The sequence below is a fragment of the Vigna umbellata genome, chromosome 11 (genome assembly GCF_029865625.1).
Source record: "Vigna umbellata cultivar VRB3 chromosome 11, Vumbellata_1.0, whole genome shotgun sequence".
Taxonomy (NCBI): Eukaryota; Viridiplantae; Streptophyta; class Magnoliopsida; order Fabales; family Fabaceae; genus Vigna; species Vigna umbellata.
This window is the reverse complement of record NC_142175.1, coordinates 2897669-2969757: the sequence shown is the minus strand read 5'-3', so window position 1 is coordinate 2969757 and position 72089 is coordinate 2897669. Positions and strand designations below refer to the sequence as shown.

The window sequence follows — 72089 nt, the reverse complement described above, 5'->3', positions numbered from 1 at the left end:
CTGACGAATAAGCTCCAGCGATTAACCAAGTGATTGAATTATGTACCTCATTCATTCACTCCTAACCTCAACAACTACTGCTAACTACTAAATGTTTCCAATGATGGAAATGAAATAGTTGACTATCTTCCCAGAATCCAGAGTATCTCAGAGAACCGAGGGTAAGTAAATTTGTTCTTGAGAGTGAACAAATAACTGATCATCTAAAGCAAAATCACCATAGTTGCAAAATATAACAAAAAGATGCTTCAAGCGATTGCAAGTTCCTGAATTCCCTCATTAAAAACACTGAGCCATCAACTCTGGCACTTTATTATCTCTGACAAAATAAGCTTCAGTGATTAAACCAAGCGACATTATTATATACCTCATTCATTCTTAACAGAAACAAATAAAATATATATATATATATATATATATATATATATAAACGCAATTATACCACTAATCATGCCGACGGACAACATGAACAACTGAACTCCATGTAGCATGAAAGAGTTCAAATCAAACAAACGTAAAACACTTACAAATATTATTTTAATATCCTCGTCAAAGGAAAAGAAAAGGAACCTTCTACACAAAAGGGGAACCACAAAATGAGCAACTATACTCAATTCCTGCTTAAGGTTGATCAAAATAGAAAAAAAAAAAAAACCTGAAAAACAAGACCAGCGAGAAGGTACTTCCAATTCTCAGCGAGGAGGTTGATCTCCGTAGTTGTCTCCGCACAAATTCTCTTCCATAGCTACACAAACGCACACCAAATACCTATTAAACATTAACACAAGAACACAAATAAGGAAAAAATAATACCAACATGGGGAAGAAATAAGCAACCTTAGAAGCCTCGCGACCAATGTAAAACGACATGTTATTGTCTTTGATGTTGTCGTTGATGGGTTATCCGCGCAAAGAGCACTTCCATATTACTTCATAACCACACTGATGATACAGTCAACATTGATTGGCCAATATGAAGGAAACCCACATAGAATTAATCCCCTTTAAAACTTTCTCACCATGTAAAACCGAAACATTGGCCAAAAGAGAAGACACCCAGAAAAAGAAGCGCAACTGGGTATCCGAATCCAAATCGCGAAGGGAAAAAAGATCGGGTTTGATCACAAACAGAACCGTAACCCCAGAGAGGAGGAATGATCACAAGACGAAGACAAAAACCCAAAAAAGGCTTTGTCGGTAGAATCAATAGGGAAAATAGAAACGGAAGCGCAATGGTCAAAAGGGGTTTTTCCTTTCCTCTGTGATTCTTCTTTTCTTTCTCGCAGTGTTTTTCTGACTGCTATGCACGCGAGATGAACACGGCGAGACAGTTGAGAAGAGAGTAGAAAATAATAAGAATAACAATAAATACCAAATCGGTCATGTGCTAACTGATAGTACCCATTAAAATTTTCGTAAAAACAATTTCAGTATTAAGTTTAAAGATAAAACTTTTATTTATGTATGAAATGTTATTAAAAGATTTATACCTAAACAGATGATTTTTTTCTAAAATATATGAAAATCTTAATTAGCGACTACCAATCAGAATTTCATCTTTCAAATATCAAATTAATTATCAAGTGACCTTATTTTTTATATTTCCAAAAATATTCCTAAAACATATAACTATTTTAAAAACTTTTAAAAATATAAATTCTAAGTATTTGTTACATTATCGTATAATCACAAAATATATAAGCCTATTGGTGTTTTTCTAATAATAGTAATAATAATAACAATGATAATTTAAAAATTGTATAAAATAATTTGTAATCAATTAATAATACAAAATTATTTACATCTAACTATTTTAATTATCATATTATTAATGTAAATTTAAATTAATAATACAATAGTTATTTACATTATATTGTTTTATTTGGCATTTAAGTAAATATCATATTTTAAGAAAATAATTAATTATACCAAAATTTATGATAAAATATCTTTATTAATTCTTTATTGTTACATGTATAGCTTATTAGTGCATTATTTGAGAATATTATTGAAAAGTAATACTTTTTGTAATTTAAATTGATATAAATAATTTATTTAAATTATTTTAAAATGGAAAAATAGAATGTGTGAAACAAACATAAGATCATTCTTTTAGGTACGTCAGGGTAGATATTTCTCTATTACTAATAGTAATAATAACAATAATTTCATATTTTAATCTTCTCTCTAGTAATTTTTATTTGAAAATAATTTAGAATGAGTGACACCATTATGATTTATATGATTAGAAGATGATAAATTGGATTCTTTTGTTATGTATGGTTGTTTCTATTCAGATTTTTTTTTCTTGTGAAATCACAAAAACAACGTTCGAAAGGGGATGAATAATGTTTTTAAAACTTTTTACAAATTATATGTTTAAAAAGATTAACAAAAAGTTGGCTCTCAAAAGACTAACAAACAAGTATATGTTTAAACCACGATGTTTCACAAAGATTTATAAAAGTTTTTGAAAAAAGAAAGTAATTTAATACAAATTTTATATTGATTCATTCAACCTGAGCTAGTTCTCCTTTAAGAACTCTTAAAGAGGTTTTACTAATCTTTTATCAAGATTACACGAGTATAACCTTTATAATTTTACACAAATATTCACATATAGTCAACACGACTAATCCAGGTATTATAAATTACTCTTGGTTCCCTACTCAATTCTGACTAGTCCAAGTATTATAAATCACTCTTGGTTCTCTAATCAATCTTGACTAGTCCATGTTTTACCACTCCTGGTTGTTGAATATTATGATCACTCTAGATATCCAAGTATTGTCAATTACTCTTGGTTCCCTAGTCAATTCTAACTGGTACAAATTTTTAATATGAGTGTTTCTCGATGTCTCTTTGTTTAGAGCTTTTGGATAAAGGTTGGTGCTGTAATTTCCTGCATAAATAAAGAGAACAAAGTATGTAAGCACAAAAACACTTTTTTGTATATCTAGTATTAAATTTTTTATTCGTTGATGATTGTTAGGTACATTATGTGTTCAAAGCATTCTTGTATATGTCAATGTCTTTTAATTAATGTATCGTTTGATGGTAAAACATACAACATGTAGTATCATTAGATAAAACATTAGTTGCTTCTTTTAAAGGTTATAGCGTTTAGTTGTCATTAAGATACTCTCTTAGGAGTTTTCTTATCATTTAGCGCTACTCTAAGTAACATTTCTCTTGATAAGATATCTATCTTTTATCCTTCCTTTCTTCTTAGACATTCCATTGATTGGACAATTATATATGTTTTTCGATATCGTTTATCGGCTCTCATTAGATGATACGTTTTTATATGATGTCTACTTGATACAACGTTGCATGAGTAAAACATAACTTTAAATTTAGAGAAACGCTTCACTTTGTAGACGTTTTTTGTAACGTGTTGACCTGAGGCCTTCAGACGTTTTTTGTAAAATATTGTTTGTTACACATATCATCTATTACATGATTTATTTGGAAAACATTTTCTTTTTTTAAACACTTTTCTTTATAAGCAATATTTTTTGAGTGTTGTTTGATATGCTTGAAAACTTGGTTTGCTAGACATCGTGATTTTGTCTCAACATTTTCCACTTTTAAAAAAACAAGTAATTTTTAAATTGTTCCTAAATAAAATTAAATTAAAAAAGTAAAAGTAACCCCTGCATTTTATTTATTTTTAATATTTTTTATTAAAAGTTTTAAAAGATATATTTTTAAATTCATTTTTTTAAAATACTTAATTCAAAATATATTTCTTTATATGTTTTAGATTAGATATTATGAAAGATAGTTTTAGAATTAAAAATACATTTCTTAATACCCAATTCAAAATATACAAATATTTTTTAAATTAAATATTTTAAAAATGTTTTCTCAAAACATCCAATCTAAAATATAAATATACATCATCCATCGTAAGGTTCTAAATCTAGAAATAGTTAACACTTAATCCATAATGAAGAAAAGTAATATATTCCAAATTGAATGTTTCCAAAACTATTTTCACGTCTAAAAATATTTTTTCAAATACACAATTTGGAAAGTTACATGTTTGTGTCAAGATGTTATAAAATAAATCTTTATTAACATATTAATTGCTTCAAATAAAAAATATTTTAACACATATTTTTTATAATTTGACACAGTTTTTTTTATTAGATTTAGAATACATGGATATAATAATAAATAAATAAAAAAATATGTGTGAAAATATATTTTTTGGGCGAGAAATGTCTTATTCCCCTTGTGCCTTTTGCTGGTTTTGCAATGGGCAGAGGATAATAGTGATTCTGCGAGGTCTTCATGTTCTTCATCCACAATGGTGTTGGCTAGAACCCACTCCAGGAAGCATTTTCTAACGCACCTCTTATCTCAGCCACGTCCTTCTTTGACTTCACCAACGCACCCCATGAGCCAAGTGATGGCGATGCCTGTCGCAACTACCATAGGGGTGGTTTTGCTATTTCGACAATTACAGCGGTCAAGAAACAAACAATTGGGAGCCGGAAGCAATTGTCCTAAATTGTTAGTTTATGTGCATAATAATGTCTTGAGTGTTTCTCCTGCATTTCTTCACTTTTCTTCTTCCACTTTCACATTTCAAAAATATCATTTTTAATAGAAAAGAAAAACCCTTCCACAGATTTGAAATTTTTTAAAGATTTTCTCGAAAACTTTAATAAATTTCAAAATTTGTTAAAAATTTAGAAAATTTTTCAACAGATCTCGAAATTTATTAAAGGATTTTTCTTCATCCAATTTTTAGATACTCACATGCAAGCTGTTGTTATAGGTAAATTTCCCTAAAAAAACTCAATTACCAGAAAGTCCAACATAGATTCTGAGCAGATATTCTAGAAACTAGATAGATTCTCAAAAATTTGAACCCATGCTTCTGAAATTACTGTACTTATCTACCATAAACTTTTGTTTATCTTCTACAATTTTCTTATTTATCATATTTTTTACCCATAAATATTATTACTAATAATAATTTTAAGAGAAAATTACTACTGTGCATATTTTCACGGGTTTTACATAAAATATATACCTTTTGAAAGTGAATCAATCAACATAAAGATAATTAATATATATATATATATATATATATATATGATTAAAAGAATTACCTAGAAAAATGAGAAACTAATAAAGTAAATGCATGTTTAATAATTGAATTAATAACAACTATCATAGAAAATGCATATAATATATAAGTATTCATTCTAAAATAGTAATAAATTTAGTGAATATTAATAAACCACTTAATATTGTAAATAATTTGTTGTTAATTTTGATAAAAAAATTATTAAAAATAAGAAATATTATATATATATATATATATATATATGAAAAATATACATACAGTTTTTAATTACAAAACTAAACACCTATCTTATATAACTTAAAAATATATTTAGTCAAGAAAAATTAAATATGTTTACTTTGTCAAGGATTTCTACGTCTTAAGTTGTTGTCTAATTTTTCTATATAAACATCAATAAAGTTTAATTAAATCTCTTACAAAGTCCATATAGTCTGATTAAAATATTTGTATATAGTTATTTGACAAATTAAAAGCACTTAGATTTTTAACAAATTAAGAGTTAATTATATTTTTTTTGTATTCAAAATGAACATTTTTCCTTGAAAAAAGTCCATGGGTTGGCCTTGACCCATAAGACTTTTGTAGATATTTTTGCCCTATAAACTTTTTCTATGAACTTTTAGGTTTTGTAGGTTGTTCTGATCATGTGAGTCAAGACCAAAGAGGGACCGAATTGACAAATCTAACTATTTTCATAATTTTTTTTATAAGTAATTAATTAAAAAATAAAATAATATAATTATATATATATATATATATAGGGGTTTGCTAACGCGCGTACGCCTGTTTTTCAGTTGGTACATTTTAGCAATGTGTACCGGATTTTAGTAGACAAAAATATCCTTATATATCATGGATTCTAAGTTTTAAGGTTAAGGGTATTTTAATAATTTTCATTCTCAAAACTTAAAAAAAAAAAAAAAGAAACCCCCAAACCCTTACTCAGCTCTCTCATTCCTCTCAATCCTTTCTCTTTCCTCTTTCTCACTCCAATCTTTTCTCTGTTATCCCTACCGTAGCTTCAATTGAAAAAATCAGAAACACTTGATGTTAAACAATCTTACAAAAAAATGATTTTATAATGAGTTTTCATCTTATAATTTTTGTCTTATCTAATTTTATCCAATTTTCACAAGCATAAAGGAATTGGTAATTGACCTGGAAAAAATTCAGAAATACTCGTTGTTTAACAATTTCTTACAAAAATGATTTTATAATGAGTTTTTATTTTATAATTTTTGTCTTATCTAATTTTATCTAATTTTCACAAGCATATCAAAGGAATTGGTAATTGGCCTGGAAAAAAATCAAAAACACTCAGTTGTTAAACAATTTCTTACAAAAAAATGACTTTATAATGAGTTTTCATTTTATAATTTTTGTCGTATATAATTTTATCTAATTTTCACAGACATAATGACATCAGAAAGAATTGGTAATTGGCCTCGAGGATCTTTTTAGAGATGATGAACCTTTGCCTTGAAGGTGAATATGTCAATGACTCAACTCTTTACAAAGGAAATTTTTTTAAAGAGGTTAGTGAAAATGGTGAAATTGAAGAGATCTTGAATGAACCTTTGCCTTGAAGGTGAATATGTCAATGACTCAACTCTTTACAAAGGAAAATTTTTTAAAGGCATGTGTTTCTGATTTTTTTCAATTGGGGTTACAGTAGGGATGACAGAGAAAAGGTTGGAGTGAGAGAGATGAAAGAGAAAGGATTGAGAGGAATGAGAGAGGTGAGTAAGGGTTTGGGGGGTTTCTTTTTTTTTTTTTTAAGTTTTGAAAATGAAAATTATTAAAATACCCTTAACCTTAAAACTTAGAATCCATGATATATAAGGATATTTTTGTCTACTAAAATCCGGTACACATTGCTAAAATGTACCAACTGAAAAACAGGCGTACGCGCGTTAGCAAACCCCATATATATATATATATATATATATATATATATATGAAAAGTATTTAGTTATTTTAGAGAAAAGAAAATTGCATTGATGTTCACTTTAATTTATAAGGATTATTTTTTTTCCTGAACATGTTTTTTCCTTTTTATAAATTTAGTTTTTTTAAGATGTTTTTTTTATAACATTGCGAAAACTTGTGATAATAATGAATAACAATAAGTTGAACTTAGTATGCCACCTTTATAAAATCACAATTGAAAGATCACTTTTGCAGACATTAGACGTCGAACATAGTAGGGGCCGACGTCTAATATACATTAGACGTCGGATCCCCTTCCCCATACGTCAATAAGATGCAAAAATATCTCAAAAGTAGCATCAAAATGGATTTTTTTTTTTACCAATTAGACGTCGGATCTAAAGGGGGGTTGATGTCAAATGCCCTTTACTTTGTTCGCGTTCACCAGTTACACGTTTTCTCTCTCGCTGCGTACATCTTCTTCCATCTCTGCTTTCTCGTTCGCCATTAACATTTAGGTAAGTTTTCTTCCACTTTGCACCATTTAAAATAATTTTGCACTGATTATATTACATTTGAAACTATTATCTTTCATTTGCATCGATTAAAATTCATTTTCATTGGCTTTTGGTGCAGTTCTTGGGTGCATTCTTGGACAACTGCGGCAACGATTTTCGAACCGTTATTGTGCGCATTTTTCTCCTCATGCTCATAGCGGCACTTGTCTACTTCCAAACCTTCACAGTGGCGATTTTTTTTAAAAAGCCCATAAATTAACGTATGTTATTCTTACAATAGACGTCAATTAACGTCTTTTATAAATGCAATAGACGTGAATTGACGTCTGCTCAAAGACAACATGCGTCAATTTACGCTTGCCGCTATGATGTCGGACATTTAACAGACGTCAAAAGTCTAAAATAACATACGTTAAAAGCTATTTTTGTGTTAATGTGTTCGGGCCTTTCATGGCAAATTCTATTTGGCTGTTTGGAAATCATAATTGGTTAAAAATTTGCCAACCTAGTTCTACAACCCCAATACCATCAAACACTATCTAAAATACAACAATAGTGACAAACTCATACTTCACATATCCAAAAATTTGAATACTGAAGCAAAAATCTTCAAGGGCAGAATATGCACTCAATTTTGGTCAAAAAGCCAATAATCATATCAAAATATACGTGAAGATTGCATTAACATTGTATAGTGAGAGATAAGAACATAAAGTGGGGAGCATCGAGTTTAATTTTTATAGGGTAGACGTCGTTTCCACCGGCTTCAGCTTTAGGTATTGCCTCTTACATAAGCAAATAATCATAAAACCTGAGAACACTGTGGTAGATACGTTATAGACAACAACAAATCAAAACAACAAATTAGATGCTTAAAGGAAAAAGAAGATCATTTATCCAAAATAATAAAAAGGAGCAATAGAAATAATTAAGACCTTAATGTGAAGAATGCGATCAAATTGAAAACATGTCATTTCAATATCCACCCTAATTTTCAAGGGTTGGGGGTAATTCGTCATCTAATATTCTTCATAAGAGAATCCTTCACTTCTTCATAAACAGTTGGCACTACCTTAGTCACCTATGGTCGACAACAAAAAATACATTTATCCAACAACAAGACATAAGGAAATGTAGTAAGTTTTACTTGGATAAAAATGTTTACCTCCTTGGAGATTACAGGCTGATTTCCAATGGTCCAAAAATGAGATTGAGTTTCAGAGAGAAAGGTCAATCACGCAGAAGGCAAAGATTGTAGTGAACATGACGACTTTTTGTATCGTCTACTTGATGAGGAAAGGGCCAAAAAATATAACAACTTAGCAAGAAGTAATAACGCAGTGAAAATTCAATCTCCCTTCTTGCGAGAATCTGTGAGGAACACCAAACAAATAGAACAAAAATAGAATCCAAAAGCATAAAGAGACTCCAACAAATTTTAACGTGGAAAACCCCTCAATGCAAGGGTAAAAACCACGACTCGTCCAGACCAAAGAATAAATCCATTATGATCAATAATAGGGTACAAAAAAGTCTCCAATAATAACACCAAATGGTTTGTTCAATAAGCCAATTTAAATAAGCACAAATGCTTACAAACGAGAACAAAGAAGATGAAAATTCTCCAAAATAGGGCTGCTGGTGTGGGATCGATTTCTCCCAATCTAGACCTCCGATTGAAGATCCGAACGGTCAGAATGAAGAACCATATGTCTAAAACCTACTATCCAAACATTAGCTTGATCCAACGGTGAACGACTTCACAGAGACGAAAACACCAATGCAGGTTTAGGGTTATGCGGGAATAACTTTCTCTCTTCCTTTTTCTCTCACTTGGCTTTTGCCTCTCTTCAAATAACTCTAATGTGTCCTACTAATCTGACCCATCTCTATTTAACCCAGTAAGGCATAAATGTCCACATTATTTGGGCCTATTCTCCACATAGGAAGGGAGCCCAATAACCCAACAAATCTCTCCCTCACGTCTATGTGGAGATATCCGCCAAACCGGCGACGTCACAACAAACTTCAAACTTTCCTCTTAGCAATGCCTTGGTCATCATATCAGCACCATTATCATGTGTATGAACCTTCGCTAATTCCAACAAATTAGCATCCAAAACATCACATATCCAATGATACCTCACATCAATATGTTTGGGTTTAGAATGAAAAGTTGGATTCTTACCATGATGAATAACACTTTGACTGTCACAATACAACAAGTACTTCCCTTGTACAAAATCAAGCTCCTTGATGAGTGCATATTTATGCTCACATTTATGCTTTCAAATTCAAACTTTTGATGAGATAATTGTGCTTAAATGGTTGATTTTAAGTGGATTTGTGATGATTGGAATTGTTGGGTTTGAGAATTAAAGAGATGTAAAAAGTGAGTTTTAGCGCATAAATTATTCTTGGATGTTCTAATGTTTATTTGTGCAGCTGAAATTAAAGTTTAATATGTCCAAATTGCAAATTAAGGCCCAAAACCAGGTTTTATTTGAAAAATAATGTACAGATGGGCCAACAAGCAGACCTTACCCTTGCACCTCCTAAATTTTCCTACATACACTTCTATTTCTGAAACAGGCCAAACAATCAAGCCCAAACACTAAGCATTTTCTCCTACAACCCCTAAAATTTCCTATGCCTACCCCTCCTAAATCAGACTCCACTAGATCATGTCACATGTCCAAATCCTCCCCACACAAATTTAGACAACCACATGCTGCCACATCACCCTCTCTACCACATCATCATCTTCCACGCATGAAACCCTAATTCCAATTCCAGCAGAACCCTAGCCGCCACCACCTTGCCACCGCGCCACTACAAGCTACCACAGAGTCTCGCCGATAGTCGCCGCGGATACCAGTCAGGCCGCCACCGTGAAGCCACCACCATCCTCCTCGCATAGTCGTCTTCTCCATTCGTGACCTGCAAGGAAAGATCATCAAACCAAAATCACAACTACAAACAGATCCACCTCTTCGGCTCGCACAGCAATCGCAATCACGATTCCGCCATCAACGAGCATCATCGCCGCAAGACCTTCATCTCGGATTTTCACTCGCAATCGGACCACACAGCAAAACCCAATTTCTCTCCACCGTCAAACCCCACCATCGCGAGACCTAGCTGCTGCTATCTCCTCGCGGGACACCTTGTCGCCTCCACGCCACTCGCGCCTTGCCACTACAGCACTGTCGCTGCCATGACCGCAACCACGAACTCGCACTTGTAGCAACCCAAATCCCAAAATCGCGAAGACCTTCATCGCGAGATCCACCATCGCCGGAGCACTGTACGCTTCCTCCTCCGAAATCATCACCATCACGCCAATGCAGAATGCATCCTTGTCGTCATCTCCAACCCCAAACCTGCAAACAGAAAACCAATCAAGAACTAGAAACGCAAAAACGCGAGCAGCGGCGTAGAGGAGCAAAAGCGGTGCAGGAATTTCCCTTCCCCAATGTTCTGAAACCCTAATTGGGAGGGGAGAGTTTTGACACGTGGCATCACCTCATTGGCGCGTCCTCCTCTGGTCAAAGCTGGTCAACTAAGGGGCTTTCTTGTAATTTCAAAAATTCAGAAGGGGCTAAAGTGCAGATAGAGACAATTTTAGGGTATTTGTGCAATTTTGGAAAGTGAGAAAAGCTAAAAGATACAATTCAGTTGTTAAATTAATGTAATTTGGGAATATCAACAGAAAATATCTTCCAAATAATGTTATAACTATATAAATCTTTTAGTTATTTGGAAGATATAAGAAAAAAGATTTTATCAACTGAATAATCAGAGTCCAAGCCCAATCAAACCCTATATAAAGAGACCCAGGGGGAACTTCAATTCATTCATTCATTCTCTCATACTCCTCTCACTTTTCTTTCATCTTGTATTCAACTCCATTCATTGAGAGCTAAGCATCTAGGGCTATTCTACTGTAATTCCATTATGGATTCTGAGGTTAGATTGAGTTAATGCAATTGTTTATTTTGATTATTGATTTAAGTTGTTCTCTCTCTATGTCTTTCATCTCTTTATCAAATTAAAAGCAAAGATTTTTGCATCATAATGTGTTTGAATCTACATGCATATTGATTATATGAGTTCTAGGGTTTCTAGGTTTTATTGAGAATCTACTTTGATTTAATTTAGGAACTTTCATATGATTAAATGGTTTTTACTATCAATTGAGAATGTACTTTGATTGATTAGTAATAATTTCAACTATAATCAATTGAGAATTTACTTTGATTGATTAGCTTTTAATTTGGTTAGCAGATTTAAGAATAAACATGATTAAACACAATAGAATTTGATTGAGAATGTACTTTGGTTGAATTTATGGTGAATAATCTAGAAAGGTTTTGTATTTGATTGAGAATTTACTTTGGTTAAATGCATGATCGTCGTCAAATTAATTAAGAATGTACTTTAATTAATTTGAAACTTAAGCAATAATTAATTGAACAATTATTCGTGAATAACCGATGATGAATCTATCTTGAAAAAGCAATGGAATTAGCCTATTTAATCATAATTGTTTTTAAGTTTCTTATTTATTCTTTAAACATTCTTCAACCATTACTTTTATTCATAAGCATTGCATAACATTCATAAGAGTCAGATATTCAAAAGCAATTCCGTGTTTGTAGGGAGACAACTCAGGGTTACTTTAGCCCTATCTACTTTCTTGGATACTACTTGGCAATACTGAAGTTGCCTTGAAAAGTAGTATTAATTTGATAGCTTCAACGACAGCGTATCACTCCTACAAGAATTTCTTCACCCATAACAACTCCTTACATGCTTCAGTAAGTGCAATGAATTCTGCGTCAGTAGTAGACAACGCTACACACTTTTGCAACTTTGATTGTAGACTGAAGTAGACTTTATGGAATCAATGTCTCCAGCCATATATGAATTTGAGTAACCCACCAAAGTAGGCTTATCACCTCCAAAACAAATCCTCAAACCTTTAGTACCACGAAGATACCTCAAAATCCATTTCACAGCATTCCAATGCTCTCTACCTGGATTTGACAGAAATCTACTGATTGTACCAATATGTGCAATATCAGGCCTTGTACATAGCATTGCATACATCAAACTACCCATCGCAAAAGCATAAGGAACTTTGCTCATATCCATCTTCTCAGCTTCATTTGAAGAACTTTGTTTAACACTCAACTTAAAATGAGTAGCAAGAGGAGTACTTACAACTTTAGCATTTTCCATTTGGAATCTTTGCAACACCTTCTGAATGTAGTGCTCCTGTGATAACCAAAGTTTCTTCTCTTTTCTATCATGAGTGATACTTATACCAAGAATCTTCTTAGCAGCTCCCATGTCTTTCATGGCAAATGACTCGCCTAGTTGCTTCTTCAACCTGTCAATTTTGGATACATCTTTCCCAACAATAAGCATGTCATCAACATATAACAACAATGTAAAGAAATCATTCTCAGAAAATTTCATGACAAAAACACAATAGTCAGAAATAGTCTTCTTGTAGCCTTGCTCACACATAACAGACTCAAACTTCTTATACCACTGCCTTAGAGCTTGCTTTAACCCATATATGCTTTATCATAGCCTACACACATAGTCTTCCTTGCCTTCAACAAGAAAATCATCTGGTTGCTTCATGTAAATCTCTTCCTCCAAATCACCATGAAGGAAAGTTGTCTTCACATCCATCTGCTCAACCTCCAAATCTAGAGTAACAACTAAACTTAACACAGTTCTAATGGATGTCATCCTCACCACAAGTGAGAAAATCTCATTGGAGTCAACACCCTTTCTTTATCTAAAGCCTTTCACCACTAATCTGGCTTTATATCTGGTAAATGTAGAATTGCTCTCTTGCTTCACCCTGAAAATCCACCTGTTCTCTAAGACTCTCTTACCCTTAGGCAACTTCACCAAGTCATAAGTGTGATTATCATGCAGAGATTTCATCTCATCCTGCATTGCATCCAACCACTTTTGCTTTTCTTCACTTTCAATGGCCTCCTCATAACATTCAGGTTCTCCCTCATCAATCAACATCACATACTCATTGGTAGAGTACTTCTTAGAAGGTTGCTTTGGCTTGTCAGATCTTCTGGGTTGAGCTTTTGGTAACTCAGGTATATCACCAAGACTCTCATCTAGTGACACATCATCTTCCTCTTCATCAACATTATCAATAGGAAATTCAATCTCCCTTCTTGCGAGAATATGCGAGGAACACCAAACAAATAGAACAAAAATAGAATCCAAAAGCACAAAGAGACACCAACAATTTTTAACGTGTAAAACCCCTCAATGCAAGGGTAAAAACCATGAGTCGTCCAGACCAAAGAATAAATCCACTATGATCAATAATAGGGTACAAAAGAGTCTCCAATAATAACACCAAATGGTTTGTTCAATAAGCCAATTTAAATAAGCACAAATGCTTACAAACAAGAACAAAGAAGATGAAAATTCTCCAAAATAGGGCTGCTGGTGCGGGACCGATTTCTCTCAGTCTAGACCTCCAATTGACGATCCGAACGATCAGAATGAAGAACCATACGTCTGGAACCTATTGTCCAAAAATCAGTTTGATCCAACGGTGAAAGACTTCACAGCGAGGAAAACAGCAATGCAGGTTTAGGGTTATGCGGGAATAGCTTTCTCTCTTCCTTTTTCTCTCACTTGGCTTTTGCCTCTCTTCTAATGACTCTAATGTGTCATACTAATCTAACTCATCTCTATTTAACCTAGTGAGACATAAAGGTCCACATTATTTGGGCCTATTCTCCACATAGGAAGGGAACCCAATAACCCAACACAACTGTGGGAGACGACATCGTCTTACATCAATGGTGTGGGGAGGCAACAGTGCGTGGACGACAAAAAAGAGAAATGAGAGACATTGTGTGATGAGAAACAAAAGATGATTGTATGGAATGATACTAAAATAATATAGAAATTAAAGATTTAAAGATACTATGACTTTGTTGAACTAACAGTCATGATAAAGTTTTAGCATGACCTGTCTTCTACATAATAAGTTTTGAACATAATTTCAATTTTATTACCGTCCTCACTTACTTTGACAGATCTACTACACTTATCATAATAAGTTTTCCATTTTCATTTTTTATGATAGTTTCCTTTTATCAGTCATAATAAATGTTATTTTTATTATAAATATGTCATGAGTCAAATTATCACAATAGATTAATAGATTTCTTTAGTCAAGAAAACAATCTAACTCTTCCCACAACACACACTCACACAGAAGAGGGAAAAAAAAAATTTATATTCCCTCTGGAAACAAGAATACAATGTACACAAACAACACTCACAATGGAGCACTCTCCCTCAATAGGATACAAAGGTCTTGTCTATACAAAAGAATTAACAAAGCTAACCCCTTACAAGAGTTTCCCAACCTTCTTAAAAGGCTCTCCTACCACTAACCAATTGTTAACCGAACGGTTAACAGTTACAAACATTACAGCACCCCTAACTTCCTAACTACTTCATAAATTCCTTTTTCTCCTCTCATAAAACTCTTAATATTCTATCGCAGGTCCTCTTTTACTAATCATAATAATTGTTATTTTATTACGAAAAGGTCACTGATCCACTTATTATAATAGATAGACTACAATTGTCAAAATAAATTGTCATTCATTATACTTTTTCCACTAGTATTCGTGAGTTTCTTCTGCATCACTTTCTTAAACACTAAGACATGGTTTTGAAGCAATAAAATCGTTCATGTTTCAGCTTGTGAATCTCTTTTCTTTTTAGTATTAAAGAAAACATAGTAATATTGAAAACAGAATCCATGAATGGTTGCCAAAACATATTATGATATAGAGGCAAAGAGAGAGACCGAAATAAAGCTATAGATGCACTAGTACAGGAGAAGCAAATGACCTCGGTTATTTTTGGTCATAGGCCCCGGTTTAGAAACCGAGGCATATACGAACGAGGTAAAAAGTCTTCTTTTTATGCCTCGGTTTACAACCGAGTTAGTATCTTGACTTATATTGTCTCAGTTTAAACCTGAACCGAGGCAGTAAAATATTTTTTTTTATTTTTTTTATTTTTGCCACATCGTGGAGTACAGGGAAGCATTTTTTTTTCTGGACATTGTGGAGCACAGGAAAGCAGAAGTGGGAAGCAGCGATGGGATGCAGAAGTGTGTTCAATCCCTTCATCCCTTCATCCCTTCATCACCTGAAAACACCAGAAAACAGCCCAAGCTTTACCGAAAATCCCTTCATCCCTTCAATCCCTTCATCACCGAAAATCACCCAAGACCAACCCCTTCAATCCCTTCATCACCGAAAATCACCCAAGACCAACCAAGAGTTTAAGCAAAAAATAAAAGTTCAAGATCAAACAAAAAAACCTAACACCAAAAATACTTCCCCTCTCCAAAGCTTCAAACTTTTATCGATTCAGTGTCCAGCCAAACCCCAATACGCGACGGTGGTTGTCGGTGGTCGATGAGAAGAACAGGCGGCGGTGGTTGATGAGAAGAACAGGCGGCAATGGTGGACAATGAAGGCAAGGACCAGTGGCGACGGCGGCAGTGGTGGACTTGGTAGTGGTGACGGCGGGGAGGCAAGGACCAGTGACGACGCTGAAGAACAGGCGAGCGGTGGTGTGGCGTGGCGGTGGTGAACAGCGAGCAGAGAGGTTTTGCGGGAAGAGAGGTTTTGCGGGAAGGACGACGGGGGCGGTGGTGCGGTGGCAGGGGGAACTGAGACGAAGGGGCGGTGGTGCGGTGGCGTGGCGGCCGAAGCAAAAAGCAGTGGTGAAGAGGGAGCAGAGAGGTTTTGCGCGAAGGGGGGAAGGGAGGTTTTGCGGGAAGAAGAATAGTGAAACTGAAAAAGTTTTGAACTTTAACCCTAAAACGAGGCAAATATAGGCCTCGGTTAATTTCCAACCGGTGCCGTATACCTTTTTCAAAAGCGGATTTAAAAGAACCGGTGCAGTATACTATTTTTCAAAAGCGGGTTTAAAAAAATCGGTGCAGTATACCCTTTTTAAAAACGGGTTTAAAAGAACCGAGGCATATAGTGTCTCCAAAATTACATTTCTGCCACCGCATTTTTATATGCCTCGGGTCTTCAAAAACCGAGACATAATACGCGATTTAAAAACTCTATTTTTACTAGTGATGTGACTAAAAATAAATAAATTTTATAAAAATTGATATAAAATACGACTAGTATATATGTTCCAAAATGTCAACCATTTTGTTTTTGGGCTCTAAATCTAAATCCATCAATGGTAGCGAAGAGAGGCATCGATGGCAGTCACATAAGAGCTTAGGGTACTAAATTTATTAGCCGAAATGCACATGAACATCAATATTAAATGGTAAAATGCAGTAATAGGAAGAAAATAGAAGAGCAAAGTTGAGGCTGCATTTCTGCCACCCTGCAACACCTTCTTGCATTTGCATTGCACCCTCTTTCATGTGACCTCTTCTTGCACAATCCTGTGAACCGCTTCAATTTCTACATACACCCTCTTTTATATTTTAATTATATTATACAAAATGCACCTCAAAACTCATCATAACTTCTCAGAAATTCCCACACAACAACAATGAGGAGGACTTCTCTCTACGCTGCTGCTGCATTTTTCATTCTTTTGTTACTCTGTGTTCCAGTTATCATCCCAGCAAGACACATAAATCAATCACGTTCACGTAAGTTTAACTCTTAAACAGTTCGAAAAACAATGTTGCATATGATGATTCAATGGTTGTGAATCTGATGTTGCATGACTTTGATGGTAAACAGGAGATGGGCATGTAGGTGGTGGAGAAGAGAGTAGAAAAGATGGAATAAGAACGAGCAAGGTAAGGAGAGAAAGTTGCAGCATTGGGAAGGAAGAATGGAAGGAAAAGACACACTAGAAATAGCAGGATTGCTCTCATGCGCGTGGATCATGTTTGCCATGCAGGTTGGTGAGGGTGTTATATCAAGGAGGAGGTTCATTGGAAAACACAAACACCAATGAGATCTTAGTCCAACCATATAAGGGATTGACACCACTCTTTACCCAAAACCTTAAGACAATTAGCTAAAGAGTCTTTCATCTTTATATAGTGCTTTACTTTCTCATTTCTATCCAAGGTGGGACTTAAACTCACGCTTGAATTTCAAACCGTGACCTGGTCTCTTTGTAGTCTCAAAATACAACAGAGACAAACCTTTTCCATATTTATCACTTCGAAATATCTTTCTCGGATTCAGTAATATATTCCGGATTCGAAAAGTTAAAAGAATCATAAATAAATTTTCCTAAACTCACCCCACCGACGACAACAAGCAAAACCAAACCAAAATTCATACTTCTACTAAATAAGTACTCATACCTCTATTAAATAAGTGAAGAACCTTGTTGCAAAGCTTATAAAGCTTTAATGATCATCAAAGACTCAGGACGAAGAAATGTCAAGGAGATAGAGGCAGAGAAGAAAGAAGGAAAAATAAAATAATAATATATTATAAATTCATAAGGGTAAAATAGACATTTTAAAAATAGAAATGATACTTTAATTCACATAAATTTTTTATATTTATTTAACTTTATTTTATTTTAATTTTTTTTAAATATAAAAATTATTTTTTTACAACTATTTTATGCTTACATGTGTTACATGAATGTAAATGCGTATGTGGTACAAGAGGTAACAGCTCCCTAATGTTATAACTTTGATTAATTATTTAGTTTTGTATAAGTAAAGAGTTATTAGTTACTTTAGTGAAGTGTTTTATGATTAGTTGTATGACCTAGATATTGTCATATGCAAGAGATTAACGAGTATACCTTTGAACACATTTATGATTAGATGTATGACCTAGATATTGTCATGTACAAAAGGATGATATTATGTGAGAAAATAGGGCACAATTTTACCATTGAATATTACATAATTAAACAAAGATAATATATATTGTTATTTTTACTTATTCACGTTATTATTCATCAACTTACACTTTAAGGACTTCCAAACTATTCATAATTTACATTTCATTTTATAAAATTTAGACTTCATTTATAGGCTAAATTGCTAAATTGCCGCAAGCAACCCTTAAACATCTCTTAATTGGACATGCTAAAAGTTTTCCCAAGGAAGAGGATAAAAACATCTAGAAAGTTTAAAACCTTGGCGACATGCAGCAGAAAATAATCATGAAACATTCGGCATTGTTTCACTCACAGTTACAAAGTACGCACAAGAGCAGGAACTCAAAATAGATAGAAATGCAAGTAATTTTTGTTAGTTTCAAAATCATGTAGTACCTAATCAGTCAATCCCAAAATATAAAATTGTTCCTTGAAATCATGAATCCCACATTCTACTTTTACCTAGTGAATCCATTTACATCACAGAATCGATTCACTTAACTTTGGTTGCCTTGTTACATTTGCAAGGAAAACAGACAATCATCACTTAGCCCGCATCATGCCCATTATCCAGTACTCACTGAGGACCAATGATGATTTATTAGGCAATCTAATGGCCAATATGTATTCGAGATCCATTTGACATTGCACTGCCAGACGTGTTTCCCATCATTTTCACACTACTATTCTCCAATCCACTTTTAAGCCAAGCAAGGTTACTGATGTCTGCAGCAATTGCAGCCAACTCAAAATTTGGGAAAGATGGGGGTTCAGAAAATTCGATGAACTCCGGTCCCAACAAAGAGCTTTCGGACTTTCTACCATTTGGAGAAGCACAGCAACCATGGCCACACTGGTGAGGTACTGCCTGATCACCACAAATTCCTTCAACCATTCTACAAAATTCCATATCTGGTCTTGACGATTGTAAAATGGGACCTTGCTTCGGCACTGGCCTTTGAATTGATGTTGAAGGCTGTATAACATCATTTGAGTGATAAACGTTGAAAGCACTTACACGAGCTACTGGCCGAAAAAGGGTAGGTGGATCCTTGACTTTGTGGTGTAATTGGCCCTCAGCTTGTGCTTTACCATCAGATTTATCATCCATGATATCTACAGAACTGACATCTCTCCCTTCTGAGGATTTCAAAGAAACATCCCCACATGATAGAGTGTCTTCCGAGGATGCTTTTGCTTTCTCCAAGCTGGCATCTTCCATGAAGTTACCAGATTCTAATTTAATCTTATCAAGTTCAACTCCCCGACGCCTCAGAGTGGAATTCCAGTGGTTTTTAATGGCATTATCCGTTCTTCCAGGTAGAAGCCTGGCAATGGCTGCCCATTTGTTGCCATGGATTGCATGAGCAGCAACTATGATTCTGTCCTCCTCATCTGAAAAGAATTGTATTTTGCAAGCTTATATCTTTAGGAGTGGCATGATACGACATGACAGATGATACCTCGTAGTTTCTAAACAAATATATCACACAATTCTAGTGTAGGACACAACAGTACTTGCAATGTGAGGTACATTACAAACATATTTCAATGCAATGCATGTTTGTTAAATAATGGATTTATTATGCCTCGAATCATTACATAGTGTAGACACTTACAATTTGTACCTGGCTGAGCATATCTCCTTACAAAAAAAGAAATTGTCCTATTTATCGACAAATGTTGTTCAAAGACAAAAAGTCGTTCTAAGCCAGAAGTTGTTTAAGACAACGCAACAAATGTTGATATAAAAACAATCAGTGAAGTGAATATATTATAGTATATGCTTCCAGAAAAAAAGTATGATGAATGAGACAGAATACTACTTGTGATAACATAACTGGAATAACTAATATAAATTAAATTCACAACAGGTCAAAGCTTAGATATAGTACAACAGGTATTGGCCATACTGTTCTTCAATAAAATTGACCGAGTGTTTATATTTCCTTTCAATGTGTTGTCAACCTCAATGCAGCCTTCAATTTCATATCACCAACTACAATTGGCATCATGATATCACACATCATTTACTGAAGAAAATAACTACAAGTGCTATGTTGTCATTCTAAAGTTATTCTTGGAAATTGATTGAAAACAAACTTTTTGACGAGCCTCATTCCAAAGCACCACATGTGTCATGTTCTAAAAAGTACTCCTCTCTTTCAAGATTATTTGAAGTATGTTAAGCCGTAAAGCCGTAGTAAGGTTTATCGCTTTTTATCGAACTCAACCACATGCTCCATTGCTTGTGTTGGTCCTTGTCTAACACTTTGAGTTTTATTCTTGCTCTTATGAAAGGAGAATGTAAGTTAAATTCAAGCTCACAACACAGTTTTGATCTGTCCTAAGAATTTTCTCTTTCAACACATGTGTTTGAGCACCTGAGTTCTACTCTTCTAATTTCAGTTCACTACAGTGTCTTTTTCACTGTCTTCCATTGTCTGTTGCCTCTGTCTACTGTCGTTTCCCATGAGGAGAGTTTGTTTCTAGGTGCTTTGATGAATAAAGCATATCATTCTCTTGAAGAGTCAAATCTTCCACCTTTATTGTCTGTCATCGACGTACGTCATTTTCGTCGTTCACCGCGAGGGAGAGTCTGTTTCTATGTGGTTCAATCTAGTCCCTATAGTCTATCGCTGTCAGGCATTGTAGGTCACCATCCGTTAGTGATGAGTGCATATTTATGCCCTCATTTAACCTTTAATACTGGATTCTTAATTGGTTTTTATACTTTAATAGAACATTTTAATTAGGATTTGTTATAATTGGGTTTATTTAGCATGAGATACAAAAAAATGTTTAAAATAGTTTTTCGGTTGCATAAATGTTTTTTTAGATATTTTGACGTGTGTTAGTGCAGCTGCAGCTAAGTTGAGCTCATTGAGGTGTGGAAATAAATTGGTTAAAGTTTCATGACACCTTAAAGATAAATCCAAGAATAACAAATAATCAAGACCACAAGAAGTCAATCCAAGTATAGTATGAAAAAGTGAAGAAATTTGGCTAAGCTAAGAGAGGGAACAGGCAACAAAAATTGGGTCTTGCGGTTTTCTCTACCAAAAGGGCTTTGATAATTGATAAATGTTTATGATTAAAGATAATGTGGAAAAAACATATCTTAAGATATTTTATTTGATATTGTTAAATAGTTACCTTATTTAACTATATCAATAAATATCAAAAGTGTTGGAAGTCCACATTGACTAGAGATAAGACCAATTTATAATATATATATAAGTAGGTGTAAATCTCACCTTACAAGCTGGTTTTGTGGGGTTGAGTTAGGCTTAAAGTCCACTTCTTAACATGGTATCAGAGCTATGGTTAGAGCCTATCCTAGCGATATTTGTTGTTTGTTGGGCATGTTGTTCCACCCGCTATCGGACTGCTCTCGGACCACCCATTAATGTCTAGTCTCACGCTCGAGATGGTGTTTATACCTCAGCGTGAGAGGGTGTGTTGGAAGTCCCACATCGACTAGAGATAAGATAAAACAAATATATAATATATAAGTGGGTGCAAACCTCACCTTACAAGTCGGTTTTATGGGGTTAAGTTAAGCTTAAAGTCCACTTGTTAAAAAAATATAATATTTGCCAAATCTTTTTTAGTCTAGCAAATATATTCTCAAATATATTTAGATCTACACAACAATCAAATATATTTTGAATATTATGGATTATTTAGAAGATAATTGGAGAAGATTGCATTATCATAAAGAAGATTACAAGAACAGAAAAGCCTGAAGCAAAGCCTAATCCAATTTCTATATAAAGAGACCTAGGGAAACACTTTAGGAGAGCTTAGGAACCCTTTGGGGGTTCAAATTTCGTCCTCTCGCTCTTCTCTCATGTTCTCCACCCTTTATTCTTCTATTTTCATGTTATTTCATCATTCCATGGAGTGCTAAGCCTCTGGGGTTGATTGTACTGTAATTTCTTAACTGGATTCTGAGGTTAGATGAATAAATTTGTTTGTTCTTTTGATTCTTGTTGTGATTTATTTTTATCTATGTCTTTAGCTTCTTAATCAAGCAAAAGTAATGATTTTTACATCATAGCAATTTAGCATGGTCTCAAATATACATAACATATCAATCTTATGAGCCCAAGAGTTTTTAATTTTAATTGAGAATCTACTTTGATTAAAGTCAGAAACTTTCATATGATTGAATGAGTTTTTGCCATTAATTGAGAATGTACTTTTTGATTAGTAGTAAAAACTTTAACAAGAATTAATCAAGAATGTACTTTAGCAAATTAGCTTTTTACTTGATATAAAAGGTAAAAGAATAGATATGATTAGGCATAGTAATATTTAATTGAGAATGTAATTTGGTTAAATTTACTATGAGTAATCTAATCTACAAAGTTATTGCTTTTAATTGGGAATGTACTTTGGTTAAAAGTGAGAACGCCAACAAATTAATTAAGAATTTACATTGATTAATTTGAAAATCTAAGACAATAGTTAATTGAACAATAATCTTTAGATAACCAATAATGAATCCTATTTTGAAAAAGTAGTGAAATCAACCTAGTTTCTTTATATTTGTTTTTATCTTTTTAAATCTCTTTATAAATTTCTTTCTTTCTATCTTTTGTTACTTTGTTCTTTAATCTTTTTTTATCTTTATCTTCTTTATTATTTTACTAACCCCTTTAGTATAGCTTTTATAAAAACTAATTTGTTAAGAATCAATTCTGTGTTCGTTGGGAAACAACTTATGATTGAATTTACCCTTTCTATTTTGTTGGCTTATATCTTAGCAATGCTGAAGTTGCTATAGTTTAGTAGTATTAATTTGATCGCGTCAACAATAGCGTATGAATTAAGAATCAAATATTAAAGGCTACATGAGGACATAAATATGCACTCATCAGTTAGCTACTAATGGAAATCTAGTCCTTGATGTTTGTCGTTGTCCACCATTGCAAGCCCCATAAGTTACAAAGGACAATTTAGTCCCTGTAGTTTGTTGTTGTTTGTCACCGCTGGTCGTCGTCCATTACTGATGGTAATCTTCTTTGTCAAAGTCATCTTGTTTGTCGACCTCTGTTCGCACTCTTTATCAATTGAATGTCAATAATGCATTCCTCAACAATGATTTGTAGGAAGAGATTTATATGAAGCAACCTCCCAGATTTGTTGCTTAGGGGAGTCTTTTGGGTTGATATTTCGTCTTCTATGTCATATTCGCAAATCATTAACAATTTGGTGTCACTTAAGTGTAGAAGCAAATATTTTCAGCGATCAAGGAAAAGTGTATGTGGAAGTGAAGATGGATTTGGCCATTCTGAAACATAACCTCCCAGACATCAAAGAGATAAAAAAAAATGTTATGTGATTTCAAGAAAAACAAAAAGTTATCTAAGGAAGGTGAAAATTCAATTAACGGTGAGGAAGGAAGAAAGATTTGTCCACGACAACAGATCCAATAAGGAAGATGAAGATGCGCAGAGGCCGTGATAAAAAGGATAGAATTATCAACTTTTGTTTATGTAGTTATTTTCATATAAAATTATATTATTTTTATATGCACATTGTTAGGATATGGCCTCCTATCACGAAGGTCTATGAAAGAAGAAATAAGGGTAAAAAATACAGCCAATTGATTTAACTCAAGCATCTGACAAACCAATTAGTGGTTATATAGTTGTTGTGAGGGGAAGCTAGGTATATATAAGTCTATTTTTGAGTCTTGGGGAGACAAGGAGAAAATAGGATTGTTAGTGGGAGGTTTTGGACCCTTGAAGTGCTAGATATTGTATTTGTAAACTTTTGTACATTGTAAGTTCTATACAGAATTCTAATTTTTCCATTTGAGAGTTCCTTCCCTTTAGAGTTTTTGGATCCAGTTTCTATAACAAATTTTTCTAAAGGTGTACCATACCCTTTATCTCTTAAAAAATCCTAAAATATACCTGTATCCAACCAACATACTTGAGGATGACATGGAAAACAGAATGGAAGCCTTGAAGAACAATGGGAAGTTCTTCACGGAATCAATTATTACAAATTACTTCTCGTGTCCGCTAGTTCGGCAAAGATTCAGAAAAAGATGGTTGGTAATGAAGGAATTCCACTATTGGTGACACTGAATGAAGAAATAGAGCATACGCTTCACAAGACATAAAAAGAGTAAATGAGGAGAAAACAGAATCATAAAAGTAAGACAATTATGAGTCCTTCTGAGATGAATAAAAAATCTTGGGCCAAAAAGATTTAATTTCCCAACATTCATGGCGGAAACTGAGTGCGTGGGTAGCCCAAGGTTAAGAATTTCTTGAAAGTACAACAGACGAAACCAAATCTGAAGGTTCATCCGTTAAACAACATTTTATTGTCAATCTGCTCTATTGGTCAGTTAGTTGCGACAGGGATAAATAGAGAAATAAATCACAATTCCTATCAATAAGAGAGATGGAAAAAGAGCCGTCTTGTCAATTGAGAAGAGTTTTGGTCATCGGGCATTGGGAGGTGCAGATCCTCAAAATTCTGTTGTCTTTTCCCCTATTCTTTTCCAGTAAAGGCAGATTTCTTTATGATTCTGATCCAGCTCCTACCATCAACTCACATTCATGAACTTGCAGGTTAAGCAGGGCACTTGCTTGAGTTCTTGAGAAAGAAGACATAAGATCTGATGTGGATAAATGTGATACAGGTGACAGCTCAAAGGTTCTAAAGAGGTCGTTTCTGAAGCTTGTACAAAAGATTAGGTACCTTATGGAAAATGGATTTACTGATGAATGCAGGATTTGGTAATCTTGGTGAGAAGGGGCAAAACAAGTTCCCCAATTACTAGCCCGTAGAAAAGCCAACATGGTTGAACTTGGAGCAACTGACATTGATGGGTCCCAGAGAATAGCTAGTTATTGTAATAGAATTGATTGGGCTGCTAAAGTTTATAAGATTGTGGCCTTGGCTCTGGTAGAAGAGAAAGCATATTCATTAATTCTGGAAACTGAAGCAGCTGCTCAGTTGTATAAGGGGTACCTTGGAAGGATGGTTCACTTCTTTGGTCTCCATTTGTGATTCGGTAAACCATTACATGAAGTGCTGCTTCTCTTTAATCTATAAATTTTATCACATTTAAGGTGTAGTTTCCAAAAAGATTGGTACTACTTGAGCTAAGGTTCCTAGACATAAATTTATTCATTTAACTTGATGGAACATCATTTTAGCTAACTCACTAAATCATAGGAATATATACACAGGCCTACCAAATAATCTAACGTTTCAAGAATTTGGCCTCAAAAAAATTATTAAATAAAAAGAAAACGGATTACTATGGTTGTAAAACAAATCTGCAACCACAACCATGGCGGCAATGTCAAGGTTTTTCTCTCAACGTTGAGCCATTGCGACTGCAATTACGGCTACAACAACCACATTTTCCCACAATATCAAGAATCGCAGATACCTTATAGCCATTAATACTCACAGGCACAGCATCAGTCAGCGAGTAATAGCTATACCCTATAGCAAATAATAATAACCAATCACCATCTCAATATGACACTAAGAAAATTCTTGAAATAACAAGAAGATAAAAAGGCAGGATTTATCCATTAAGAAACAATAATGCACACAGCAAATCCAAATGTCCAAGCAAAGTCAAAAAAGAACCACATAACCCATTAAACTATAAAAACAAAAGATCATACACAAAAACATTACGATAAGAAAATTCAATCCATTCGTAAGGTCAATTCTAAAACATTAAAATTAAATCAAACAAAAACAAAGTCAAATTTAAATTCAAACCCACAGTACCAATATCGATCACGTACCGGTGAAGGGTTTGCGCTTAACGGAGGGGTCAAGCTGGTTGCACCACCGGAGACGGCACGACTTGCCGGATCTTCCACTGATCCCCCGTGCGATGAGACTCCAGTTTCTGGCGCCGAACTTGCTCACGAGACGACTCAGAATGGCGTCCTCTTCCGGCGACCAAGGGCCCTTCACTCTGTCCTTTCCACCGCCGACATCACTGCCTTCTAACAACAGCAGTCCCTCGTCACCACTTCCGTCTACGGCGGTGGCGGCAGTTTCTTCTGGTTCCATCTGTGAGGTTAGTTAAGGTGGAGAAAGAAAAGACAGAGGAAACTAGCGCAAATGTTTCGGCACTTTTTGACCCATGTTTTAGCACTTTCAAAGGGAGGTTTGAGTTAATATAATTTAATTGCAATTCTACCCTTGTCTCGCTTTCTTCAGTTACGCGCACTGGACTGATGCAGTTTTCATCATATAATTACTACCATTTTAATGTATACTAGACTAGAAAACACGTATACTTCCACCTAGGTGTATTCACGTCTCTATAAAAAATAAAAGTTACTTTATTACTTTACAATTTTTTTTATTTTTATAAGTAATTGATAAAAAGGTAGAAAAATAACAATTTTAATATTTAAATATATATATATATATATATATATATATATATATATATATATATATGTGTGTGTGTGTGTGTGTGTGTGTGTGTGTGTGTAATTTTGTAAATATGAGATGGAAAGGTATTTAGTTATTAAAGAAAATGAAAGTTCGATAAGGTTCAATTTAATATATGTAAAATTATTCAGCAGGAAACATGCAGGTATTCACCTTTATTAAGATTAAAAAATATGCTTTTTCAAAGATGGAATATATTCTCTTAATATTCTCAATTCCAAAAAATTTTGATCGATAAAAAAAAACTGTCTAGTTTAAAAGATATCTATAGGTATTTTAAAATCCACGTTCTCATCAATATCTAAAAAATATATATTTTATAAATTTTTAAAATAAAATTACAAAAAAATATATAAATTAAATATAAATTAAAATTTAATTTTAATTAAATTTAACCTGATAAAATATAAATTAATTTTAATTTTAATTATATTTAACTTAATAAAATATAAATTAATTTTTCTTTTGCAGATAACAAATATCCATGGTACGGGTAATATAATAATCTTACTCGATCCATTTATAAGCGGGTATTAAAATACTTGTCACCTGTTACCCGCGGGTATCAACTATTCGTCGTGGATTTTATCTGCGGATAACCACATACACATGTAATTTTGTCATTCCTAGTTATGCTTATGGAAAGCAATATGATATTCAAGTAACCAAAAAGCATCATATGATAATATATGCACTAATTAATAAATTTAATTAATATATCTTGTAGTACATGTTATATTTACTATTGTTCATGATCCTTACTTAGATGGGTCTGGACCACATGGCCTAATCACATGTTAATCTTGAAGCAATCCTTTATTTCCTATATAAATTGCGGATTATCATTGTCAATCGATCTTGTTGATATAAATACGTCACAATCGAGTATGTATTGGTCGAATACATGTCAATCCAATAAGCCAACATGTACTCAGCCATAAATAGGTCATGGTTGAGATGTACCTGGACGTGTGAAGTACATTAGCCCCTCAAGCTTTAACATGTTATATGTCAAAGACTTATAAAAAGATTCCACAGATATCGGATAGTAGGATATGCACTAGTTATAAGGATGTTGGCCTTTGGCTCTCGTTCCATTTATGAAGAAAATTTGTATTTCTTTGACTATGTAACCTTATAAGTATACTAGCCCCGAACCTCGAGAAGTGCAGTCGACAAAGAGGGTTGATTGATGGGTGTTAGACTTAGAAGTGTGCAATATTCGTTACTCCTTGATCTTTAAATCTTAGATGATGTAAAGGTTAAGATTGAAGAGGAGGAGGTGAAGGGTCACAAAAAAATTTATAAATAGTGAAACCATATTACGCATTTAAGTTCTTGTAGCACTTATTCTTGTGGTACCAATATATGTGTCAAGAGTAACCAATGATCTAATTTCCACATAGCATCAAGTATGTCATTATCTAGTAGTTTTGGTATGTATATTAGGGATATTCTAGAGCTGAGTAGTAGTAAGTCATTGTGTGGTGATCCATTAATGGTATCTCCATTTAATAGAGAAGTGAATATTGAGATGAGAGAGGAACCTTTCAATGAGGTAGCCAAGTCTATGTGGCCACCTAGGGGAAGACATGAGTGGGTAGAACCAAAGGTTAAGATGTATACATCAATGTTTAAGTGGTCATCTATGTTGAGGTCATGGTTGAATAGTATACATACCTTTGAAGGGGCCATATTCTAAGACATAATAACTTATGAAAGGACAAGTTCAATAAATTATGTCTTCCATGGACGATAGGGTCATACCTAAAATTTCTTTTATGTATACATAGCATTTTTCATTTAGCTACACTTTTGCTTACCCTTTGACAATTTCACAATGGGGTACTACACATTTTGAATATGGCTCTTACCTAACTACACACAAACAAGTGGGGTTGCATGCAAACATTCTAGCTTGTATGTAAATAATTGGGGTTAGACCCTACACCGGTGCTTCTTACATTTGTATAATACATGTCCTTGGCATCTAATTACTTGGCTTTCATTGGGGAGTCAAGTGAGGACATGCTTGTTGGGTTCTTATACCTAGTCTTTCAAGAAACTTAAAAATGGTTTTCTCAAAGTAATGGTTATCCAATAAGGGGCGTTCTCATTTTTATGATGTGATCGGCAACCCTAAATTCCCTTTCTACTAGACCAACAATCTAACTAGGTACCAAGAATGGTCAAAGCATAACATGATATATAAGGATAAAAGAATACTAAGTATCCTGATTCAACTTCCCTGCTGCCTACCGACTAGGGAAATAGTTAAAATATACATGTCTCCACGTCCTGTGGGTGACATGACTTGTAAGTTTATTCTTATATCCTGAGTATGAAGTACTATACGGCTAATTCTAAATACATTTCATTTGTTGTAGTGATAATGGAGCATCATGCAAAGAAGACAGGAACTGGCAATGTGTTCTAAAGTTTAAGGAAGAAGTTGAGTTGCACTGAAGGGGTTAGTGGTAGATATACATCCTCCTTAAGAAAGTCCAACCTAGTAAAGTGCAAGGGAATGGAAAGGATACGAAGAGTTTGAAGACCAAGTTGAATCCAATTCTGACTATCAAGTGATTATGGAGGTTTACTCATCCACTTAAGTATGAAACAATGTGTCCAATTTAACTTGAGTGAGGAGGATCAAAAGATGATGGATGAAAGAAACTCAAAGATATGCCAACTTGGAGGAGGATAATACTACTTAGAGTGTCAGATAACCTCACCCTTAGAGAAAATCATGCCTAATGCCTATTTTGGATAGTCTTGGAAGGCAAGATTAATCTTCTCTTCTAGAAGGTCAACCTTGGAGGCTTGGACACCAAGCTAGGGTTCTCTCCTTTTCAAGACACCTATTTTAGTTAACCTAGTTTCTAGAACTTTGTTTTGTATTATTTCACCTTAGTCCTTAGATTTATGTTTTTGTAAATAGACCATTTTTCACACTTATAGAAGGGGTTCTCCTAGAATATTGTAAGGATTGAATATTTTTAAGGATAAACACTATATTTGAACACCTTCTGAGGAGCTCTTTTTTTAGAGTGTCTTCTTCCTGAAACCTTATCTTGAGGATAACTCTCAAGTGGCAGCAACATCACTCATCTTGGGTTGGTGAGCTTTGTGCTTCCCTAAGTGGCATGCTTCCTTTGAGCTCCTTATTCCCTCTTCTTGTATTCCATCTTTGTTCATTTTTTTCTTCTTTCTTTTTGTTCTTTATGCATACTTTTATTCGAATTTTTTTGCTTTCCATGGTATTCTCATTTTTGTTTTCATTAATTAAGCTCTTCTGCTCCTCTTGAACTTTTAGAAGTACACCTTCACATCTAGATAACGTTGTTATCTTAATGTCCAACGAGAATCTTTTTAGAGTTTTCTTAAACATTAAATTTAGAACACTATATTTGCTAAATTCTATGATGGATATTTATCACAAAATATCGAAGAATTCTTAAAGATTAAAGTATAAAGTGTGCATTTAACAAAGGTTAGGATAAAATGAAAAGACAATAGGTAATGTAGAGAAATCAAACAAATGTTTATTATAAGATTATATGCATAATGTTGTCCATAGTCTAATGCTTTGGTCTGTCTTAATAAATTAGAAGTATTTTTTGTTATTCAAGTTAACGTGTGCCTAAAATATTCACACTTTATCTATCATGTGCTAAAAAAATTAAACATAGTTTTGTCAAGTTCACTTTGACATGAACTAAACGATACAAGCCAATTATATTGACCAAATGAAAATAGTTTATAATCATCAAACATTGGAAAATCAAGATGACAAAAAGTAATATTCATCATATGAAACAAAAGATCAAATGATTCATCATATGATTCAATTACGAGTTGATTAGTGTTATAATCAAAATCGAAAAAAATAGAATAGTGAATCATAAATAAATTTTAAAAATAGATTTTGGAGACGACATTATTATTTATTCTAAAAGATAATAGAAATATTGGAAAATAAAAGTGCGGTAAAGAAAAATAATCTTTAAATTCAAGAATCGAATAAAAAATATAAATTAATATGAAAATAAGAAATTGTTTTTTGGAAAAAAAAGTCTTACTAGAATTAACATCTCCGAAAATAATATAAGCTTTTGTGACAAGAAAAAAATAGTGATAACAATAATTGTTTCCAGTATTAATATATTATTCATGAAAAAAAAATTCTTACAAATATTTTTTTTAACAGTATGGAAAAGAAAATGTCACTTGTTTATTAAGAAACTAAAATACATCTTACTAGTTTATAAATTAATAGCTCTTGATTATTATTTATTAGATTGCTGATATATATATATATATATATATATATATATATATATATATATATATATATATATATATATATATATATATATATATATAGTGAAAAAAAAATTTAAACTTTGTTATTTTAGACTTGAATGTGAGATCTTCCTTCCAAAGATAAAATTATTTTATCTTGTGAAAATGCGATTAATAGTGATCAATAAAAATATTGTTACTATTACATATTAATTGTGATTAACTTTGTATTTATCAGAAATAATTTTCATAGTGATAATTAAAAAAAATGTCTAATAAAAATATAATTAATATAAAATTTATTAAATATTTATAAATTAATAGTTGTTTATATTATTACTGACAAATTAATAATGTTTTACAAATTTATTTTTATATATTTATTAAAAAATTACAGTTTTATATATATTAGTGGCAAAAAAATATTATATTTGTTTTATTTTAGTCAACATTGTTTTTAGTGTTTTAGTAATATAATTAATAGTGATAAATTTTATATTTGTCACAAAAAAATTATTAAAATTAACAAAATATAATATCACAAATAATTATTCATTAATAAAAAGTTGTCTAATAAAATTATTTTTCTTTTGATAAGAATATACTTAATAAAAAATTTATTGAATATTTATAAATTAAAAATAATCATATAATATTAATTATTATTAACTGCTGATAACAAAATTAAGTTCATTCTAATTTAAATTTAACTCAACCGTAATCATGAGTAGTCTGACGTAACTATATTGAATTATACATAGCCACAATAATATTAATGTGAAATATTAATTAGTAGAATGTGCTTAGTATTTTGTATGCACTACAATATTCACCCATTCAAGTAACCTACCTGGAATAGTTAAGTCAGCTCAATTTCACACTTTAGCAACCTAGCTCCCATGTTTAAGCAACTTAGCTCCCTGCATAAGCCTACTTAATTCAACTCTTATGTGCCCATTCCAATGGATGTTGTTTTAAGCATTAAACAGTCGTTGCAAGTGACATGACCACACTCATCCGCATAAGTTATAGGTCTTCTTTTCAAGCAATCAAACTTGTATATCTTGTTTAACATATCTAACTCTCTCACTTAAACGATATAGTTTTACCTCTTCAATCAAAAACATCATCTTAAATATGAGATTAAACATTAATGAGTGATCCGATAGCGATCTGATAACGGATAGAACAACATATCCAACAAACAATAAATATCATTAGGATAAACTTTAATCATAACTTTGATACCATATTAAAAAATGGATTTTAAGTCTAACTTAACTCCACAAAACTGATTTGTAAAATGATATTTGCACCTACTTATATATTATAAACTGATCTTACTTTTTAATCAATGTGAAGTTTCCAACACGCTTCAAACCTCATATTTTCTTTCAAATAAGTGTAGTAGGCTACTATATACTCATTTAAGTGGCCAAATAATTTTGCGACTCTCATTATAATTTTTGATAAATAAATTTATATAATCCTTATATATTATTATGATTTTATTACAATATTTTTTTATGTCATTATCTGTGACAGAGTGATGTTTCCCTTTAATTATATACATTTTGTGACACCCTTTTTAATGACTATATTTTATTGCAAATTTCATAACAAGAGTTTGTCACAACTTGTTCTTTATTTTATACAATGTTTTTGTAATAAAATATTTTTTAATAGTAAATTCATCACTAGTACAAAATGTGCTTTTAAACTCGCACAATAGATCTCGGTTTATACCAAACCGCTGTCTATTCAGACACGGTGGCAGTTTTGTAATTAACGAGACCTTATAGGCCTCGGTTCAGATTTGACCGGTGCCAAAAAGGGTTACCACTTCGGTTGTAAAAGCAACCGGTGCCTAATGAGTGGTTTCTGACACAATTTCTGACGCGGTTAAGAGAAACCCGAGGTAAAAGGAGTATACTGCACCGGTTGATAAGAAGAACCGAGGCGTATAAGCCTCTACTACCTCGGGCCCAAAAAAACCGAGGCATATAAGCCTCTTATTTCTCCCCAGATTTTCCCCAAACACGCGAAGACCTAGCCCCCACCCCTCGCGCGCCTCGCTCGCCTCCCTCCCCTCCCTCCCCTCACTCTCGCCCTCCCTCGCTCTCAGTCTCGCCTCCCTCGATCTGGCCTCCCTCCCCTCGGTCTCGCCTCCCTCCCCTCGGTCTCGCCTCCCTCGGTCTCGGTCTCGCCTCCGTCGGTCTCGGTCTCGGTCTCGCCTCCCTCGCTCTCGCGCTCCCTCCCCTAGTGTATCTCCTTTTTCATTTTCCAGAAACGCTCTTCTTTCCTCTCGCAGAGCAAAAGCAGAAACTCTCGCAGTGGTGTTGAAAGCAGAGGGGACGCGATGGTGGCTCGCCGATCTAAGGGTTGAACGAATCGCGGTGGTTTCTGTGGAGGCGAGGTGGCGGCTAGGTCACAGCGAGACGGCAGCGAGGCCGCAGCGAGACGGTAGCGAGGTGGCGGCGAGGTCCCGGTGAGGTCGCGGCAAGGGCGTATTTTTGCTTCTGAGATTTGCTTATGGGATTTGCTTCTGAGATTTGCATCTGAGATTTGAATCTGAGATTTGCTTCTGAGATTTGCTTCTGATATTTGGTTCTGTATTTTTGAGATTTGATTCAGGGAAGAAAAATTCAATAACTCTTTTCCTTGGACCGTTTTGTTTTGCTTGAACTGTGCTTGAATTCTGGACTGTTCTGGACTGTTTTTCTTAAACTGTGCTTGAATTCTGCTTGGACGGTAGACTGTGCAAGGAAGAGGGGGGACTGTGCAAGGAAGAGGGATGTGGAAGGAAGAGGGACTGTGCGGACAAAAAAAACATGTTATTGCCTCGGTTATTTAAGAACCGAGGCATAATCCCATATTGTTTTAACCCGGTTCAGAACCGAGGCATAAAACCGCTCCTTTTTTACCTCGTTCGTATACGCCTCGGTTGCAGAACCGGTGCCTATAAGCAAAATTAACCGATGCAATTTCCCCTTCCTGTACTAGTGCATCCATCCAAATAAATAAATAAATAAATGGAAAATCAAATTGCGTGTTTTGAATCATGCATTCCGTTGTTGAAGTTTGAGTGGAACGACATCATTTATAAGTATCGGAGGTAGTTGAGATGTTTTTAAATTATTTACCTAATATAGACTCATGTTAAAATGTTTGAAAATGTATCAAACTAATAAATTAATAAAGTTGTATAGTTTGAATTTGATTGTTGGAAAAGAACTAGATACATATGGTACTCAAACCAATTAACTTTTTTTTGTAATTGTAAACAAAATAAATTTCACCACCTAACTCAAAACCATGCTTTATAAGAAAGAGGTTCTTAATTGAAAAACTGGTTTGTCCTGGTTCACCTCTTTTACTCAATCATCATTATTAAACCTGTTTAAATTATGAAAATATCAAATGAAAAAAATATGAGGAAAATAATGCTACTCGTGGACTATAGGAAGCATAGATATAGATAGATATCTGCGTCGTTAAATGACTTAAAAGGTAATGATCTCCTTGATGCATTATTCAAATTTTCTGATGAGAATTTATATCCAATAAAATCACTGGTGGAACCACACAGTACATTGGGCCAGCAATACATGGAAAAGCAACTTCTGAAGACCAACAAAAAGTAGATAATAATAACTACCATTACCTTATGACAGGACAAATCAAAGCAAGTGAACAAATAACCGAATTAAAGAACAGCTAGCTGTAGGCCATGTTGCATTTAAAAGACGGTAATAGAAAAAAAAAATAAAATATATATATATATATATATATATATTAATATATTTACATTATTAAAGAATTAAGGTTAAAAATAATTTAAATATATTTTTCTTTTTAAATACTTTTTAAAAATAAAATTAATATAAAATTTTAAACTTTAAAATAAATAATATCTCAAATATGATCATTAATCTTAATAATATTATTTAATAGACTTACGATCGAAATATATATATATATTTAGAATCATCTCTACATTATTTCTTAGTCAAAATTATGCACATGAGAGTGATAAATGACATTTAGTAGATTTAAAGTTAGGATTAGTCTCAACTTAGTTTTAGGAAAGTAAAATTCCATTCCAATTAATTTACGCGTATGATAACTTTTGATTAAGAGATACTTTTTAGCAAGAAAAAGAATGGAAAACCTTAATTAATGTGATTAATCTTTTGGATTGAATTCTTTTTATGTGCTTAGTTGCCAAACTTGTGCTGTCAACTTTACTTTAAAGGAGGAGGACAACGTTTTAGTAGTTCAATAATCTGAATGTGAAGTTATTAATGCTCTACCTCAGTAGATTAATATTAGATTAATATTGTAAGTTGAATTTATAGTGTACTCAAATCTTAACAAAAATATTTTTATGACACACGATTAGGATATACATACTAAACAACAATAAGTGAGCATTTATAGGTCACTTAATTCATTTGGTTAAAGAAATTATTAAATGTAATATACTTTATATTTGGACTTTAAACATAGTGAAATTAAAAACAAATGCTTATTTTCTAAGATAAAATGTAAATAATTTAAATCAAAGATAGTAAATAAAAATAATGTAAAAATAGACAAAAATAAAAAACCTTAAAATTGAGTCATGTTTTTGTTCAGAACTGACATATCCTTACAATATCTTTTTAGCTTCAATTCTCCTTTGTCTAAGATGGTTGATTTCTCTCTAACTTAAATGATAAGATAGATATATGTAAAGATATTTTGACGTTCAAACAATTAATTTTGTCAGATATAATAAACATAGTAATAAATAAATGAATAGTCTTACCTTTTATACCATTTTCGTAGACCTACTTAAAAGAATATATGACACATATAGACTTGACCTAGTTTAGGAACGTTTAGAGTATGTTAATCTTAATTATAGTCTTCACCTTATCTTTCTTCAAGAAAATGTCTTTCATAAGGGATCACATTAGTTGGTTCTGTCTTATACAATTCCAAAGTTATTCATCGTAATCATAAGTAACAAAAAAAGAAAAAGTAGTGATATTTAGTATGAAATATTTTTATTAAAATTCACATGCGCAAGTAAATAAACATTTTTTTTAAAATAAACATTAGTTGAAAGTATATAAAATACATTTTGACAGATCATTCATTTTCATATAAATTAAACTTTTTATTTAAAAAATATTATGAATCATATATACATAAAATTTCGTATTTGATTTTAAATGATTATATTTAATATTATTTAAAAATATTATGAATCATATATGCATAAAATTTCGTATTTGATTAAATTATTATATTTTTCACACAAAAAAATTAAAAGAATGTACTTAGTAGTTCATTTCAAAGAATTTATTTTTAACTTCAACTTCAAATTGTTAGAGTTTGTGAATTTAATAAAAAAAAATAAGTAAAAACTAACAAACTAATTAAAATATACTGTTAATGTATTTATATTGTTATTAAATATATATATATATATATATATATATATATATATATATTTATTTATTTATTTATTGATTAAACGACTCTAACAATAAATACAAAACACATTAGATAAAAATAATTTATATTTAAAATATTAATTTTTTATACTACTTTTTATTTTTAATTTTATCCTTTTGTGATTTCTAATTAATTGATCATTTTAATAAAATGAAATTTTAAAAATATATTTTAGTTTTATTTCTTAAAGTAATATTATTTAAAAATATTATACATTTGTTAATTATACAAATTGTTTGTAGTGTAACATAAAATAAATTGTAACATAATAATCTTGCCTTAGAAAAATAAATTTATCTTTTTTATATTAATTTATAATATAAATATTTTTATTGTTGAATATTTTCATATTTATATTATTTAAAAATTAAATTGATATTTATTTAATAAAAAAAGTTAACATTAATCGTATATACATAAAAATTCGCACAAAGTTATAATAAATTAAAATATTGTACTTAATAATTCATTTCAAATGTTTAAATTAGATATTTTTTATATTGTTTTAATTATTTTTTACTATTTTTCACTTCAAAATATAAAGTTGAAGACTTTGGTAAGATCGAAACAGAAAGTAAAAACAATTAAACTAATTCTTTTAAAATATATCATTATATTTATATTGTCATTGAATCTAGAAATATATATTAATTATACATTGATTAGACAAGTTTAATAACACAGTAGACTAATATTGCAAAAAAAAACATTATGAGTTTAACAATATACACATTAGACAAGTATAAGAAAAATCATTAGATGAGTCTTACAATACACAATAAAAGAGTTTGTCCATACATTAATTATATGAGTATAACAAAAGAACTTAGATTACGTATTTCATATATTTATTAAACAAGTATAAGCATACACTGACAAGTATAAAAAAGATATTAAACAAATTTTTCAATACATGGATTATACAAGTTTAGTAGTACACACATTAAATGAGTTTGTTCATACAATCACTAGCAAGTATAGCAAAAGAATTAGATGAATCATTTTACACATTGATTAGACGGGTATAACAAAAAATATTAGACAAGTAATTTCATACATTGATTACAAGAGTATAAAAAATTATTAAACAAGTCTAGGAATACATTAATTAGATGAGCAAAGCAAAAAACATTAGACAAGTTTGTCGATATATTGATGAAATGAGTCAAACAATACACATTAGACAAGTAATTCAAATATTAATTAGATGAATTATACATTAGACAAGTCTTTCCATACACAAATTAGACAAGTCTTTTCACATACAATTAGACAAGTCTTTCCACACACAGATTAGACAAGTCTATTAATACACAATAGATAAGTATGTTCATTCACCGATTAGATGAATCTTGAAATACACATTAGATGAGTTTGTTCATACATTGATTCAATGAGTATAATAAAAAAGATTACACAAGTCTAACAATACACATTAGACGAGTTTGTCCATATACTGATTGGATGAGTATAGAAAAAAAACTATTAGATGAGTCATTCCATAGATTGATTAAATGAGTTTAAGAATACACATCAGATACATCGGATGTGTATGTCCAATATTAATCAAACGAGTCTTATAATATATATTAGACGAGTTTGTCCATACACTGATTAGACTAGTCTAACAATATATATTAGACGAGTCTATTCATAAAATACTAAATGAATATATTAATACACATTATACGACTCTATCCATTTTATGATTATACGAGTTTTGCAATATACATTACACAACTTTGTCCATATTCTGATTAGACGAGTCCAACAATATGCATTAGATGAGTGTGTTTATATACTAATTAGACGAGTCTAACAACACATATTGAATGAGTTTGTCAATGCATTGATTATACAAGTCTAATAATACACATTACATTAGTATATTCATACAATAATTTTTATTTTTAACAAGTCAACTCCACATATTTTTACATATACTTTATATTTTTAGATAATGTACTTAATTTTTACACATGTTTTATTCTTTTTACTTTTATAAAGTATTATTTATATTTCTATAAATATATTGATTTTTTATACTTATAAATTATTTTTAAGATTGATTTTATTCAAAACTTAATTATAAAACTAAAAATATTTATTATTTATTTCTTCAATTTCTAAATTTCTTTTAATAAATGCATAAACAAACATCTACATTTAAATACGCGTTTAAAACTAGCTTACAACATTAAAAAAAAAAAGACACCGGACACATTAAAGCATTTCACATACACATATGTATCATTTGATGTATTGAACTTAGCCATTACATAATATCACATGCTTTATGTGTTTGGTTTTGTACGAGAAAAAATATTTTATATTATTTTATTTGTTTCAACTCTTAATAAGTATATGTTTTTTTTAAACAAAAACCTATGCATAAGCTTTTGAGTCAAGCCAACAAAAACTATTAATATGTAGTAAACATACACGCTACTTTTATATCTGTTGTTCATTTATGCACCAAATATAGTGGTTGATGTATTTTCATCCTCATATTTTTGAGATAAAACTATTGTGTAGTATATCATTTATTTTTATTTGCACTTACATTTAAGCGTGTAAAAAATATAAACGTTAGTTTATTTTTAATTACTAATTATGCATTTTATGAAATATGAAATATTTCAACAGGTTTTATTCTGAGAAATAATTCTAGAAGAAATGTATTACTTTTCAATACTTTAGATTTAAAACCGATTTTGAGAAAATATCAATTTTAAAATTAATATCAAACCCATTAATAAACTTTTAAACTACCGTTTGAAACATTAATTTAAATTCAAAATGTTGTCTAACTATTAAATTTAAATTTATAAAAGTCTAATTTGAATCTTTTAGAAAATATAAATTTAATTTTAATTTGAATCCACTTATTTAGATTTAGATTAAATTTTTCAAACGAAATGAATACCCATGGGCATTGATTTATCAGAGTTTTCTTGAGTCTGTTTGCTGTATTAGAAAGACGGTTGTTTTAGATCTCCATACATGGTTGGAGACTACGTACGCTGTCGAACTTGTGGATGCTAACATTGTTATTATAAATAACTTTAAAATGTCGAACACAACGTTAAAAGCAATTTCACCGAGTTCGAGCAGAATTTTTCCCATAAAAATGTGATGCAGTAAAAATGTAAAGGCCACTTGATTCAGCTTTATTGTTCATGTGCAGTATCTTAGCTGGATATAAGTTGTCCAAGAACCACTATTAATTGCTGTAAGCCACGTTGCATTTACTAGCAGTAGCGCTGTCAAAAGTAATTCAAGCTCTGTTAGGTTAATTATTCATATATAATGATACTTTTTATCAATATTTTCTACGTGTCATTATATTATGTTATTGATTCTAGTATGATTATTATCATTGATGAATCATAAAATAACACATAAATAATATTAAAATATTATAAAAAAATATTGTCAAAAAGCATTTTATTGATAAGGACGTGGCTCAACACGCTATAAAACATTCAGTGATTAGACATCGATATATAAGGCAAAAAGTAATTCATATAATAAATACGCAATTTTGATACAACTTCTTTACTTATAAAATCGAGTTAAAATAAAGTTAAAATGATACTACTTTTATAAATTTATGTATAAAATATGTTTTTAAACATTTTGTCCATTTTGATAAATTTTATAAAAGAAATACACCATCTAGGTAATAAAAAGTCCACAATAATTAGACGATTTCTTTATCCAGTGGAGGTAGCCAAAGGCATTTAATTTGTCAGAAGAAAGAGCACATAAAATGATGAAGAGCATTATATAAGGCACCTAACACTCACGTTAAGCTGCAAGGTCATAGGAGGAGATTAGAATAGCATTGAACATTGTTCTGGTTTTCTTGGCGACATTCCGATGGAAGAAAACAAGAAAATGGTTGTTTCTCCGAAATCTATATTTTTATGTTTGTTTTTGAGCTTGAGCATTGTTGCTCCAGAAGCTGAGGCACGGGCATTTTTCGTGTTTGGTGATTCGCTTGTGGATAATGGGAATAACAACTACCTAGCCACCACTGCACGTGCCGATTCATATCCTTATGGCATTGACTCTGCATCTCACAGAGCCTCTGGTCGTTTCTCCAATGGCCTCAACATGCCTGACCTTATCAGTTGAGTGCTCACCATATCTAAAATTCTTTTATTCTCATTCTACTTCATATTTTCTTTTGGAATTTCAATTAAATTATTCTTTAATATATATTTTAATTTAATTATTCTATCAAAGGCGATGTATATATGCATATATAAACCGTGTGATGCATGTATTTAGGTGAGAAAATTGGGTCAGAACCCACATTACCATATCTGAGTCCACAGCTCAATGGTGAAAAGCTGCTTGTTGGTGCAAACTTTGCTTCTGCCGGAGTAGGAATTCTCAATGACACAGGATTTCAGTTTGTAAGTGAATTTTACATTCATACATTAGGCTGTGTTAATCATAATATTGTGGGTTCATTATTAAACATTATCCGAATTACAGAACAGTTATCCGAATGCAACGAGATCATGATGTAAGAATGTTGATTTTGCAGATAAACATTATCCGAATCACAGAACAATTGGCGTATTTCAGACAGTATCAGCAGAGGGTGGCTGCGCTAATTGGAGAAGAACAAACACGAGATTTAGTGAACAAAGCATTGGTTCTCATAACCTTAGGTGGCAATGATTTTGTCAACAACTATTTTTTGGTTCCTTTCTCTGCCAGATCTCGCCAATATGCTCTTCCAGACTACGTTGTCTTTATCATCTCAGAGTATCGTAAAATTCTTGCGGTATTTTCATCCTTCTACTCTTCTTCCATTAATGCATGTCATTACTTATTTTTTCTTCTTTTTTGACAATTTTTTACACAATTTTACACTTAGATGAAGTTTATATAATGCATGTCATTACTTCTGTTTTCTTTGAAAATTATTCATCAGCATCTAATTTACACTATTTTTGTGGTTTTCAAAGAGAAAAAGAGAGAGAATACAGTGATTTGATTAAAAACAAACATGAAATATAAATAATGGTTAAATAAATATACGTGTAGTTAATAAATTTGAACCCAAAATTAAAATAGATATGAATTTCAATTTCATGACTAAAAATATATTTAATTTAAAAAAAAATTATTGATGGTAACTTATTCTCGGACTACAAGTGGTTGCATCTTAGTCTCTTTGAATCATAATGGCTGCTCCTACACCCTGACATGTGGTCGTGTGACATTAAAAAGACTTAGGCTAGCAATGGTTGAAAACATAGAGGAAGAAAAAGAAAAATTAATTGCATCAAGCGACTTAGAAAAATTTATGCTTGAGAGGTTGTGTCCTCAATATTTTTACTGATTTCCCGACACTTTGCAAAAAATATATTAAATAATATAACATTTAGTATCTTAGCAACATGAAAAAAGTAAATGTGTTATTTGTTTGATAAGAATGGTTAGAAAAAAAAACAATGAATTTTTAAAGTAGAATTACAGAAGATAATAAAAGAAGATATAATTTACACGACAGATGATCCTATCATGTTATGTTATGATAGATGATGTAGAGTTTGTGAGGCAAACATGTTAAATGAGGAAATTGATTTGGTGGTTGAGTGCAGCATGCATTTTGGTTATTAATAATAAAAGCAACAGGAATCATGTCACTGAAGATGCAGCGTGAGCAGTAGCGAGTCTATACTAAATGCGTGGTGTCCCTCTCTCACTCTACTATTCTGATTCTATTTATTGCCATCAAAATCTAGGGTTTTAAATTTCGGTAGTGGAGGCAGATGTGTCTTTTAATTTTAAAATAATTTACACATGATGAATTTATTATATTATAGAAACAAAAGAGAATAAAATACGAAATTGAAAAATTGTTACAAAAAGTTTAAGAGACAAATATAAAGAGCCGAGAAACTAAAGTAACTGATAATAAAAATCTTAACTCTTGTTAATAAAAGACAATTGATATTATTGTTTGTTTTGACATTGATATTTACTGAAGTGAGTTATTTACAATAAATTTAATTTTGAATTAGAAGTATGGTTGAATAATGGGGGGATAAAATCTATATTTTGTGTGATTATCAATGTTTGTTAGCTAGATAGTTTACACTGAAAAGTTTTGTTTCATCTACTTATATACTATTTATTGCTCATAAAAAACCAAGAAGTACTTGCATAAAATATAAAACTAAATAGGAAAATAGTAACAGGTAACTTGCATTTATATTTTTTGTGCAAATATCAGAATGGGGGAAAAACAATTTTCTAATTAAGACAAGCACAAGTTGTACATGTTAAGCCAAAATGGCATACGAGTTTATGCTTTTATTTGATTTTGGGAGTGGAAATAAGGATAAGAAGGTATAATTAAATAAAAGAAATAAAATAGAAGGTAAGTTTGTTTATAATAATTTTTCGTCTCACTTTCCCAATTTCATTTCAATAACTTTGTAACATTATACAAACTCCAAGAGATCTTTGTCTATTACTTTTTTATAAGCCCACAAGATGTTCTGGTCAATATTCATCTTTAACGTGATTTATATAATAGTTATGACAATGAAGTTTATTTAAGTTTTAAATTTATGATGAATTTATATTTTTTTAAGCAAGTTTTTATTAAATCAATTTTGTTAGTGTTTATAAGTTATATATCTTTAAATAAGTTTATGTTGTAATTGTTTTTATATATTTAGTATTTTTTTCTTGTTATTTTGTTTATTTATATTTATGCGTTATAAGTGAATTTTGTTATTGTATCAAGAATTATTTCATCAAGTTTTTATTGAGAATAAAAAAAGTTTTTTTTATCACTTTTCGGTATGTATATTATCATCTTATATTAATTATATAAAGTCATGTTTCTTTTAACGCATAAAAACAATTAAACAAATTATAACTAAAATAATAACCAAGTCTCTCAATTAAAAATTATAAAACCGAAAATTAAAAAAATTATTTATTTTTGAATATTTTATATATTAACAAAAATGAACACAAATTTAATTAAAAATATCACCAAAATTAATGGATTATTATTGTAAAAATTATGAACTAAGTTTTCTTTCCTTAAATATTTATGTTGTGTTGTAACAAAAAATAGATCCGTGATTAATGCAGCACCTGTACGAATTGGGAGCACGACGGGTTCTGGTGACGGGAACGGGACCATTGGGTTGCGTGCCGGCAGAGTTGGCGATGCACAGCCGTAACGGAGAATGTGCGACGGAGCTGCAACGGGCCGTTAACTTGTTCAATCCTCAACTTGTTCAACTGTTGCAAGCCCTCAACACTGAAATCGGTTCCGACGTCTTCATTTCCGCAAACGCTTTCGCTATGCACTTGGATTTCGTCACTGATCCACAGGCATACGGTACCTTATTAACCTCTCTTTCACTTCTTATTATACTTGCTTATCGTAGTTGATACTACTATCAAATATTTCTCAAATTATACTCCCAAATAAAACACAGAAATATTGCATTTACCATATCCATTCTTAATAGACCGATTTCCAGAAATCAGGTTAAATGGTGTAGGGAAATGGTTACTGTCTTAATTTAGGTCATTTATTATAGTCAACTAACTTCTACTGGGTTTAATCATGAATAACTGAAATGTGATGTTCGAATTAGGAAGCATTTATTATCCTCTTTATGTTGGTTTGATAAACAGGGTTTGTGACGTCAAAAGTTGCGTGCTGTGGTCAAGGAGCATACAATGGAATCGGACTATGCACTCCTGCGTCTAACTTGTGCCCCAACAGGAAACTCTATGCCTTTTGGGACCCTTTCCATCCGTCAGAGACAGCAAATAGATTGATTGTTGATAAATTCATGACAGGGTCCACTGAATATATGCACCCAATGAACCTTAGCACAATTATTGCTTTAGATTCTGCCACCTAATGTCTGCCATTACTATTCTTCCATCCTCATCTTTTCTTATCTGCACACCCGGATTCTACAACGTATTATTGTATTTTAAATTTCTTCAATGTTTAAAACTATGTCATTGATTAATTCAGTAACATTTTTTGTTATCAGTGCTATAACTACCAACTTAACAGGAATGAAAGTGTTCAAAATGAAACATAATGGTGTTAATATTATACATTCAATACGACACAATATAAATAATATATGGAAGAGCTAAAGGAGTACATCGATTCAGCATTAATTTGGATCAAGATTACATTATAATCCTCTTACTCTAATCCGCTGGGTCACACAAACTATCCATTTCCGTATAATACAGCAGACGTAGAATAGATATAAAATAATTAAGTTTAAGTAAATATAAGCAGAAAAGAAAAAGAAGCGTAACGAAGATGAATTTTATTTTAGAATCATGCTAATAAAATATATATGATAGAATTAGACTTCTAACTCAGTTTCAGTTTTCAAGAAACCTAAACATAAAACGACACCATGATATTTTTACAAATTTTACAAACATATAGGTTTTAATTCACTGGAAACCCAAAGTTATAGGCACCTTTTGGCTTTAGTTAAAAAAAACCAGAAGGGTTTCAAATAATAAAAAATTTTCAAAAAAATAATATTTTAAGTTCTGAAACTGAGAATCATGCAAAACTGACATCCTTTTTTCAAACTGAGAATTTTATTTGACATCTTTATGAATAGAGGCTTTAGCTTCGGTTCTTTACAGAATTGTTGCCACAAGGTTATGCAAATCTGACATTCCTTACATGACACTGAGATTTTTATTTGACACCTTTGTAAACTAGGTCTATAACTTGGGTTCTTTATAGAACCATTACCATAGGTTTTTCAAACATATTGAGTTTATTATTTTATTAATTGACTTTTCTAAACTACATCTATAGCCTTGGTTCTTTCGATAACCAGTGTCATTATATGTTTCGATTTTACTATGAATTAAAAGTGTATACTAAATTTCAAAATTACCATTGGAAATTTTAATTTTTTATTTTTACGAATTGCTTTAGGCAGCGGTTGTTGGCTTTAATTTTTCTTAATTTTTTAAATATTTTTTATAATTCTTTTTATTTTTATAATTTTTTTTAAATAAGAAAAAATTGTCACGTGTCAAACTGACATTGTGTCACATGACAATGACAATGTGAATTGACACTTGTTAGATATATTATCTTTATCTTTTATGTTCAACACAAGGGAGATTAATCTGATACATATTTTTTTCACTATCTTTAAGATGATATTTAGAGCCTAAGGTTCTTTTGAGAAAAACGTTTATGGTGCCTCTACCACTACATCCGTCGCTGTCGGCGGTGGCACTATCTACTATCACTGTCGTCTATCGCTGTCACTATCGGAGTTCTGGTTTTGACCGACGATCAAATGGTTTTGATTGTTTCGGCCAGGACCACCATGCCATTAACGACGATCGGAGCTCCTACACGCTCTCAGCACCTTTCGAAGTTATGGATTTGTTTCCTTTTTCGTCGTGCATGGTGGCATGTCTAGTAGTAATTCAAAGTGTCGAGGTCGTGTTCATCATGTGTTGTTGCACATCCCATCTTCTCTCAGACACCTATTCAGAGCATCGAGGTTTCTCCTTTTTCCTTTTCAGGTGCCTTGATTAGAAAATCTTAGATTTCTCTCTCCTATTCAAACATGGCTTCTTACGGTACTGTCTCTTCTGACATCTCTTTTGTTACCATTGCATTTGACTCGTCTATATATGCTTTGTTTTTCCCATGGTTTTTGTTAATTTATTTATAGTTGTGGTGACTCTCCAACAATTATCTTTTTATCCATTAGCGACATTCCTCAACGGCGATTTGCAAGAAGAGATTTACATGGAGCAACCTCCGAGATTTGTTGCTCAGGGGAGTCTTTTGGGTTGGTATTTCGTCTTCTATGTCGTCTTGCAAATCATTAGCAATTTGGTGTCACATGAGTGCATAAGCAAATATTTTTACTAAGTCTTATGAATTATATTAGCAACAAGCTTGGTACATACAATTTGTATGCACTAGCTCGAGGGAGAGTGTTAGATATATTATCTATATTTTATATTTATCTTTTATCTTTAGTTAATTTATTATTATTTCTTATTTGTATTTTGGGCTTAATCCATATTTCTTCTATTATAAATAGAGGACTCTATGTACATAGTGTCATGTGTTATTGTGAGATCACGTGTCATTGCATTAGTCTCAATTTGGTTTCTGTATTTTTATTTTGTTTGAATTTAGTCCTAATTTTTTTAAAAAATTAATTTTTTTTATTCCTCTCTAAATTCAAACAAAATTTAATTTGTATATAAATCTTTACGAATATATTTATAAATTTAAAAAAGTTAATTTTGTTAAAAATTTGAATAAAAGTATCAACTTTAATAAAAATATTTGTAAAGATTTATATAAAAATTAAATTTTTGTTTAAATTTGGGAAGGGACAAAATTGTTTAATTTTTTAAAAAAATTAGGACTAAATTAAGACAAAATAAAAATACAAGGACTAAATTGATACAAAATAAAAATAAAGGGACAAAATTAAGATTAATACAATGACACGACAATGACACGTGACACTATAGTATCATATTACATTATCATTTCCACATGGAACAATGTTAGCTTGACATGTGATAACTTTTTTTTTAAATATTTTAAAAAATAATAATAATTAAAAAATATTTAAAAAAAAATCACAAACTGACACGTGACACCCTTTTTAATAATGTTAGTATAGAAATAACAGTAATGATCTAATTGGTTAAATTTTTAAAAAATAAAGACCTAATTAAGACAAAATATAAGTGAGAGATTTATTTGTGATAAATAAGAAAAAATAGAGAGTATTTGTATGTCTAATGTGCTGTAGAACTTTATAAAATAAGTTGCTCATGTACTCCTTTCGTAGTTTATTGATTCATAATCAAATGGTTAAACATTGTTGAAATAATAAAAAAACAATAATTTCAATTAGTACATAATGTTAATTTAAGATAAATATAAGTATCCAACATTATGGGAGTCAGAGTGAGCCAGCAGGTTGCCTCACCACGGGTTAAGCTAAAACCCAACTCACTTTTTCCTGAGTCGGAAATTTTGTAACTTAGCTCAATGCACCACTGGTTAGTGGGTTAGTTGATTGAATCACTTATGAATATTTTATTTTTACAATTTATTTTATATATTTTTTGTAGTACAATAAAAATGGATTAACTTATTTCATTTTATTTTATAGTGGTGAAATCAAAGTGTTTACCTAATTATTTAAATATTATTATAAATATAGTAGTTGAAAACTAAAATAGATGAACATATATAACTTGATAAACAAATAAATTAAACATTTTAACTATTTAAATATTATTGAACAATGTTCTATACTTAAAAATATTAAATTGTGAACCTATATAATTAGAAACAATAAAAATTTTAATACAAAATTTATAAAAATGATAAGAAGTACTAATAAAGTGTTGGTGGTGGGTTACGGGTCATGATCTTCAACCCACCTCAAACCCATTTAACTTGTAAGTGAAATAGTCAGGCTCACTTAAACCATATTTTAAAAACTAAAAGTTTTCCAACCCAAAGCATAAAACCATTAATAAAAAAGAACACAAAAACCACTCAGCAATTGTGTTGTTCCTCCATGGCTTTCCTTAGCTATGATACTCATGGCATCACTAGATTCTGGCTCTTAATTCCCATGGAAATTACACTGTTGCACTAGATTTATGTGACTACAGTGACATAGAAGGACCAACGTCAATCAACAGCTAAACAAATTTTCCAAAGAGACGTCAATGTATGCAAAACATGTAGAACTCAACCAAAAACCAAAAACATAAAAAAAAAAACACCAAAAAACCACTATCAGCGACGTTGAGCAGCAACGAGAATGGAGGTGCGTAAAAAGTAGGCTTCAATGAGAGATGGAGGTCCTCGGGAACTCTTCAATGACGACAATGGACATAAGGAACCTCTTCAACGTAACAATAGAGTGTAGACGAAGGCAGAGGAAGCTGTAATGGAGGTTGTGGCATTCACGCGAAAGTGTAGTGGGTTTCGTTGGAAGATTTCACAAAATGAAAGGCGTTCAGTGACTATAGAAGGTGTGCAATGGATTCGTAGTGGAGGAATGCAGGAGAAAACTACAAAAATGAAGTTGATGTCTTGTAACTTTCATGAAAAGTAACCCTAAACAGACTTTTAGGTTTCAGTTATTAGTAAAATCGAAGCCTAAAGGCTATTATCTTTCGGTTTTACAAATAACCAAAGTTTAAAAGTATGTACTTAGTGATAATTTTGAAATTTGACGAACTATTAAACTTTGATTTCTTTGTAACTGAAGCATCGAGACCTATAAAAATTAAAAAAAAAATACAAAAATACTACCACGTCTGTTTTTATATGTTTCACTTGCTATAAAACAGAAATATATAATGCGATTTCAAAAGGCATCATAGTTTGGGACGGCTTGCACATAAAAAAAATATTTTTAGAGTGTGCATGAACTTAGAGAATCATTAAAATAACTTTTATCTCGTTATCAAACTCTTTATTTATTCGCGGTCAAACAAATTGAATTACGGATTCACCTTATCGAAAAGGCATTGTACATAATACATATGATAAAATCACCACTTATTTCTACTTTAATTTATGAGCACTAAATTATCGGTACATTTTGTACTTAACACTGCGGCAAATCAGCTGGTGGCGGAGGCAACTTCCATGGTTCAGGTCCATTTTCAACCTCAAAAGCCATCGCTAACCCCCATGGCAAATGAGTCTCCAAATGGCAGTGCATAAGCCACATACCTGCCACACCATATACAAACTTAATTTCAAATTCTGGTCATTACAATCCATTCACATAAGTTCATCCACATAATTTTTTTTGCTATAATATAATTATGAATTTAGTTAACGAAAAGATAAATAAACCTGGATTATTTGCTTGGAATCTAATAACGGCCCATCCTCCGACCGGCACTGCAATCGTGTTACGAATCTGAGGATTATTCAAATTAAACTTTGATTCGTCAACGTTTGCATCATAATTCCCAAACCCTTGTGCCAAGACATGGAAATTGAAGCTGTGAAGGTGAATGGGATGATTCTCCCTGGCCAGTATAGCCGTATTCTGAAGCACAACTTGCACCGTCGAGTTGAACCTCAAAGTCTTCACCTTAGTTGATTTTGGTGCAAACGCTATGTCCGTACCGTTAGTCTCCAAAGCTGGATCAGTGTAGTTAAACTCAAACGGAGGATTACTAGGAAAATCTCTTGTGTAAACACCACTCACATTTCGGTACATAGCCTCCATCATAGAAAGCCCCTTAGGCAAAACAAACGACTCATTGTTCATGTTGGCGGAGAGTCTAAAGTTTAGCCCATTACACGCGTTTGGTCCGGTCTCGTTACAGTGGTCTAACCCGATTCCAAAAGTTACGAACATGTGTTCGTCGACGTGACGTGGCACGGGGACCCAGTGGGGCCCGTAGCCCAAGCCCGTGATGTTGGTGTAAAACCTGTGGACCGTGGGTGTGTCTGTTTGGGGCGGAAGGCTTGGCATGACGGGTGATGACGACGTAGCATTGTGGTAAACGAGCAAGCCTCGGGTTATGTTGGCGTTGATTCCGACGTTGGGGTTGGAGTGGTATGGGGTGAAAACCATGTAGTAAGAAGCTAGGGTTTGGTTTGCTGTCATGAGTGCATCCACGGTTTGGCCTGGCGCAAGAACAATAACATCGGTGTTGTAGGGTTTGGTGTAGGAAGCGTCGATCGCTACCACTGTGAATGTGTGATTGGCTATCATGAAAAAGTGTTGCTCATTGAGCGCAGCGTTGACGATGCGTAGCAAATAGGTTTTTCCATGCTTCACCTGCACTTGGTATGTCTCTGAAAAAACCATACTTCAAATTATATTCAATTTGCTTTTCTTAGCTGTACATTGTATTTGACATTTAAACTCCAGTAGTAGTAGGTTTTGAAAAAACGAACACATTGATGTGGACAAATCTGTGAATTCTCACGTATTAGACTCGGTCATATCTTAGTGGATAATTAACTTTTTGAAGAAAACAAGATCGTCACGCATTCAAAATGTTTCGATATAGTATGAGATATATTTGATTTCCAAATTATGGTGAATAGTTGACTTACGATTTTGAGAGCAGTTGTAAGAATCACCGGGCAAGCCGTTAATGGTGTAGGCATCTGACTCAACTGGACCGAGACCAGTTTGCTGTGCATCGTTCTCCACATCAACAACATTAGCATTCCACCACTCCCCTGCAATTAATCATCAAACCTTTTTAGTCATTACAACCTAATCAAAGTCACAAAACTAGGTTTAAGATTGAAAGTAAGTATTTTTTTTTTTAAGAAATGAATTTTAATTTTAACTTAATTTTACAAAATCGATTTTGAGATGAAATTTACATTAACTTATATAATTTAAATTAATTTTATCTTTAATAAAATTTATTCTAGTCAAGCTCAAGTTAACATACGTATTCATTAGGGTTTTTCTTTTAAAAATACTCTTAAGATGTAAAAGATTAAAAGTAAATTTTGAATTTCAGATTAAAGTTTGAATAGCTTAGTGATTAACTAAAGTAAATAAAAAGGTAAAAGAAGAAAAGTACCGATCAATAGAGGGATTTCTTGGTAAAATGAAGGAAAAGGGTATGTGTTTCCTTTTCGAGGGCGAATGATGAGAGCCCCATAAACAGTTGAACGTAGAAAAGAAGAGTGTGAATGCCACCAAAGGGTACCTTCTTGTCCTGTTATGTTATATTTATAGGTATACCTTTCACCAGGACGTATTGGACACTGAGTTACAGATTCAGGACCGTCTGCCCAAGCACTCAAAAGTTGAAATATTCCATGCCTGCATATATATCATGAAAGATACCTAAACATTTAGAATTACCCATCACGTATAATATAATAATAATAATACGACACCAACTCCATAGTTGTTCAATAATTAATATTATTTTGTTACATATTTGGTTAGTCAAAACATTATAACAGAAATGTTAGTCACATTTCCACATAGAAAAATTGCAACTAGAAACTAGAAGAGTTAGATTTGGAAGAAACCTGAGTCTTTTTGCCTTGGATTTAGTTTTTCAAATGATTGAAAATATGTCACCACAGGCCGGTGGAAAGAGAAATCTAATTTTACCAAATTAATAGGGTGATGTGACAGTTTTTCTTAGTTTAGTTGCTACAGTAAACCTTGACTTGACTTGCAATTTACGGTATAAAAACATACATACGCGTGAAGGTTTAATAGCCAATTTAGTCCTCACTTTGGTTGAAAAATCTCAATTTAGTCCCTCGTTATAAAAGTGTTTTGAATTAGTCCTAACTTTTAAAATAGTGGGTCAGATTGGTCCTTTCTGTTAAATATAAGTTAACAAAATTAATGGATGATGATGTGACACAACTTAAAGCTAACGAGGGACCAATCTAACACATCAGCTTTAAGCTGTGTCACATCATCATCCATTAATTTCGTTAACTTATATTTAACGAAAGGGACCAATCTGACCCACTATTTTAAAAGTTAGGACTAATGTAAAACACTTTTATAACGAGGGACTAAATTGAGATTTTTCAACCAAAGTGGGGACTAAATTGGCTATTAAACCTACGCGTGAATAAACGTTTTAGTCAACTTCAATATTGATGTGCCTTTATTTTTACTAATGATAAACAAAAAATCTCCAACTCAAAAACACAATTGATCAAAAAGTTTAATTCATCATTTTTGTTTATTAAAGGTACATTTTTCGTAAAACTTAATGTTTTTTTTAAGATAGGATAAAATATATTAAAGAAAAAAGTGAAGACCAAGGTTTCAACCCGAATAATCTAAAGTGCTGAGTAGTTATTTGCTTGTAAACATTACCAAATAAAAAACCCTAATGAGTTAAAAAATGGTGTCCCATATAATATTCTATGCCGTAAGGATTAAAGGATGAATTTGAACTTAATAAGTTCAAATAATAAATTTAAATTCAATTAAATTTTAACAAATTTATTTATATTATCTATGTTAATAAGTGAAGTTTCAAACAAACAAAAATTTCACTAAAGATAGATTTTAACTTTTTGTCTTATGTCAAGGAAAGTACTTTTAAACTTAACTTTATTAATAAATGAATTTTAAATTTAATCTAATTTTACCAAATTAATTTGTAAAATAAGATTTATATTTATTCTTGTAAAGTGGTTTTTGTTTCTAATCCATGTAAAACTTCTAACAAATTCAATTTTATAAAATAAATTTAAAAAGTGATATTTATACAAACTTATATATTATAAAATTAATCTTATGTATAATAAATGTATGGAAGTATACTTCCAATCCATACATTTAACAGGAAAAAAGGTTAATGTTATAGGTAAATTTTATTCCACGTAAATGTGTGTAAGAGGAATGATTTTATTGAGGTGGAAAATTTTACCAATGAAGGGTAATATTGTAAGGTGAATCGTTAATTGCATGAACCACAAGAGTGTCACCCTCTTCAACGTTAATCGTTGGCCCAGGTAGGCTTCCATTAACTGCTGTAATCACACGCTGATTGCACACCCGTGACACAGTCAGGTTACCAATCTGCAATCAATGAAATTTTAATAAAATGAGATAGATAAAGAAAATTAAAATGACATTACTGAATAATTTTAAATTTTAATCAAGATACAAGGCTGTGTATAAGATATATATTTCTCATTCAGATTTTTCACTGAAAACATTTAAGAGAAAGAAAGCTACATGATTTTCTTCTAACGAAAGAAAAAGAGAAGAATTATGAACTCATACATTGAAAGTGTGTTCAACTACAGCAGCAGAAACGCAGGAAGAAGCTAGGAAAAGAGCAAAAGCCGAGGCCAAAGTAAACAGAAAACGCTTCATGGTCTAAAGAAGTAAGCATATAGGTAAAATTGTAAGTGTATATATAGAGAAAGAAGGATTGAATTTAGCACCATATTACGTGTTTTTGCAGTATATGTAATTATGATATTGCATATGGATATTATTGACATAAGCATTTGAATTTTCTCCACATTAGAGGCAAATCATCGTCATTATGCTAATCATGAATCTTTAGGTTCGCGGTCAGAAGCATCCGCAGTGGGAAATAACAATACAACTTGGTCAATAACTTGTTTTGATCATCTAACCGGAAATTTTGATTAATGACCTCCTGACTCTGACTTGGATAAAATAACACCACCCTCGTTTTCTTTCGGTTAAAGTTTGGATGTTTTGAGAAGTTTAACTTTTACACACACACACGTGTGTGTGTGTGTATATATATATATATATATATATATATATATATATATATATATATATATATATATATATATATATATATATATATATATATAAAGTTTTCCTTTTATTAATTCAAAATAATATGAACAAAGATTCAAATTTACCAGTCGTAGAATATCTTACACTTAACCAATCTCCTTGCCCAAGTGTGAAATTAAGGGAATAAAAAGTAGAACAAAAAAAAAAAGAAAATACTACAAGAGAAATTACTTTTAACACATCCATTATTTTTTACATTGAATATTATTTAGATAATCGATGTAGATGTTATCAATATAAAAAATCAGAGACTTTTTACGAGTCTTAACCGATTGTGTGGAAGAATTGATGTAATGTGATTATTATTTTTTTTTAAGTTGTTTCTATTATACAGGTTTCACAATCTGTACTTGAAAACGATTTGAATCAACTATAACAAATATATTTTGCCAAATACATAAATTTATGACTAACATACTAATCAAATAATTAAGTTGTTTTACTAAACTGTTTAATGTTTTTCTAGTCTATAAAAAATATAAATTAATTAAATAAAATAAATAACTAAATATAATAATTACTTATAAAATGAAGAAATTCACTAGACAACTTGATAAACCATCTATGAACTAAGTGTTAATGATGTTTTATAACTGCTTAGACGTTTCTTGAAGTTCTAATGTGTATTTTGTGTATTTAAGTGATAAAAGCAAGTTCGTAATACATATATAGAAGGTACAAGGTTGAATCGTCTAATACACTATAAACCATGCAATCAAGACTAATTTGGACAGATGGCTGAGAAGAAGCTAAGATTGAAAGTTTAAAAAAGAAAACAAAGTTCTCTTGAAGATAAAAAAGAGAAAATGATAAAGGAAAAATTGTATAGGTAATGTATCGCAACAATATTTTGATGTGCATTTGCTTAAGTGGTCTAGTTAGTCTCGCCCAACATTTTTGCCACCCCCTAAATGTGCATGTTGGAAATGTTTAACAATAAAAGATGTTATTTTGAAAGTTTATCATGTGCAAGAAAATTGTTGATGCATAATCAAATAAAAACTTCAAATCTTCTAAATCAAATTTATAATATATATATATATATATTTTTTTTTCTTTATTTATTTCAATTAGAAACAAACTTTATTAAATTATAAAATTATAAATAAATGTAGGTCAATAATTATAAATAATATAATAATTAAGTTATGATGGTTAAAAATGTCGTAATAAAATTAGAATATGGACTTTTAAAAATGTTGCTACTTACATTACTAATGTTTTTTACTAATAAAAGTTATGACAATTTTAACCGTCATTATGTACATATGATGTTACTTTATATATAGTTTGATAAATGGTGGTTATTGTAGTGGTTTATTTGAAACTGTTATATTATATTTTTTTGTGACTACTAAATATGTCTATGCACCCAAACAGGTCCGGCTCGTATAGTGACTATCAGTAAGTGACTTGGTAGATTATTAAGCAGTTCTCTGTTGCCTACCAAGATAGTTCTAGTCGAACCTTCCATGTAGTTTGTTATCTATCAAGGTGGTCCTGATTGAATTTCCATTCAGTTCTCTATTGCCTACCAATGCAGTTCTAGTTAAACATTCCATATAATTTTCTATCACTTGCCAAGGGAGTCTTGGTTGAAACCTTAACAACATGCAAAGTTCAACCTCTTACTTCAACATGGTCATTATGCGGCAAAAACAAAGTACTCGGTCATACATGCATCCACTAAAAGTATGAAGAAAAAGACAAGTCATGATAGAAAAACACAGGGTTGTCAAGAGAGGTCATTTCATTGATTGGGAATTGATTGAGAATTTCATTACATCATTAGTGGCCTAACTACTCGGTCACCCATAGAAAAAAAAGAAGCAAAACCAAAACCACAATTCTTTCAAGCTAATATACTCATCAGCTCCATTGTCACAATGATCATCATCCTCGACCATTGGATTAATGACAACTAAAGGAATCACTCTAAAGGTCTCTCCTCAAAATTTTTCACCAACATCTTTTGCCACAGCTTCATTTTGGGTTGCCTTAGCGACCACTATCTCATCAACATCCAACAGTCGACCTTTAAAGATTTGTTCATGTTGAATCTTACATATTTGGAAGAGAACCTCTTGATAGAGGAACTAATCCTAGTGGATGGTCTTTTTAAATTCTTTGGTATGCTAAGTAAGAATGCATTTCTATAGCTCAACCACGTCAGCCTCTAATATTGCTCAGCCTTGCTTCTCCTCTTCTAGTTCTTTCTTTAAGGCCTTTTTCTATTCCTTTATTTCATTCTACCTGTTCTTAACTTTTTTTCTTGGATTTGAGGCACCTAGTCCGTCAGGTCTTCAACTACTTGACCTCATCTTCAAAGGCCTTCTTTTGCTGGGAGATTGGAATTGGTTCATTGTAAAAATGGAACCTTGCTTGATTGGTCTAAGTTTCATCATGGGAGTCACCATGCACAAATAAAAATAATGAAAAGCTAAAAGAAAGGAGAAGAAGGAGAGAAAGGAGGAAGAAGATGAATCAAATTACAGTATTTACATACAGAATTTACTAATGGATTTTCCTTTGGTAATTACCGATGGTTATAAATTTCCATCAGTAAATATTATCAACTGCATTTTTACCGACATATTTTGATGTCGAAAATCCATCGAAAAAAGTTGTTACTGACGGAATTTTGATGTTTTCGACAAATTTTGATCATACGTAATGCTTGCTTTTTTTTGTATTTTGTAGCACACTTTTCACACAAATGGCAACCTCAAATCAATTTTTTTTAAACTTGGTGGTTAATTAGGTCGAATGAGGCCTTTATTTATAACAGTTTTTGTAACTGTTGCCTCCTACCCAAATAGGCCAAACGAATTAGGTTAAAATGCTCAAGAGTCGTGACTCTTATCCTTGCAAGCAACACATCATTTCATGTGTAACTTTGTCAATATGCCTCTGCACCTTCCTCACCACATTAGCTCTAACACTAAATCATTACAACCTCGTTACACTTCTCGAGGTTGGGGGTTATTATAACTATAAGGTCACAACCAATTAAAGATTTATAAATTTTCTTTGCAAAAATTTGCAAGATAACTACTGAATACTGAATACTATTGTTCTCTAAAGCTCTTTGGATGCCTTTAACATGTCATGAAAAGACTAGGGGGCTGATGTACTGTACATGGCCGAGTACCCCTCGACCATATTTGTGGTCTCGTCCTAAGACGATATGACACAAAATACATCCCAATTGCCTGCATCCAAATAGGTTCAACTTGTATGGCGACTACCACTAAATAGTTTGACCAATTACCTACTAGTTTATCAGAACTAATGATGTACTAACTACTCTACACAAGGTAAATGGGCCACAAGGCCTAAGCCTAAGTCCATCTTCATAAGGGCCTACAAATATAATAAATTTTATATTATAAATAGCACAATCGTTGAGATACTTTATTTGTGTTCTCATTAATTACAGTTAATAGTATGCTGATGTTTGAGATTGACTTAAACGTCATAATTTTTTTACAGACGCAAAGGTTGAAGAAGTTCATGGAGTTGAAATCTTTGGAGAGTACCTCTTCGACTATGTAATAACAGTCACATCATAAAATAACAAGAACTACAATTTACTTGATTTTTGGTAGTGTGATTAGGTGTTATCAATGATTTGTTTTCAAAATATTTATGATGATTTCTTTTATCAGACTTTTCAACCTGGAGTTTATTGGCCATCAATTTTCATTACTAAAATTATTGTTTTTTCTAGTGTTGTCAAAATGAGTTGTAACCCGCGAGCTAACCCAGCCCACCACGGGGTCGGGTCAGGTTGGGTTTGAAAAAAATGTAATTTTTTTTATGCGGACTAGTTTTCAACCCCGCTCATCCAGGTTGAATGCATGGTGAGCCGGGTTGACTCACCAACCCGCCTAATTTAATTTAATTATTTATTATTTTGTGTTTCGATATTATTAATTACATATTTTTTATTATATTGTAGATGAGAATAAAGAAAAAGATGTTTCAAGAGAGAAAAATATTATAGATTTATCTATTCAAGATTATAATATTATAAATGGACAAGTGATTCAAAAATTATCAATGTTAAAAACTTATTTGTTTGCCTTTTGTGTTTGTTTTTGGATTATGCTTGGATTGTATGATACTTGTTTTAATTGTTTTTGAAGTTTAATATCATTTTAGAGTGAAATTTATTTAGATTTGAATTAAAAAAATTATATTTTTTTTATTTTAAAAAAATTTATAATTAAGTGAGCTAGTGAGTCAACCCGTTTAACCCACCAACCCGTAGTGGGTCGAGCCGGATTTGAATTTTTTCAACTTGCTAATAAATGAGTCGGGTTGAGTTGGTTCACTAAGTGACCAACCCGTGGTGGACCGCGCCGAATTGGACCGACACTAGTGCAAAAAAGACCTTTAACGTCACCCTTTAGACGTCTGACCCTCGAATATCCAACGTAAAAAATGACCGGTGGCATTTTTCGTAAATAAAACAACTATTTAGACGTCGGTTATGGAAGGGTCCGACGTCTAAATACTCATATACGTCGACTCCCCCGAATAGACGCCAAAACTAAACGAAAAATTGGGGACCGACGTCTAAACCCTAAATCCAGAAATTTAAAAGTCACTTTTTGACTCCATTTAGACGTCTGACCCTCGAATATCCAACGTAAAAAATGACCGGTGGCATTTTTCGTAAATAAAACAACTATTTAGACGTCGGTTATGGAAGGGTCCGACGTCTAAATACTCATATACGTCGACTCCCCCGAATAGACGCCAAAACTAAACGAAAAATTGGGGACCGACGTCTAAACCCTAAATCCAGAAATTTAAAAGTCACTTTTTGACTCCATTTAGACGTCTGATCCCGCCACTTCGACTTCTGAAGCACTTTAGACGTCTGTTAATTGGGAAACCGACGTCTAAACCCTAAATCCAGAAATTTAAAAAGTCACTTTTTGACTCCATTTAGACGTCTGATCCCGCCACTCCGACTTCTGAAGCACTTTAGACGTCTGTTAATTGGGAGAACCGACGTCTAAACCCTAAATCCAGAAATTTAAAAAGTCACTTTTTTACTCTATTTAGACGTCTGATCCCGCCACTCCTACTTCTAAAGCACTTTAGACGTCTGTTAATTGGGGGAACCGACGTCTAAATTTTGGCATTAAAACACCGTGAACACGAGACAGCCGTTACACGCACTCATTGTTCATCATCTTCGTCGGTTTTTCTCTCTACGCGTTACGTTTTTCAGGTTCGTTTTCTCACTTTTGCCCCGTTTTAAATTAATTTTACTCCGATTACATTAGTCTTTGATGCATTATCTTTCATTTGAACCGATTAAAATGTGTTTTCGTTGGGTTTTGGTGCAGTTATTCTCGTGTCTTTAGGCGGCGTTCTATGGCGGCGATTTCTTGCGTTTTGTACTCCTCCAATTCCCTCCACTACGTTTCTAAAACCATCCAATAAAAAAAATGTACAATACATTCTCTTCAACTAAAATATAAAGTTGCAAACTTGAATCACCATGAGTCAGGAGCAACCTCAGAGACGTCTAACCTGTATGGATCGGACATCTATATAGATGTCGGACCTATATAGGTCGGACGTCTATAGAGACGTCTGACCTAAAAGGTCCGACGTCTCATTAACGTCACCCATATAGACGTCGGACAGAGATCAGACGTTAAAAGCCCAAAATAACAGATGTCTAAAATCCTTTTTGCACTAGTGCGGGTTACCCTTTTTGATAACTCTAATTTTCTGTTAGATGTTCGCGGCAAATTAGTTTTTTATTTTCAAAAATATTTATTATTCATGTGTCATGACTAAAGTAATAATATTATCACATAATCCATCACAATTTGTAAAGGATTTAATGTCGTTACAAATGTTTTTCAAATTTTTGTTTTCTTTTCTAATAATCCATTTTAACCGTGATTTATCTGATTATTTTAGTTTTCATGATTTTGAAAATTGCCGAGCTTTACCTTGCGTGTTTGTTGATGTTTAATTACTGAACATAATCAAGTTGTAATTTAGTAAACGTAATGTATGCGCAGACGTATCAACAAGCTTTTGGTTAGTAAGTATTCTATAATGAAAGTCAGAATATGGGTGCTTTTGAACAATTGAAACAAATTAACATTCCAAGGGAAAAATAAATTAACAAAGGCGAATGTTAGGCTATTTGTCAGGTCAAGTTATATACGTATATATAAATTACAAGGCAACCGAGATAATCTTTTTATGACTATACTTAGTCATTTTATATACGTATATATTTTAATAACAACGATAGTTTTTATAAGAACATGTTTTATATTATTGACAACTTTTTTCATAATATATATTCAATTTGCTTAAAACTGTGATACTAATTTAAGGATATAATATAAATATTTGTTCATTTTTTGTGTAAATATAACCAATCTTGTTTTTAATTATATTATATAAGTTTTTACGAAATTCTTACAACAAATAATTTAAATTCTATTGAAACTATCTGTTAAAAAATTCATAGCGGTTGAAAATTACGCAAACTGACCCGGCAGTCATTAATTAGTTTTGACAAGTACGACATAATTGAGTGTTGCATATTATAAAAACTAATCTAGTATTTTGGCAGCCCTGTATTTCCAATTTCATGTTTAAAAATAAAAAATGGCAACTATGAAAAGGGTATAGACTCTTGATTAATTTCTGGAGATAAATTAATTTTTTTCACAATTTACATTCCTCAACTATTATATATGGTTCTTCAAACTAAACAGAACTATTTGCGAAGAATTAACTATCGAGCACTATTAGTGTTGTTTTTAATTCACGTTCGAAAGGAAAAGGCAAATTTAACACTTCGAAAAAAAAAAGTTAAAGTCACTAAAAAATAAACTATTTTATTGTGTAAATATTATGTCGGTAGGGACTATGTTAAAAGGAAAAATAAGACAACGCACGAGAAAACAATTAAAGAAATAAATGGGAGATTAACGTGTTATTTTAAGAGTAATTGGGTATCAAGTCACAGGGTTGAAAGAATAGCCCAACTTTGATGGTGTATTACACTTTATTTTTCTCAATAAAGAAAATGAAATTAGAAATGTATATTACAAAATAGTAATCCTATAAACATTGACCAATGCACGTTTTTGTTTAGCACTTAGGAAGATCAGCAGGAGGTGCGGGCACTGACAACGAAGGAGTGGGTCCATTCTCAACCTCGAAAGCCATGGCTAGCCCCCATGGCAGATGCGTCTCCAAATGGCAATGAACAAGCCAAACACCTACGAAATATTTAATTATATTTAATTAGAAAATATTAATTCATAAATTTAAAATTGATTATTTGATGAAAGAAATTAACGAACCTGGATTATTTGCTTGGAATCTAATGACGGACCATCCTCCCACGGGCACAGAAATAGTGTTACGTATTTGAGGGTTCAAAAAATTGAACTTGGGTTCGTCTCTGGTGGCGTTGTAATTCCCAAACCCTTGAGCCAAAACATGGAAGTTAAAACCGTGAATGTGCATGGGGTGGTTCTCCGTCGTAATGATGGCGGTGTTCTGAAGCACAATCTCAACCGTCGAATTGAACTTCAACGTCTTCACCTTCGTTGATTTCGGTGCGATTTGGAAGGCAAACGGCATCTCAGTCGTTATGTTTGGGTTGGTATAGTCAAACTCAACCGGAGGCCGATTTGGAAAATCCCTAGTGTACACCCCATCGACGTTGTTTCCGTAAAACGCTTCAAGCATCGATACCCCTCTGCCACGTGGCAGGACGAAGGACTCGTTGTTCATGTTGGCAGAAAGTGGACGCGTGGACTCCGAGCAGCCTCCTGAGAAATTGTTGCAAACCGTGAAGCCAATCCCGAAAGTGATGAACATGTGCTCGTCCACGTGGCGTGGCACGGGGATCCAGTGGGGTCCACCTGCCAGGCCCGTGATGTTAGTGTAGAACCTGTGGGCTTTTTCGGTGTCGGTCTGAGCGGGAAGGTCCGGCATGACGGGCTTTGCTGACGTGTTACCGTCGTAAATGATCAGACCTCGGGTAATGTTGGCGTTGATTTCTATAAGAGGAGCGGAATGGTATGGGCTGAAAGCCATGTAATAAGAACCGACGCTCTGGTTTGTTCTGAGGAGGACATCGACGGTTTGACCCGGAGCGAGCACTAGAACGTCGGTGTCGTAGTGATTGGTGTAGGCAGCGTCGATGGCTACCACTGTTAACGTGTGGTTCGCTACCTGGAAGAAGTGTTGCGTATTGAGTGCAGCGTTGATGACGCGAAGCATGTAGGTTTTTCCTTGTTTCACTTTCACCTGGTACGTTCCTGAATTTATGACATGGTTATAAAAAATAGAACACAATAGAATGAAAGATGAACCAAATTATTTGCTTTACATCTCTGAAATGGATTGAAATATTGGAGTTACCATCCTGAGAGCAGTTATATAGATCGCTGGGTAAACCGTTGATTGTATACGCATCAGACGGGATTGGCGCCTCTTGGGACTCCGTTGCATTGTGCTCAACCTCTACAACATTAGCATTCCACCACTCACCTGCAAATTTTCAAAATAGTGGCATATTTAAAATAAACTTGTTTGTATATGACAAATCATACTCAATGAGAGGAATTTTTTTTTTCTTAAATTCGGGAAAAAAATTGAAAGGAATGAGTACCAAGCAGTACTGGGAGTTCTTGGTAAACTTTAGGAAAAGGGTAGGAGTGTCCTTGTCGAGGGCGAATGAAAAGGGCACCATAGACTGTAGCACGTAGAAAAGAGGAGTGTGCATGCCACCAAAGTGTCCCTTCTTGTCCCGTTAGGTTAAATTTGTATGTGTAACTGCTGCCAGAATGTATTGGGCATTGAGTTACAAATTCAGGACCGTCTGACCATGGGGTTAAAAATTGAAGAATTCCGTGCCTGCAATTAGAAATATGAACATTTCCATATTAATTATATTATTTTTCTCTATATAGACTTAAAAATTCTATAGTATTTTTAAATGTTTTAAACCATTTCTTTCTTATATATTGATATCTATAACCTCCATAATTCTCACATGTTTATATTTAAAACTATATTTTTTTAATTATGTATATTAATCTTTAAAAAATTAAAAAGATATTTCAGTACAGTGTAACTACTTATATAAAATAAAAAATACTTATTACTTTTCATTTTTGGGCAGGTTGAGAATAGACAACGTCAGTACTAAATTGCTGTTTTCTCAAGAGTGAACCAATAAGTCAACTTTTCGCGTTACTTTAAGATAATAACTTTGACATCTCTACTTTTCATTAATAAGAAAGAAAAAAAGAACAAAATTTAACGGCTATATAAGAGTGCATATATAAACATATATAAAGCAGATGTCCCAAGTCATTATTTAAATAATTGTTAAGCCCAACCTCGTTTTGTTTGTTTAATATATGTTTTCTATGGTTTTACTTGATCATCGAGAGAGAGAAGAATTTTCTTACCAATGAATAGTAAGATTGTAGGGTGATTTGTTGAAGACATGAACAACAACGGTATCACCCTCTCGAGCGTTAATTGTAGGTCCTGGTAGGGTTCCATTAACGGCAGTGATCACTTGTTGACGACACAAGCGTTGTACAGATATGTCTTCCACCTACATAACAGCACAAAACATTAGTAAATTAATGCATACTATCCCATGAAATGAAAAGAACGGAACAAACTCATCATACATTGAAAGTGTGTTCCACAATCGCAGCATGAGCCAATGAAGAAGCTAGCAAAAGAGCAAAAACCCAAAACACAAAACGTTTCATTTTGTGATAATATTAGCTTAGCTTAACGAAATGAAAGAATGGTTTTGAATATGCTGTACAACGAATACGAGTTTAATATATATAGATTAGACCTGAGTTTGACTATTCAAAAAAATTACGTTTTTCTTGTTGTGGTGGGAATATTTGCAAAGGTTTTCTTTGATAGAACCAAAAGCAGTTGAATTTTCGTCGGATGAGGAGTTGGATGAACTTTTTTATGACGAATTAGCGTAAAAAATCTGTACACTAATATTATGTGATCACGATTCGTCAATATTTTAGAACTTTGACCTAAACAGGATATTTAAATGTGCTTGCTGTTTCTGACTATATATGGTAAGGAAAACCGATTATACCATTATTTATTACTACTCGATATGAAAGTGCACCATATTTTCATTTTATCACGTTTTTAAAAAAATTGATATATTGACATGGTAGTTAAGGTAATACAAGTCATTACAGAAACAATTTCTAAGTAGATTTGTTCATTGAACTGGGTGACGTGCTTGAGATTAATTAATACTAGTCAGCATGGTAACGAAAGTCAGAATGCGAGCTTCAATCATTCAAAGATGTTCAGAGTGAAGGGGAACAGAACACTACTGTTGATATATGTACGGCCAAATGAGGCCAGTTTAGTTACGACAAGTTATTTATGTGCTTTTTCTTGTAAACAATTAATCAGGAAGATAAAAAGTTTATTATTGTGGATGAAAATAACTTTCAGGTCACAAATTGTACTTGTAACATCCCAAAATATAGTAATTACCATAATTCAGAATTAATTACAATTAACAGCAACATAAACAGTCTTTGCATTAAACTCAGCGTTTAAAAGCCGAACGGCATCAGTACAAAAGAACGTACGTTCAAAATAGAATTCAGAGATAAACAGGACGAACGGTTTTACAAAACATTTAACCGTACGTACAACTATTCTACCATTTACATCACAAATCTAACGAGCGCTCTAAGGCTCGGCCTTGACTTCCACCTCAACCAGATTTGCATCTTCCAAATTTTCTTCTTCCAGTATTTCTTCAAGAGATGCACCACCATCTGCTCACATCCACACGGATGATCATTGCATTTTGACAAGACGAACGTACAAGGACATGAGATAACACAATGGAAAATGCAAGGGTAAGCTTATAATATTTAATTTATACAATTAACACATACATTTAACACTTCAATTTATACATACAACATGTAACTTTATCATATAATTTAACATAGAAATATGTATATAAAGACAGACCGTCCGGACTGTATGAACCATGTAGTTACAAGCGTCCTTGCACCCGAGTGGTGTACTAGCCGGGATATACCTAATCAGCTACCACTCGAGGTTAATCCCTCGCCCATAACTAAGCGATGAACGAAGAACCTCTTGCCATTCCCACACATGACTACCCCCTTCTACGTGAAGATGAGTATCACGAAATATCAGGATGGACCGCAAGTCCTAACTTATCCATGTTCATACTTTACCAAATTTAGCATTTAATACAACTGAGACGTTCCTCCATGGAACGCTCGTTCAAATTCCATAATCATAAAATCACTTAATATAACGTTCGCACTGTAATTTATCATAATTCATAATCAATCTCATCTTTAACTTTAAGAGTACAAAAGGACGAACGTTCAGTCCTTTGAAGAAAATAGGACGAACGTCCAAATACAGTACTGGATGGACGGGCGTAACTCTCTGTTTGACCAGTTAAATGAACTGACTATATTGAAGGTATAATGATACTTAGAAAATTTCATAATATAGATCTTGGACCAGATTCAATGTATCAAGGATGGTCAATAACACTTATAATTTTCTTTGTAAAATTTTGTATATACAGAACTGATGCCAGTATTTGAACGAGCGTAAGAGGATAGATATTCAAATGTTGGAACGAACGCTATTTTGGACGAACGCTTCGGTATCCGACCGAGCGCTGTTTAGGACGAACGCTTCGGTATCAGACCGAGCGCTGTTTAGGACGAACGTTCGACATAAGGCCGAACGATATTAAGGACGAACGTTCAGTAAAAGACCGAACGCTATAAGGGCGAACGTTCGACAGAAGGCCGAACGCTATAAGGGCGAACGCTTCGGTTAAAGACCGAGCGTTCCGTATTTATAAAGTTTCAAATATTTACATACAGCTGAGCTGAACCGAACGCTCAGACAATCAAATGGGGACGCTCGTTCTCGAGCAGAATTCTTTCCAAATGAAGGAATTCCATTCTAAGTTATTTTAAGGAAAACCGAACGGTCTAAGACCGTATGGTGACGAGCGTCATTTATCAAAGGGGATGATTTAAGTTTCAGATTTCTCAAACTTAACAAATTTCCAGATTTCAACCTTTAAACTTATACTTTATACTTCATAGGATTTTCAATTTATAAACTTTATAACATGCATTCCAGTAACTTCATATTCAACATCAAAATACAGATTTACTTCATACAACATAACATCCATTTTTCATACGTATCAAACCAACATGCAGATCAATCAAAATCAGAAATCATATTCCATAACAGTGATCGTCCATACAGCTCAAACATCATACTTTTCATACATGCAATCCAGATTACACAACATGCAAGTATAAATTAAACATATAAGCTTCCCTTACCTGGATAGCAGTGTTCGCTCAAATACAAAGATTGGATTTGTCTCCTACGATCTCCTAACCTCAGTTTCACTAATATTCCCACTTGATCTAAACATCGAAATCAGAGTTTACTCAGAAACAGTCCATGCATGAACCGAGAACATGGTTTCGACTGAAACCCTAACAGAAGAGCTACTGGGGAAAGGAACTTACCAGCTTAGGATCTAATTCTGTTCGGTCCAAAAGGAAGACCACAACAGTACGAACACTCCTACGGTGCTGCAATCGTGATCGGAGAAGAGATGTGAGTTTTACAGTAAAGAGAAATTCACTGGTTTTAGAGAGAAGTTGGAGAAGATGAAGAGGTGAGCTTCGTGAGGAAGAAGGTGAGTGGTGCAGGAGAGAGAGAGAGTTTTCAAAAATTCTGGTTTTGTTAACTCGCGTTCGTTTGAACGAACGTGTCCCAGGCTGACACCTGCACACCAAACTCTGTATTTGGAAGTCTCTCCAGTGACACGTGGCGTGGTGCATGTGAGGCAAAGTGCGTTTTTAATGTTGTAGAGAATGATGTGGCTCGGTTTCAGTGCACAGCAGAGGGTTTATCAGATTTGGAAATGGGTTTTAAATGAGATAAGCATGGATTGTGGTGTGCATTAATGGTGATATGACAGGTAATTTACAGAGTTAATTTTCAGGGTCTCACAGTACTAGTCAAATACCTGTGGATCAAATTAGTATTGGTATTGTACTAGTATGATATGGTATATAAAACACAACCGAATGTGTGTTAAGTGTATGTATCTAAATAGGTCGAGCTCGCGTGATGATTATTACTAAACGGCTTGACCTAATACCTATTAGCCTATCAGAATTAATGATGTACCGACTACTATGTAACTTGGTATAATATGATCAAACATTGGCTCAAACAAAGAAAATGGATCATTAGGTCCAAGTCATATAGATTAGAATCCATAAACATAATAAATTATATTAAAAGTAGCATAATCGTGGAGGTATTTTATTTATATTTTCATTAATTACACTTAATACTCTGCTATAATGTTTGGTTTGAGCGTCAAAATATCTTATGCAAGCACAATCTTAGTTGACTTTAGGAGGATGAGTATTGAAGAGGAGGAGGAGAACGAGCATTTTGGAGAGCGAAGGTTGAATAAGTTCGTGGAGTTGAAATCTTTACAGGATACCTCTTTAACTTTGTGTAAAAGCAAAGAATAGGCTACTTAGTCCTCCTTATCTCTTTTTGTTGGTTATAATATTACTTTTCCTTAATTACACCCCCAAAACCAATTTAGTGTTGAAACAATTCCCTCCACGTTTTGGCTCTAGCAATAAATTTATTAATTAACTATTGATTAAAAGAAGTCGCCTTAAGAATCTAAATAACTAAAAGAAGCATTACCTTCAATAAAATAAAAATAACATGAAGGAGACCAAGTTACACTAACTATAGCATTAAGTCTCCATGTCCTATCCAATATTGCTCCAACTTCTAATGAATTCAAAACTATGTTATATCTCCAATACAAATACACCTCTTTCTCAAGTGGTAAGTAAAATTTATAATTCCACTACCTCCAAATTAAAAATAAAACTATCCTTCACTCTAGCTAAAACTCACAATTGCACTTGAAAGTTAAAATAACAAATAGTAAGTGCTTTGAATGAGAGTTGGACCCATGACATCCATTGATATAACATTTAACCAACTTAGCTACAACACCACTTAATCATAAGACAATCTTAATAACTTAAATAAAAAATAACACTCTTTAATTAAATCTAGGCTTAATTGCTTACTTGGTCCCTATGTTAAGTGAGTTTTTTCAGTTTAGTATCCAGTTTTAAAAATGCATCTATTGAGTCCTAAAGTTGTAAAAGTTGTTTAAATGAATTCCCCTCCGCTAAATTGGCTTAAACGGAGTTAACTCTGCGTTGACGTGGCTATAAAAGCTGACTTTTTTTCTTCTCTCTCATCTTTTCCTTCTAAACGTTTAGCTTTTTCTCTTTCTATATTAATGATTTTCATAAACGAACATTTTTTTTTTCTTTTTCTCTTTTTGCAGTTTGGTGGTGACGAGGGAGAAGTGGTCCTGGGCGGTGGTGATGAGGATGTAGAAGTGGAGGAGGAGGAATAGGGAAATGATGAGAATGGAGAGAGGTGTGTTGTGGGAAGTGGACCACCACAAGCCACCACCGCAACCTAGCACCACCGTTGATCATCTTCACCGCCATCAAACCCTATTTCGCCTCACCACCATCAACACAGACCTGCAATCAGAAAAACCCCAACCGCGAAGCCGTCACACTCATCTTCTTCACCAAAAGCCTCCATAGCTTCGCGTAACCAGGACACCATCGACCCATCCCCTTCTCCATCATTCTCGCGCAACAAACTCCATTGCGAAACCTTCACCGACCTAAATCGCCCTACTGTTCAAGCCAGAGGCACCACCCCCAATCTTCTGCGCAAACCAGATGCACCATCAAAGTCGTGCGCCTTGCACCTGCAAGAAGAGAAACCAAACAATCCATATCCAAAATCACACAACCATAAAAAACACGAATCATCTCCACAGTAGGACAAACAAGTCGCGCCCTCATGACAGCCTAGGAGAAACCCTTTCTCCCTTTTAACTTTGATCCAGGGATTAAGGGTTTGTTTTTGCTATTTTGTTATTTATTGTTATGAGATCTGGTGATGGGTTTTAATGTTGAGAAATTTCATTGAGTATGACGAAGCTATGATCTCCACGGCGATGGAGTTGTTCTTTCAGGTTCTAACGCCCTGACAAAGATAAAAGACTCAGGTAGCGAAGCGTAACAACAATAATTAGATGGTGAGAAAGGATATGATTGGACTTGACCATGGCGTGAAGTAAAAGGGTAGTGTTGAGGGACTTTGGGTGCTGATGATGGAAGTGGTTGAGTCAAAAGTAATGTGTAGTTTGTGGAGGGTCTGCATTTTTGATTTAGCAAGGATTGGTCATAGGTATTGGAATTGAAAAAATGTGATGAATTGGTTGAATTAATGGCTGGGGTTGAATGTTTCAGGAAGGCTCTTTGGGGAGAATCAAAGAAACCTTGATTGGGGAGAGAAAAGAGAGAGAGAGAGAGAGAGAGAGAGAGAGAGAAAGATGGCAGCAACAGTAAAGCAAAGAGAAAAAAATGCATCCAGGTCAGCACAAACTTAACTCTGTTTATGCTAATTTAACGGAGGGGACTTTATTTATACAATTTTAACAACTTTGGGATTCAATAGATTCATTTTTAAAACCGGATACTAAACATAAATTCACCTCTTAACATAGGGACGAAGTAAGAATTTAAGCCTTAAATCTACTAATAAAAGATATTTTTTTCTTAGTCATATAGATAAGTCTTGTTCATGTGAGTTGTGTACTCTATTTGCCTTTGTAGGGTACTTAAAGCTATTAACTTGTATAAAACATAGGAATTGTCCTATAGTTCTCAATCGTGGGGTGGATTTGCTTTTGTCTAGATTATGAAGCTTTTAGATTTAAAGCCTTAAGTTCTTATTGATGTTATGCGGTGGATTTGCTTTTGTCTAGATTATGAAGCTTTTAGATTTAAAGCCTTAAGTTCTTATTGATGTTATGCTTGCACATGTTCGTAACGAGTTTCCAAATCTTCGTCAAAACTTTGTTGCATCTCGCATTTCGGCTACCACTAATTAAATATTTTTCTTATTTTTATTAAGGATTTTCTTCATAATGCATTGATAGTGTGAGGATTCATCATTTTTACTGGGAACGCTGATGTTAAAGTTTGGCTTCTAGTCAGTACCATCCATGCTATGGGTGGGGAAGAATTTTACTCATCTCTAAGGAGGAACATGACTCAGGAGCTGGATTATTGCTCTTCAATGATGTGAATATGAGCTAGTTAACAAAAATAAATGGGAGATCTACTTGCAAAAGCTCTCAAATGCTTAAGTTAATAAGAGTTTATGGAAATTATGAGTAATGCGATAGTAGTACAAAATATTAAGTGAGTGACTACTCAGTATAATGGAATCGTGTATTAATAGGCCTTTTTATAGTTATTAAATAATAATTGAATTATATATCACTCGAATTATCACTAACAAAATTTATATTCCAATATTTTAAGGATAATTTCAAATGTATTTGGACCCAAGGATGTTACGCCTACTTACAAAGAAAATATCACGTAATATATTTAAACTAATAATAAAGATGATTATTTAATTTTTATAACTATGTTATTCATTATTATGAACCAAATTAAGTTCAGAAAAATTGTTATTAGAGATATAAAATTGCCTATACAACTCATAATTATTTTCTTGATTTAAGGATGACACATTGTTAAGAAAAATGTGACACACACAAATAATAATACTCTCCAATTTATTAGGGTTATTTTTCATTGAACTTTGGTAACCTTTAAATAAGTGCAAATAGGGCCTTGGGTCAAATACAAATAATAAAAACTGACAATAAAATACCAACATACTCAAAATAAAATCTACTTTATATATCTCTATCTTATATCAATATAATAAAATAATACTCTCCTAAATAAATGGAAAATAAAAACTACCTATATCTATTTTATCTTTATCAAAATCAAATCAAATATTACTAAACTCAAAACTAATAAAATAAGATTTAAACAAAATTATTAATAAAACCCTAAAATTTAAGTTTATCCCAACAAAACTACCCAATAAATTTAAATTCTTCCTTCCTTCAGTTAGCTTTCCATGTGCATCATTCCACACTGGACTTGCTTCTTTCAATCAGATTTGACTTCTTCTTTTTCTTTTATAGCCCTCATGTCTTTTACCTTGGTTGACCTCTTTAATGCTTTGAACGACTTTGTTATGCTTGACTTCTCAATACCCTTGACCAACTTGTTTCTCACCTTAGGCGATTTCTCAACAATCTTAGCCGACATCTTCATTAGGTTCTTCTCAACATTTTCATCTTCCTCTTCGTCTGGTTCAAGAACACTAGATGCTTTCTCTTCTTTTTCAAGAGTTGTCTTCTTCAGTTCCTCAATCTCAACCCTTCATAATTTCATTAGCTTCATCTAGAAGCCTTCCTATCCGCTGAATCTCCTCATCTTTTTGTTTGAGTTCTTTCTCCATGTTTTCTTTCTCCACAATTGTTGCATCCTTTACCGAGATCACTTCATCCATTGTTGGGATTGGGCTCTCCATGTCCACTACATCTGAGCTCTTTACCATCAACAAGATTTCACTCTTTTCTCCATCTTCTTCTTCCGTAAGAAGGTTTCTCTCACTTTTCTTCTCAGCTTGAAAAAATTTAGCAATGTGACTGGAATTACCACAATTATAGCACTTTCTTTTTATCTACACTCGTTTGCATAGTTTCCATACTTGCCACACTTAAAACACTTCACTCCTGACCAATCTCCTCGGCCTTTACCTTGTCCTCAATCACACCAATTCTGCTGGCCGATTTGTTCTTCATTATCATTATGAAAATTACCTCAGCCACGTTCACTT

The 72089-nt window shown here is 32.6% G+C and overlaps 5 protein-coding genes across 5 annotated transcripts in view; 1 reads left to right on the top strand and 4 right to left on the bottom strand.

The window, feature by feature from the left end:
• LOC148190766 (phosphatidylinositol:ceramide inositolphosphotransferase 1-like) overlaps nt 1-1346 on the bottom strand; it is a 4903-nt gene extending 3557 nt beyond the window's left edge. Inside the window, exons 1-2 of the mRNA XM_088102601.1 lie at nt 838-1346; nt 656-745 (exon numbers count right to left, since the gene is read on the bottom strand). Coding sequence (XP_087958727.1) covers nt 656-745; nt 838-870 — 123 coding nt within the window. The 5' untranslated portion in view covers nt 871-1346. The remainder of the gene's footprint in view (nt 1-655; nt 746-837) is intronic.
• Nucleotides 1347-18797: 17451 nt separating this feature from the next.
• On the bottom strand, nt 18798-26639 carry LOC148190765 (transcription factor MYB1-like). Its single transcript, XM_088102174.1, has 2 exons — nt 26271-26639; nt 18798-19869 (listed from the first exon to the last, which is right to left on the bottom strand). The coding sequence occupies exons 1-2, from the start codon at nt 26542-26544 to the stop codon at nt 19085-19087; spliced, it is 1059 nt and encodes a 352-aa protein (XP_087958300.1). The 5' UTR covers nt 26545-26639; the 3' UTR covers nt 18798-19084.
• A 13928-nt stretch (nt 26640-40567) lies between these two features.
• LOC124838632 (GDSL esterase/lipase At5g33370-like) lies at nt 40568-44798 on the top strand. The gene is made up of 5 exons (XM_047314284.2): nt 40568-40879; nt 41041-41168; nt 41303-41545; nt 43879-44131; nt 44434-44798. Exons 1-5 carry the CDS (start codon nt 40627-40629, stop codon nt 44664-44666), a joined length of 1110 nt encoding a protein of 369 aa, XP_047170240.2. The 5' UTR covers nt 40568-40626; the 3' UTR covers nt 44667-44798.
• Nucleotides 44799-49273: 4475 nt separating this feature from the next.
• Nucleotides 49274-53697, bottom strand: LOC148190764 (laccase-7-like). The gene is made up of 6 exons (XM_088102291.1): nt 53571-53697; nt 53212-53363; nt 51379-51623; nt 50894-51022; nt 49673-50629; nt 49274-49546 (listed from the first exon to the last, which is right to left on the bottom strand). The coding sequence occupies exons 1-6, from the start codon at nt 53661-53663 to the stop codon at nt 49419-49421; spliced, it is 1704 nt and encodes a 567-aa protein (XP_087958417.1). The 5' UTR covers nt 53664-53697; the 3' UTR covers nt 49274-49418.
• A 7403-nt stretch (nt 53698-61100) lies between these two features.
• On the bottom strand, nt 61101-63962 carry LOC124846991 (laccase-7-like). Its single transcript, XM_047324371.2, has 6 exons — nt 63842-63962; nt 63611-63762; nt 62806-63050; nt 62556-62684; nt 61487-62452; nt 61101-61402 (listed from the first exon to the last, which is right to left on the bottom strand). The coding sequence occupies exons 1-6, from the start codon at nt 63923-63925 to the stop codon at nt 61272-61274; spliced, it is 1707 nt and encodes a 568-aa protein (XP_047180327.1). The 5' UTR covers nt 63926-63962; the 3' UTR covers nt 61101-61271.
• Between the last annotated feature and the right edge of the window lie 8127 nt (nt 63963-72089).

What these genes read in the sequence shown, in the direction of transcription:
- LOC148190764 (XM_088102291.1), bottom strand. Translation starts at nt 53,663, where the DNA reads ATGAAGCGTTTTCTGTTTACTTTGGCCTCGGCTTTTGCTCTTTTCCTA. An exon ending in TAGTTGAACACACTTTCAAT is followed by an intron (nt 53,364 to 53,570) that starts GTATGAGTTCAT and finishes CATTGATTGCAG; the next exon opens with ATTGGTAACCTGACTGTGTC. An exon ending in TACAATATTACCCTTCATTG is followed by an intron (nt 51,624 to 53,211) that starts GTAAAATTTTCC and finishes ATATATATGCAG; the next exon opens with GCATGGAATATTTCAACTTT.
- LOC124838632 (XM_047314284.2), top strand. Translation starts at nt 40,627, where the DNA reads ATGGAAGAAAACAAGAAAATGGTTGTTTCTCCGAAATCTATATTTTTA. An exon ending in CAACATGCCTGACCTTATCA is followed by an intron (nt 40,880 to 41,040) that starts GTTGAGTGCTCA and finishes GCATGTATTTAG; the next exon opens with GTGAGAAAATTGGGTCAGAA. An exon ending in AGTATCGTAAAATTCTTGCG is followed by an intron (nt 41,546 to 43,878) that starts GTATTTTCATCC and finishes TGATTAATGCAG; the next exon opens with CACCTGTACGAATTGGGAGC.
- LOC148190765 (XM_088102174.1), bottom strand. Translation starts at nt 26,544, where the DNA reads ATGGAACCAGAAGAAACTGCCGCCACCGCCGTAGACGGAAGTGGTGAC. An exon ending in TAAGCGCAAACCCTTCACCG is followed by an intron (nt 19,870 to 26,270) that starts GTACGTGATCGA and finishes AATTCTTTTCAG; the next exon opens with ATGAGGAGGACAGAATCATA.
- LOC124846991 (XM_047324371.2), bottom strand. Translation starts at nt 63,925, where the DNA reads ATGAAACGTTTTGTGTTTTGGGTTTTTGCTCTTTTGCTAGCTTCTTCA. An exon ending in TTGTGGAACACACTTTCAAT is followed by an intron (nt 63,763 to 63,841) that starts GTATGATGAGTT and finishes GCTGTTATGTAG; the next exon opens with GTGGAAGACATATCTGTACA. An exon ending in ATATAACTGCTCTCAGGATG is followed by an intron (nt 62,453 to 62,555) that starts GTAACTCCAATA and finishes TCATAAATTCAG; the next exon opens with GAACGTACCAGGTGAAAGTG.